This window comes from Triturus cristatus, chromosome 5_1 (genome assembly GCF_964204655.1).
Source record: "Triturus cristatus chromosome 5_1, aTriCri1.1, whole genome shotgun sequence".
NCBI classification, from domain to species: Eukaryota; Metazoa; Chordata; class Amphibia; order Caudata; family Salamandridae; genus Triturus; species Triturus cristatus.
Window position 1 is genome coordinate 259,081,420 of NC_140587.1, and position 72,089 is coordinate 259,153,508.

The following is a 72,089-nucleotide window of genomic DNA, read 5'->3' on the forward strand; positions in this document are numbered from 1 at the left end:
CCATTCATATTCGTCAAAATTGCCGACATCTCGCGACCATTTTCCCCTGGAGTGCCCCGTGCGGGTCGGGGAGGTTGTTCACTAGTTTTCTATATGTGAAAGAAATGGCTCGTTTGTACATACAATCCGTTAGGAGTCTGTCCTCCAAGGGAGAGGCCTCAGGGACCTCCGCGCCGGGTGGTATGGCCGCCTGCAGGGCATGTCGAATTTGAAAGTATCTGAAGCTCTCAGAGGGCGCTAGGTCATATTGTGTCCTAAGATGCTCGAATGTGGCGATCCCTCCCTTATACCACATATCACCCACTGTTGATATTTCAATTGCGTCCCATTTGTCAAAACCCTTGCCCCCAAGCTGCCCAGCCGTTGTGTCACCCACAGAGGGGTGAGCTGTGTTAATTTACCTGCCCATCCCATTTTTCCGTGTGCTTCGTGCCAGATGTCAATCGCCTGTCGAGTGGGTCCGAGTAGCAGTGTTGTACGCTTTCGGTTATAAAGTGCGGACATCATGCCTTCAGCCCCAAGTCCACATCTATCTGCCTTATAGGCAGGATTCGTCTGCGGAGCATGCACCCATTGGTTAATGACTTTCACATGTGCCGCCCAGTAATATAGCTGGATGTTCCCCCACAGCAGCCCCGTAACCTGGGCCGCAATCTGTTTAAAGTAGGTGGACGGCACTGAATATGGCGTATTTTTGAGGGCATATAGGAACCGGGGCAACGCCATCATCTTGAAGAGCGCTGCCTTCTCCAGCAGCGTTAGGGGGAGAGTCCCCCAATGGGTGGCATCTCATTTGAGACGCTCCAAGGGGGGCATGAGATTTTGCTTAAAAAATTCATCGGGATCCGCTGTGATGTAGATTCCCAAATATCGGAATCCCGCCACCGCGATCTGTTGCGGGCAATCTTTTGGGAGCTGCGGCGGCGGGCCCTGGAGTACAAAAAGTATTGATTTGGACCAATTGATAGTGTAGCCTGAAGCATGACCAAATTGTTCAAATAAATTGAGAAGCACCAGGATGGAGCGTCTGGGTGAGGCCAGGTAAAGCAGAACATCATCTGTCTGCATAAAGTGATATGCGATCCTCCCAGTCTGCTGTCCATCTCAGCCCGCGTATCTGTGGCTCCCACCTGATCCATGCCGCCAGTGGTTCCAACACTAGTGCAAACAATAACGGTGACAGCGGACAACCCTGACGCGTGCCTCGGGACAGTGGGAAGTCCTCTGATATGTGTCCATTAGCCGCTACGTGGGCCAGTGGCTTTGTGTATAGTAAGCGCACCCACACACAAAACCGTGGGCCAAACCCTAAGTGTGTTAACACCGCAAATAGGAAGGGCCATTCTACCATATCGAACGCCATACGGGCGTCCAACGAGAGGATCACTGATGGCTCCTGCAGATAAGGTACACGAGCCATCACTCCATGCAGTCGCCTCAGATTTAACGCCGTTTTCCTATTAGGGATAAACCCCGATTGATCCGGGTGGACCAGGGTCGTGAGATGCGGAGTAAGCCGCAACGCAAGGACCTTCGCTAATATTTTAGCCTCCGCATTAATTAGGGAAATGGGGCGATAGGATGTACATTCTTCCGGGGGCTTCCCTGGCTTCGGGATCGCCACAATTGTGGCCACACGTTGATCCCGCTGGAGTTCTCCCTTCGTCAAACTATCAGAATACATGCTCAGTAGGTGTGGGGCCATTACCTCCCCCAGCTTTTTATGGAGCTCTATGGGGATTCCATTCGGTCCCAACGCCTTTCCCGTCTGTAGGGAGCCAATTGCCACCCGGAGCTCCTCAGTCGTCAGATCCGCCTCCAACGCGAGGGCTGTCTCTGGGGCGAGTTTGGGCATCGCGATATCCCTGATGTAAGTCAGCGCCTCTTCCGGTGTCATTGTTGTTTGTGACGTGTATACCTGCTGAAAGTGTTGCGCTAAACTATGGACTATGGCTCGTGGGTCAGCGTTCAATACCTTATCTATCATTCTAAGCTGTGCTATCCATTTCATATCTCTCTCCCGTTTATCGAGCCACGCTAACAGCTTTCCTGCCTTATCACCGGCCTCGTATATTTTATGTCTTGTTGCTGACAGTCCAAGAATAGTCACCCCCCTCAGATGTTCCCTATACAAGTGCTGTTGGTGGCGCAAGGCGCGGGCCGCATCGGGAGTCGGGTCCTGTGAGTACTGTGTGTCCGCCTTTTGGAGCTCTGCTTCTAAGGCAGTGAGTTCACGCCGTTGTTCTTGCTTATAGCCTGATATAGTGGAGATAGCCTGCCCCCGGAGCACAGTTTTATAGGCCTCCCAGAGGGTGGATGGAGAGTCGACCGACCCGTCATTTTCCCTGAAGTACTGTTGTGTGGATTTTTTTATGGATTTCATAATCTTGGGAACTTTCAAATAGCCTGGAGATATGGGAAATATTCGCCGCTGTCCCCCCTGCTGATACGTGTATGTTAAGACCACTGACGAGTGATCTGATATTCCTCTGGGCTGAATGTCCACTAAGTCTACGTGTCTGAGGCTCTCCGATGAGGCCACAAAGTGGTCTATTCTGGACAGGCTATTATGCACCGCTGAGTGGAAAGTGAACTGGCGCGCCGCGGGGTGCCGATGACGCCACACATCCACCAGCCCCATTGCCTCCAGAAACCCCCCGAGCCGTGTCCCCCCCACCGCCCGCTCCCTCACAGGGTGCCGATCCATATCTCCGTCCACCACGTCATTAAAGTCCCCTCCAATCAGTAGTTCCCCCTCCGGGAGATCAAGGAGGAAGTCACCCAGGGCCGGAAGCGCCACCGCCTGTAGCGCCGGGGGGATGTACACCGACACTATATTAATAGAGTGTCCCTCTCACTGTCCCACCAGCGCCGCAAAGCAGCCGTTCGTGTCAGTCTTTGTTTTGTGTATTATAAGCGGTGACTGTTTACGTATCAAGATACCCACCCCTCTAGATCCCGACGTGAACTCTGAGTGTACCACCATCCTGAACCCCCATCTATCTAGCGCCTTACATGCCCCCCCCCGTGAGATGCGTTTCTTGCAGCAGGACAACAGCTGGGGAACCTCGCTTAATACACTGCAGCACCAGACCCCTCTTGATTTTAGCCCCTAGGCCCCGGACATTCCAAGTCATTAGTGTTAGGGAACGATCCTTTTTGTCCACTCCTTGCCCTTGCTCAGTTGACTGCGAGTATGACATTGTCCTAGTCATCACGATGTATCCTCAACAGAGCAGGTATTTATGCAAGGAGTCTCTGCCGGTCTCATGTGAGGACATAACATTTCCAAGTGCCTACTTACAAAACGTGAAAACTTAAAACCAAACCACAACCTTAAAACCAAGCCCTCCACCCCCCACCCTGCCTCCCTGCTAGACGGACTTACAACTACCCGCCACCCCAACTTTGCAGAGCGCTTTATACCCATTCCCAATAACAGTACTTGCGTGTCGGGGTGAGAAGTCCGGCGTTCACCACAGTTTATCCCCTTCCTTAGGACCAATGTTCTGCGCCACTGGTCCGAGGCCGCCATGCGAACCCTGCACCGGCTAAGCCTCGTCCGTCCGTTCAACCTGCATAGAGGATCGCAAGAGACCTCCATCGACCAGCAACTCGGGCAGCAGTTCCCCACCATCATATTCTGTCTGCTCGTGCACCGTTTTGTTAGAATCCTGGTGTCTATTCTCAGTGCTCCGTCTCTGCCTCCCGTGCTGCGCCTCCCTCTCGTGTCTGCTCATTATCCTCAGGGCTCTCCTCCATTCGTCGCCGCTGCTGATGTTTGTCTGTTCGCTGACGTCCTTCCACCTGTCGCCACCCTTCAATCCACTCTCGGGCCTCCTCCGGACGATCAAAGAGCCACGTTTTCCCCTCAGCTACTACTCGCAATTTCGCCGGAAATAGCATTGAGTATTCCAGGCCCTTACGTCGGAGATCCTTTTTTATCTCAAGGAAGCTTCTGCGGAGCTTAGTGACTGCATCTGTGATGTCCGGAAAAAAGGAGATGAGCGAGTTGTGCACACAAATCGGCGGGGCGACTCTTGCAGTTTGTAAAATGGCATCTCGGTCACGGATGTTAAAGATGTGTGCCAACACCGGCATTGGGGGTGCCCCCGGTTTAGGCCGACCACCCGGCACCCTATGCGCCCGTTCGACCGAGAAGAAGGTGGATAATCCTCTCGGCTGGAGTCGTGTCCTAATGAGGTCCTCCACATACAAATCCATGGCCTGACCCCCTTCACTCTCGGGAAGGCCCGTAATTCGGACGTTGTTGTGGCGGGAAGGCCCCTCCTGGTCGTCGATCTTCGCCGCCATGGTTTTGTTCTCCGCCTCTAGGTGTGTCACCCTCCGCAGCAGCGCCGTGGTGTCTCCAACAAGGGATTTTGTCGTTTGTTCCACCTCCGTGACTCGTGCCGCCATCTTTTGAAAGTCGGCTCTCAAAAAGGATACATCGGTTGATATGGTGCCCACTGTAGACTGGACCTGTGAAAGTGCGGCCATAATATCCTCAAGCGTCACCTTACTCGCCTCCCCCTGGTTCACTGCTTTGTCCTGCATCTCTTTGTTAGACACGGAAGCCGGCGTTTCCTTCGTGTAGGCGTACTTCTCCAGTTTGCCCTGGGTGTTCGTGCGTGGGCCCCTGCCTCCCATTGCTCCGCTATATGCTCTGTCGCCGTCGGTAATCACCGCCGCCTGCCACGGGTCTGTAGTCCCACGTGCGGCCTGTCGTGTTTTCCCGCTTCGCCAGCACCTGAAAGGCCTCGAGGCCGTGGGCCACCACACAGTCACAGTTCACCTCCCTCTTGCGCGGAGCTACCCCACACTGTCCGGGAGAAGTCTCAGCACTCCATAGGCAGGGCTGGTCTTATTTTTCAGCAGTCCGGTGACCCGTCCCCGTGGCCTCACTGGCGATTCCTCCTCCAGTGGAACCGGCTTTCTTCTTATGCTTCCGGAGCTTCAGTTTAGACCCTCATTCCCATGCTGGCCTTTGTATGGAGCCCCCAGGGTCTGCCAGCTTTGCTTCTTTTTTTTTTTTTTTTTTTTATTCCTTCTTATTTCTTTTTTTTTTTTGTATTATTTGTTTTTGTGGCCACCCCACCGATTCTGTTGTTGTGCGCCTTGACGACCTTGCACCAGTTATTGGTCCTCCTGTGCTAAGCTGCCAAGGCCAGTATTCGCAAGCCGCTCACCACCGTGCCGTTCTCATGGCGTCTATTCTGTGAAGAGTGCTGCTTTGTGTTGAGGCAATCAGCCCTCCACGCTACTATACTGCCACCCGGTGTTCGCTCCGGTCCTGCAGCCTCGCGGTACAGCGTTCGCGCTTTACCTCCGTGCTGGTGACTTCCCGGGCAGCTACAATCTTGCTTCACTGTGTTCTCGCTGCGCGCGTCCCCACTCCGCCCAGGGTCCTTGAGCGATTCGGAAATCTCGTCTTCCTCCCGGACGGGCACTCAGGTCACTCGAGGTCCCAGCTCTGATCCCGGTCTAGGCCTCGGATCCTCCCCCTGCTCCACGGCGGCTCTGGTTGCGATTTTTCCGATCCAAACTTGGGTTGCGGCCGCTGTTGTCTCTACTGCGCTCCCATCGCCGTTCCTCAATGACGCCGATGCCGGATTAGTGTCCGGATTGTCGGGGAATGTTAGGCGGTTACCGGAGCTCTCTTAGGCTGCGGCCATCTTTGCCGGTCACTAGCCACGCCCCCCTTGATCGTGTTTCACTGTTTTTCGACTTTAGTCTGGCTGGGACCCTGCTATTCAGGAGCCCGGCCTAGCGTCTTCCTCTCTAAATTGATTGCATGTAGCTTAGGTACACCACAGACTGGATCCTCAGGTACCCTTGTGAGTTCCTAGTATATGGTACACTATGTACCCAGGGCATAGGTACCCCAGAGGCCTACCAGGGGCTGAAGCATGTATTATGCCCCCCTGGAAAGCCACCCAAAATGACACCACAGGTCTGCTACTGCAGCCTGGATAAGGTGGTGCATGCACCCCTTACTGAGGTATAGGTTCACTATACCTCACCTATCACTGCACATACAAACCTATCAGTCACTCCTATGGCAGGCCTTAACAATCCTGAAGGCAGAGTGCTTGGTTATATGTGAGAGGGTGCCCAGGCATGAGCTGAGCCCCTCTGCAGCTTCAGAATCTCTTCTCTGGGGTTGTCAGTGGTGCAGCCTGACCATATACTCTTAAGTGCATTATAACCAAACGGTAAATGCTAACTTTGAACTGGCTGCACGGAAACATGTTGTGTTTGGTTTCAAACACCTTGGAATCATACCCCCACACTAGTAACTGGTGTGGGAGTATGATCCCACCCTTCTAGAGGGAGAGACATGACAGTACTGGTATAGCCAGTAGAAACTTAACAGAGCCCTGGCATCACAAAATGGATGCTGCAGCCACAGACACAGGTCTGGCCTTCTGCTGCTGACTGAAACTCCGGCAGGGGAGGCCTGGACAATAGGTTTCCTGTCACAGGGAGGTGTAACCACCTCCCAGTCAGGCTTATGTGTATTGGGGCTGGGTGGGAGCACTCTCTGAGTGCTTTGAAGTCCTGCACTGGGGGCACATTTGGTGTCCCTGTGCATAGTCCAGCTCAAACCAGTTCAGGGGCTTCCAGACCCTGCTCTGGCGTGAAACTGGACAAAGTAAATGAGTGTAGCCACCCCTTTTCCAAACCCTCCCATAGGTGGGTCCCCAGAGCTAGTCCAAACCCTTCCTTAGGTATAAGTAAGGAACCTCTGTAACCAGAACTTTAGATATCCCAGGACGAAACTCTGAAGCTGAATCGTGGAACTTTGACACTCTACTCAAGACTAGAGGACTGAAGTAATCTCCCTTGGGGTCAAGGAGTGACTCCCCTGCCTGGCAGGCACCAGCGAAGCATTTTGCCGGTCTGCATCTCCGAAACTCCTGCCGGACTCCAACGTATTTTCAGCCCAGGAAGAGGATTTCCAGACATCTCAGAGGCTGACCCGAGTTCCCAGCAAAGCTGAGACCCACAGCCCTTGTCAGTAGCGTGGAACCAGAACTCTGGTCACTGTGCACTTTTGCAAGTGCATTGACTTCTCAACGTCTCCTGATGTCGTGCTTGGGCTGACTTGTAGCCCCCACCTCGAGCACAGAATCCGCCGAAGATTGTCGGCCTAGTCACACCGAGTGACCCGTGGACCGCCATTTTGTGTTTCGTCTTGAGGTCCCTTCCCGATCCCTGGTCCGTCGACTGGTGGGTCACTGAGGAGGTAACTTTGAATTTCCTTGGGCTTCTCTGGATGCTCCTGACGTGTCCTGACTCCCTACCAAGTGGTGAGTCCCACAGATCTTGCTGGTCTGCACCGAAGCATCTTTCTCGTTTCTGCGTGGGTTGCTGTTGCCAAGGCTTGTTGTGTCCAATCCGGGCCCCGACATGGCAGCACTCAACATCCTTTGTGGGACAGCTCGAATCCAGCTCCTGGTTGTCCTCGACACCTCCTGGTCCTCGTGGCTGAAGAGTCAAGCTTCACCTTCTTCACCTGGAATCACCCGACATCGGTGGGCATCTGTCTATCGCCTTCCTGGTCACTGGCTAGTGACCCCGACTCTGTCCCCTCTGCTTTCAGGTTCTTCTCATCTTCGATCCAGGCTTGCATCTCTTCGGACACTTCGCATCTTCCCGGCAGCAGCACTTCTTCGCCTGCTCCCATTGAAATCGACGACGCGACCCAACACCATTTGACACCTATGCACCTGGCTTCCCTGGGTGAGGTCACACGAATACTCTGGTGCTCCCGTGGGTGTTGACCCTAGAACTATCATAAGTCCCAAAGGGTTTTGTCTTGACCCAATTCTAAGTGTTCCTAATCTTAAAAAATCTAACTGCGACTTTCCCCATAGAAGCTAACGGGAGCTCGCAGCTGTGTTCTCACTCTGCACATGGCCCCCGTGGGTCCCCTGTGTCACTACCTTGAGTTGTTCCTTGGGGTCCCACTGATTCTACAGGCTCTAGGCCTTGTATCTAGTTAAGTTGTGGTTCTTATACCACTATTTTAGTATAAGGTTTGGCTCGCCCCTAGGGCCTGATGTGTATTTGTGCTTATTACTGTCCTATTTGAAGTGTAACTTATGTGTTTTGACCTCTAGCCTCATAAAGAGTCTAGGAGGGTGTGTTTAGAAATAAATACATATATTTTATATATAAACCTGGTGTGGTTGTCTTTCATTTAGGCACTCGAGATTATAGACTGGTAAAACAAGCTGCTTTACATTCCTTCAATACTTAGATTGAAGGCTGCTCTCCATAGGTACCACTAGGATAGCTTTCAATAAAGGTTGTCTTTAACCTATAACCAATAAGGAGTTGTCTGTTACAGGGTGCCCACTACAACTAGTGGACAGCATATACCAGGACAACTTCTCACAACACAGATCCCATGTTTGTGGATATCCTTCTTCAGCAATGATTGAGAAAAACAGCCTCCTATTGGCTTCTGCGGACAAAGAGGCTAAGGCTCCCTTTAATACTGTTGTAATTACTGGAAAACTAGTGCCTAGAAGGAGTGGGCTGTAGAGTGGACCCCATGAATGTAAAAGTACTTGATGCTATCTACAGAGGTGGACTGAATCAGTCAAGCGGATGTCTAGGCCTGTAGTGAACCTTCTTATTTGATTACAGAGTTCCACTATATAACTGCCAGAAATAGTCTAAAAGTATCTCCCAGAAGATCTGGAGTTCCTCAGGGGCAAAGAAGTCTGGTGCCTACGCTAAGCACATTTCCATAACTGTACTCCTGGGTCCGGTTCCTTGAGGAACATACCCTGAAGGATCTGCCCGAAAAGAAGAGGCTGCGGCAACAAATGATGGAAGGAATGCTGAATGAATCAAATATTCACCCCCGGTAAAGAGATCTGGGTAAACTCCATCGTTCTTTTGCTCACTATGACACCCCAGTTTGGACACAGCCATATGAAAATCAGTCTTGACCCTGTTCCTCATTGGAACAGTCCAGCCCGAACGGCCAAGCTGGATCCTCCCTGGACCAGAAACCAGCATCCTGGGACCGGTTTTGGAGTAACCCCTCATCAGCCAGGCTAGCTCGAATCCAGTCGCTCAGCGAGCCCGGGACCCATGTATGGAGCTAGGCTGTGCCTCTACCCGCAGTCCCTGCCTTGTAAGCGATAGCTATATTTCACCAGAAGCGGATTCACATCTGATAAAATGAGGTCCAATGTTTTTCAGGTCAAACTTACCAGGTCTTATTTCTGAGGATCTAGTAATTTCTGGTCTGGAAACAAAAGCCCACTGGCAATTAGGTGAAGCGGTAACTCCCCTGAAGGTACCGCTCCACCAGACTCCTGAATAGACCCTATGTGAAATGAGAGGCTCTAACATGAAAGAGTTGCCGCTCTGTGGGTGTCAGAGGCCCCTGTACTGGCAGCGAGAGGCTGTTCTTTAAAAAAGCATAACATAAGATGAAATATATCTGTAAGAACTCACTCACCTCTTGGTTCATCTTGTCATTGATAACAGTTGTGTATTGTTACTCAACTCAACAATACCTATTTTATCAACCTCAGATAAACAAAAGGCCAAACACATATTTCTGGAGTGGATGCTGTAGTCCACTGAGCCACCAGAGGTGGTCCCATTTCATGTGAGATACCTCAAACAAGTTCTGGATTTATAGGTGACAGCATTTTGCATTGAGGGATTTTTAAAACAGGCTTACAATCGTAAAAGTGAACCATGAGTCCAAGAATGCAACGTGCTCTTAGTTAAAAAGGCTGAAATGGCAAACAAAAGGTGTCGCACATGACATCGCGAATGAGAAGCTTTTGGGAAGGTGTGGCCTTTCTACTAGGAACGAGAGACAGGAAATGAAAGGCTTCACTATGGAGACTCAGATATTGCTCTTTGGACCCTTTTGACCACTGAGTGTCAAGCGCTGCCTCCCCTTTCCTACTTTTCCAAAGCTGCAGCCTACCCCATAACACCCAGGGGTTTGCACCTTAGTCAGCCAACCCTTATAATGTAAAGAAGCCTCTGTGCTTCTGCAACAATAGGGCAGCCTGGCAGTACTTTAAGTAGGATAAATAATATGGGGTGGAGGAGAGGTCTCTAAAAGTGGTGTGGCCAAAGAAGCTCAACTAGGAATCCTTTCCAAGAGGCATGGCCCAGCTAATTACAGGTGCGACTTATAGCATGCAAACTAAAATCCAATGTTTCACACAATGGGCCACCTGACCAGTATTTGGAAGACTGATTTTTGTTGTTGTTGCATCCAGGCATATAAGACGGCAATGGACTTATACCTAAAACAAGTCAGAAATATTAATCTTGCTAATGTCTGTTAGTAGTATCAAGTAAATGAGTAACACTCATGATTTTGTTGTCAATAAGTAGAATTGAAACTGTTTCACTTCTAAAAATGAAACTATACATTAAACATTGCTAATGTCTGTGGAAGGACTAGTGGTCCACACCACATTCCTCTTAAGTCTCTCTCTGTTATACACTTGGTATTTGTCCCCTCATCTTTCTGAACTCCTCCATCTGCGTATCTCTCACATAATTTCTTTCCTCTTTATAGCGGTTTCATTCTCCTGCATGTACATTTTTTCATCTCTCCACCTCACATCCCAACCACTAATGCAATCTACCACTCTCTTGCAATCCCTGCGTTTTATTTTTCTTTGTCACTGTCCATGCTCTTTTACACAATTACAAGTGGCAAGCTATATGACCACCACTCTATACACTCTACTTAAAGGGTGAGGATTTTATATGAATTTAGTATGGACATTTTTATGACCCGCTGATAGGCACTGTGAGAAACCCATGCTGACTTCAGCCCCAACTCCTGTGGCATCAATCATGCCCCATCATCACTTGCCCATAACCTGAACTCACCCAGATACTCACCAAGACACTTACCAAGACACATTGAGGTGACTCATTACACAGGAAGCACTACACAAGAGGCATTTGTTGCATAAAGAAACTACAGAAACATAAGGTTTCTAAAATACAAATAATTAGGAAACGCTGGAAGGAATAAAACAGGAAATGTAAATAACGACTGCATCACTGACATAGTTTACCTTAAGGGGTATTATATCCTTTGTTGAAAAGCAATCATATTTTTGCCTGTAAAGACATGAACATGGGGGGGCGGAGCTTGCTTGCGACGAAGATGGCTGCTTGAATTGTGAGCTCCGCATAGCCATCACTCTATCCTTCAACTATCCTGCACCTGCGCAGCCTCTTCAACTTGATTTGAGCTGTTACTGCCCCAGAGTGGTACCGGAGACGTGTGTGCCGTTTTCCGACCACATTCCACAACTTCTGACCGGGCTGGCCTGCTCTGCCTGCCGAGCCATCGCCCTGGGCCGTGATCCTCAGGTTAAAGTTGCAGGCTAACGGCAGTCTGAGCTCCGGCGGCCGCTCGGCTCCCGAGTGCTCCTGAAGGGGTGTCGAGTACAGGGTGCACCATCGGAGCCGCAGCGGCTAGGGACCGTATCGCTCCTGGGACAGTGAGGTACCGGCGGGGCGCAGCGGCCTGAACTGCGGAGTGTGTTTGTGCATCCGGGCAGCCAGCCGGGAGAGACCAGCGACGGTGCGGAGCTCAGCGCTCTGCTTGGAGATGGTCTTTGCTCAGTGGAAGATTACGGGGTCCAGGTCAACCTGCTATTCCGCCCTGCTGAGGCCCGCTGAGGGGATGAGCAATTAGAGGAGACTCCCCTCGAGCGTGATAAGCTTGGAGGTGGACCCGCGTACTCGGGGGGAACACGCCTGGAGAGATAGGCTATTTTGTTGCCTGCAGCCTCAGTGGACTAACCACTGCGCATATCGGCACCCCGGTAGAATTGAGGAACTCTTGCAATGCAGCTGAGTTGCCCCTGAAGGATCGCCACACGCAGCTAACATCCCCGCATCTGCAGACGCTGGTGACGCGCTGCTGACTTTAGGAAACCAGTATTAACTGTGCTCCTATTGGAGCCTGTGAGAGAAGCCTGCACATAGCAAATCCGACCCGCAAAGAGCACTGTGAGACTAGGTTTGGAAGAGCGGACACACGGTGACACTGGCGAAGTGAGAGCTGATTGATGTGCATGCTGGGAAAGGCCAGCTGCGTGCCCCTTCAGTTGCGCGCCCTGCTGAGGGTGTTGGATCTGTTCACTTCCCAGGGTGGTGAAGACCCATTGTTGCTGTGGAAGTTGGTGGGGCTGATAGTGATTGCCCGCCAGGAGTGTTCTTCTGTGCTTTGACCAGCAACCTGGTGCTTTTTGGTTCACCCAGCTGCTTATGAGGTCGGAGTAGCGGTGCCGCTTGGTCGACGTCATAGTCGTGAAAGCTGAAGACAGTCGTTCTGATGTGAGACCTACCGGAGTGACCACCTCACACCTGGACCACTCTGAAGGATTTATTGGCCTGTAGCGACGGGCGGAAGTGGTGGTTATAACTTGGAGGGAGTTGTTCGACAGTAGACAACTAGCTTGCTGATTGACGGACCCAGATTGGTGGTAGCTGTAGCGGTCCCGCCACGATGGGTAGAGTGGACAAGACCCAGCCTAAAATTACATTTGACCAATGGAAATCTAAAACTAGGGAGACTCTCACGGAAGAAGGTGATAATGCACAGTAACAGGCCCAGGAGGAGGCTGATGGTGACATTCAAAGTATGCTCGCTGCAATGGAGAAAGGTTTGCAGAGCAGCCTGTCTATATTGGGGACTAAAATTGACTCCCTCTCGTACCGGATGGATAGAATGTCCGAGCGAATGGAAAACAGGCTGAATGGCTAGACATGACGGAACGCTGGATGGCGGAGGTAGGGGAAGCACAGACGACAATGGACATTGAACACAAGCACATGGGAAAGATGCTGCAAGTCTTACAGGAAATGACCGAGGACCTTGAAGCGAGGTCTCACCGGAAAAACTTATGGATCACTGGTCTTCCGGAATTGACACAGACCGGCAACATGGAAAAATTTGGTGAGAAACTGCTGATAACACTGCTGGGAAGTGAGACGTTCTCTACCATCTTCGTAGTCGAGAGAGCACACCGCTCCCTGGGTCCATGCCCTGTTCCCGGCACTCCTCCGAGGCCGATAATAGCGATACTGCTGAACTACCGAGACAGGGACTCGGCGCTGAAGGTCGCCAGGGAAAAACAGGAATTGTAATATGAGGGTTCCAGTATCTCTCTATATCTGGACTTCACTATTCGGGTGCAGGAGGCGCGCAGGCAGTGTGCGCCTCTGAAGCGCCAACTACGGGACTTAAATTTGGACTATGCCATGCTGTACCCAGCAAACCTCCATGCCAACCGACAGGGCCAGTCGCGGATCTTCACAGATCCTAAAACCCTACAGAAAGCCCTGAAGGAGTGGTCCAAAGAGAAGCGTTGCAGCCTGGAGCGGAGCCCCATGGAGGAGTTGCCTGGCAGTGGATTGGATGTACAGGACTACCATGGGATGCCCGTGCTACAGATAAAAGGGACATTGCAGGGGAGACCCAGGGGGCAAGGATGGGGGGGTCACGGGAACCCATAGTGAGGGCTTAATTGCATGTGAGATGGACACTTTGAAAGTGCCACAGAGACAGTCATGTTGAAGTGTTATGTACAGAGCGGTTGGTACTCAATGAGAGTCACGACATGCCATTTATTGTAGGACACGACTGAGGTGCGGGGAAGCGGAGGGTATGCTATAGCAGATGCGCTAAATGTGCTTGATAGCGAGCGGGGTGTTACCCAGTCTGGTTGGGTCACACTATCCAGCTTGACGGGCAACATCCGCCCACGAGTGTATCACACACCTCGGGAGTAGCATCAGGGATGATGGGGGGTTATTGTTCTGCTTTTTTCTGTTTTGGGTTGCTGTACGCTCAGAGGGTGAATGGGGAACTTTTTGCGGTATTCCGTCAAGGCACAGTTGGGGTATGCCTGGCATGGGTGGGGGGTGGTAAGCGATTGAGACTCAGAATGCATGGCAACTTTCACACTGTATCCACTCTCTTATATGGTAATTGTACAGCCTACAGGGAAATGCAGCAGGTTACACGATTCAAACACTACACACCCCCATGACAGACCACAGTAGGTCCAATATTAGAGCAGCGAATAGCACGGTTCGGAACGTGCGAGGCCTCCATGACCACAGGAAACTTAGAAAGGTCCAGGCCTATTTGGCAAGACATTAAATCGATGTAGCATTAAATAGCCCTATCCTGAGTTGCAGGGGACTTCAGGGAAATGTACACTCTGCGGGTTTCACCACACACACGCGTGGTGTGCTTACATGGGTGAATCCTAAGTCTACTCTTAAACTCGAACCAGTTGACTCGGACCGTGAGGGCCGATATGTGATCTGTTGATGTAGGGGGAAGGGAATGGAACTACTTATAGTTAACATATACGGCCCAAATTTTGACAATCCCAACTTCTACACTGCATTGTCCGAGAAGGTTCATAAGTGTGGGGATGAGCAACAGCTTTGGGGAGGAGACCTCAACTTAGTACTTAATCCACAGAGGGACAGGGCGGGAGGCCTGGAGAGGCGCATTACAGCGGCAGCACCTATAGTGGAGGATACAATGGTTAAGCTTGACTTGTGCGATGTGTGGCGTCAGCGAAACCCGGAAAAAGGGGGTATACGCATTACTCAGCACCTCATGATTTACATACTAGAATAGACTATTAGCTTACAGCCAGGCAGTTACTAGAGTGGACCAGAACCTGTGGGGTACTACTGCGCACGCTTTCAGACCATTCTCCGATACTGCTAGTACTAGACGCCCCACAGAAAATTATTCCCCCTTTTACGTGGAGGTTGCCACCTTACTCTCTGCTAGACCCCGTTTTTAGGTCTCGCCTAGCGTTGCAGCGCGAATGCGCTGCCATCGCTTTGCGAGACATGCAGTATACACTATAGTGTGGAAGCTTTGTGGAAGCTCCGCCCACTCTCCGGCCCATATTCTTCATTGGCTTAGGTTCTAAATGCTGCCTTCCGATTGGTTTTAAGCTTGTTAGTCCCTCCCCATAACAGCCATGTCAGTCATTTGCGTCCTTCCACGGCTACTGGCCCCTTCACAGCACAGACTACTTTGTTCTTATTAGGTCTCGCCCAGCGTTGCTGCGTGAATGCACTGCCATTGCTTTGCGAGGCATGCAGTATACACTATAGTGTGGAAGCTTTGTGGAAGCTCCACCCACTCTCCGGCCCATCTTCTTCATTGACTTAGGTTCTAAATGCTGCTTCTGATTGGTTTTAAGCTTATTAGTCCCTCCCCATAACAGCCATGTCAGTCATTTGTGTCCTTCCACGGCTACTGGCCCCTTCACTGCACAGACTACCTTCTTCCTGTGCCCCCCCTCCCGCAGTCCAATGCCTTCTCACCGCCGCCCCCCCTCGTGCCTCATCGCCTGCACTCATTGCTATTTGCAATGCAATATGTCTTGCGTAATGCGAGTCCTATTGTATTGCCAATGCTTGTTGGTAATACTTTAATCTAATTCACGCAGTGCTTTAGGGTCACGACATTATATAACCTACCCTGTAGAAGAGACAATATCCGCGGTTCTGCAATTAGACGAAAGAAAATGTATGCTCTCCGGCTTTCCCTTATTTGCCGCACCAATGTCAGTGCCGACAGAGCCCACAAGAGGGCAGCATAGCTCCATACAAAATGACTTTACAGCAATTTATTTTCAAGACAATCAAACTGTCAATCTCAGAACCATCATTTCAATGTAGGCTGCAGAATATGAAGATTCTCTATATCCACACATGTGGGCTAAGTAAAATTCCGCAATCCAACACACTTAAGAACTGATTTCAGACATTTTCAATTGTGCGCTCCAGGGAGTATTGTCCTCTTGTTCCGATCACGACATTGCTTCAAGAGGAAAGGTTTATCCATTTGTTAAAAAGAGTGTTTTTACATTGGAAAATAAACATTCGGGATTTAATTTAAAAAGAATCTGAGATTTAAGTACTCGAACATTCCTTGCTGAGTACAAACGTGTCCCCTACCTCTCCTGGCACGACCAGTCTCCTGTATGTGACAATCTCTTGGGGCTCCCAGACATTTCCCAGGTCACAGTGCGGGCAAGAAGATGTACACTGCCGGAGGAAGAGAGGCTCTGCTGCAGGGTGAACCGTGCGCAGCTTGTTCTAAAACCCACGGCATAGCAAATATGCAGTAAGTATGTTTTAAAAATGACATAAAAGATTTCTCTTTTCTACAGAGTACATGCAGTTTCCTAGTTTATTGACTCGTTCAAATAAGTGAATTGTATAGCTGTGGTGCGCCAGACCCCTGGACTGCTCACTTCACTGGTGTCACATTTTGAAATAATACAGCCTGCTGTGACCACTGTGTGTATCTCCCAGCCTCATGCTGTCATGACACTGCTAACTGCGCCAGCCGGAGTCCACGAGTCAGCTGACTCAATTAATCTACACTATAAGCACTGAGGCAGCTGGGCTCTGTGTTAGGGCCTCTCACACCCTGTTAGGTGATTCTGCAGTATAAACGCAAGTCCTTGCTCCTTTTAGTGTTAATTCTTAGCGGAGCCATGTGACCTGCTTTCTATCTGTCCGCTTTTTTTTTTCTCCTACTGGTGACATCTGAGGCTAATATTAGTAGTTACTTCACAAGTCTTACTTTCCCGCTTATGAATAAGTTGGCCCCTGCAATCACAGCTTTACCAACGTAGTTCACCCCACTCCAAGTGAAAAACCTTTTCCCATCACATACATTTTTTGCAAGGCCCCTTCTTTGACAACAAATACCACCTGGTAAAAGTGATTTGTTTTATTCTCCTTGTTTTACCATGCTCCTTTTCTTTTATTTTTGTCTAATTGGCATTGCTTCTGCCTTTTTATTCTTATTAGTCAATACATTATGCCACCCAAAATTCACAAGTTTATTATATGATCAGCATTGTACAAGAGAACCAATAAAATAAATCACATACTTCCTATCACTTTTATGAAATATTTAAGTAAACATGACTCGGTGTCAAGAACAGAAGTATGGGCATGGTCTTCAATGCTATATCATGTGAAGTGATGCTCGCCCTCTTTCATATCTGCCAAGGTTTCAGATTGCTATGTATGATATTTTGATAATTTCGTTGTTATTATGACTCATCCACCTCATGAATTTGCAGCAGTTTTAAGATCTATGGGCCCGATTCACAGAACTAACTTAAGACAAAATCCTAAATTTACTACCATTTTGGTATTCACAAAAGGCACTTACTCATTTTGGTATTCACAGAAGGCACTTGCTCATTTCTGTATTCACAGAAGTTAGGAGTCCTAACTTTAGGACTCCTAAATGCCTTCTGTGAATACCGAAAGTCTTAAAGTTAGGATTTTTCTCAGTTTAGGAGTAGTAAAGTAAGGACTCCTAACTTTAGGACTCCTAAACTGAGAAAAATCCTAACTTTAGGACTTTCGGTATTCACAGATGGCATTTGGGAGTCCTAACTTTACTACTCCTAAACTGAGAAAAATCCTAACTTTAAGACTTTCGGTATTTACAGAAGGCATTTAGGAGTCCTAAAGTTAGTACTCCTAACTTCTGTGAATACCGAAATGAGTAAGTGCTTTCTGTGAATACCAAAATGAGTAAGTGCCTTCTGTGAATGCTAAAATGGTAGTAAGTTTAGGATTTTGTCTTAAGTTAGTTCTGTGAATCGGACCCTTAGTATTTCTCGTTGGTCAAATGGGTCAAATATCTGATATTTATGTTTCCCTCATCTTTTATTGGTTGTTTTTCCTGGCGAGAAAAGAGTCACTCATAGTGGTTCTAATGGCACTCATAATTACACAGAAATTATGAAAATGTCACACATAGCAATCTAAAACCTTGGCAGGTATGCTCTTGTGTAATTTCCGCGTTTCCTGCCTCGTGCTTCAGCCGCTCGGTGTTTCTTCCACCGGGACACCGGAGCAGTAAACCCCGAGCCCTGCAGCGCATAAGGAACTTCACTTCCATTACAGTCCATTAAAGGAGCAAGTTGGTCAGAGCATGAGCCCGAAGCACTTCCACACGTGTGGTGCGGGAGCCTGCGAGTAGAATGTGAATAGGAAAGCACTGCGCCACAGTGGGATGAGTGCTGTGCGCATCGTCGAAGGAAAAGTATTTTTCAGATGCGTCAGTGCTTAATTTGTCAAATATTGAGTACCGGTGCCTAAAGCTCTGCTCGGAAGCCCTATTAAATAAATGTCGGCGGGCCGAATACCAGGGATCTCTAGAATTGAAACCACCCCGGGCCTCTTTAATTCAGTACCTGACACCCATGGCTCGTTTATTCCTCTTGCGGGTTCCTGCTGTTTCCCTTTGTGACAGTACTTAAGTCTTTCTTATCCTCCTTCTTTCCCCTTTGTGTGTTTAGGTCGAGCATTTGAGACCTCTTGTATATACTTATATGTGTATGTACTATGTGGGCTCTGGAGATCAGCCCTAGGACTTGTCTGCTTCCGCCTAAGGACTTTTTTTTCCTGTTCAACTGCCTCTATTTGTCTTGATAGAAAACGACCAGCAGAGGTCAGTAAAATGCCAGAATCACTTTAGCATGCTCTAGATTCCAGTCCATAGAAATTGTCTTCCACGAGCACCCGTAGACAAAAACATTTTTTTCAAATCTTATATTTTCCCTGATATGACTACCAAAAGCCCTGATTTTATATTAAAAACAGAGCTTTGGACTATACCTTTTCCCGCTGAAAGGCAATATTTCTCTCCATGTGTTCCCATACCTGGTGTGTCACGCAGTTTGGTGCTTACTCTCCCTCCATTTTAAAGAACAGTAGATGTTCAGCACCCAAGCTAATGTGCTGCATAGCTAAATACATATAGGTTCCCAAAGGCGAGACCGATTGCATTGCAAATGCTTGTTTAAAGAGGAGCTGGCAGAAGCGATAAAAACGTTCTTTGCCAGTAACATTGTGTCTGTGGATAGTTTTCAAGTGGTCTGGGAGGCGTTCAAAGTATATATCCGGGGTATCACTATGTCCAAACACTCTGGGGTGCTTAAAGCGATGTGTCAGCGACTAGCAGATCTGGAGCGTTCTCTTGCAGATTTAGAGAAACGTCTCCTGGTAAGAGCTGACGACAATGTCACGCAGGAGTTCAAAACGCAATTGGAAGAATATCATGACGCAGCCGATGCTGAAATAAAACACCTCGGTAAATATGCCACTGCTCGCACATATGGGGAGAGTGAAGGACCGCGTGCGATCTTGGCTCGCCTTCTTAAAAAGCGATGGGCAAATACAATAGTTGCTGAGATCAGAACAGCTGACGGAGACATACTGACTGAAGAAACTGCCATAGCACGCAGGTTGCAGCAATACTATTCTGAGCTTTACTCCACACGCAGTAGGGACGCCGAGGTGGAAATCTTGGATTACTTAACACATATTAAGCCACGCTGGCTAGCGGATAATCACCGCAAATATCTCATTAGGCCTTTGGAAGTAGATTAAATTACCATGGCAGTATCTGACATGAAGTCAGGCAATGCGCCAGGAGTGGATGGCTTCACAGTAACTTTTTAGAAGGCCTACAAGGACTTGCTAGTACTGCATTTAGCCACACAGTTTGATGAAATGTGCGTGACTGATACCATGCCTCCCTCGATGAGAGAGGCGATAATAGTCACTATCCTGAAGCCGGACAAACCACCGGACGAGTGGGCCTCCTATCGTCCACTATCGTTGATCAATGTTGACGCTAAAATGTTTGGGAAAATTCTGGCGAACCGGCTTGTCCCTCTGATCCCGCTGTTGGTCGCACCGGAGCAGGCAGGTTTCGTTCCCAGTAGAATTGTAACTTACAATTTACGGACGGTGTTTGGTACGGTACAACACACTCGCCCGGAGGTCCCGGCGGTAGCAGTTTCCCTAGACATGGAGAAAGCTTTTGACTGACTAGGATGGGGTTGCGGAGTGTCTTCCTCCAGCTGATAGGGGTACTATACGATGCACCCACAGCTAGAGTAAAAATTGGCAACCTGGTGACGGATACTATACGTGTTACTAGAGGCACGCGGCAAGGTTGCCCTCTGTCGCCGATATTATACGACTGGTAGCCGAACCTTTAGCCTGTGCGTTACGCGAATACCACAGATATCGTGGTATAAGATTCCTGGGTTGCGAGTTGATCGTATCCTCCTACGCAGACGATATGTTATATGTGAGGGACCCAGAACGCAACCTTTCCCCAGTATTGCGCGAAATGGTGAGATTCGGAGCAGTATCTGGGCTCCGTGTTAACTGGTCAAAGTCTATAATATTTCCTCTCACACCGGCCACGACCCCATTCAAACCTGACTATCTGTTGCGGTGGTCAACGGAACCGGTGAGGTACGTAGGTATTAAGATCCATATGGACTCCGAAGTAGTGTTCCGGAAAAACTATGGGGTCGCATTTAGCAAATTAGAAGATGATGTGGAAAGGTGGATTTGGCTGCCACTGTCCTTGCTGGGCAGAATCTCCATTATGAAAATGGTAATATTGCCCCGTTTTTTGTTTTTCTTAACTAATATTCCTTTGGTTCTCCCTTGTTCCTTTTTTCGTCAGCTTACAGCGTTGATGATCAAATTGGCTTGGGCAGGCAAGCAAGCGCAGGTCAGCTGGAATGTACTCACATTGCCATACCATATGGGGGGGCTGGGGGTGCCCGACTGATTTATATTACAGAGCAGCACAGAGTGCGCATGCCTTCCACTGGATGCACGGCTCCCCGGACACGCCCCACCTACGTATAGAGAAGGTTGTGCCGTCTCCTCTCCCACTGACTGCACTTATGTTTACCCCTGCGGACCGTAGGACGGGGATACTGGTCTCAGTGAATGCGACAAACATGCTTGGCACCACCTCCTCAAGCTACAGGCAGGAGCCATCTTGTATTCCCCGCTTACGCTGCTGGATTGGTGCCACTGGCAGCCCCCGTGTAGAGACGGGGTGTTACGCAAGCTCTTAATTCAATAGGGGTGCAGACAATAGGGAATCTGTTTGAGGAGAGCACAGTGAAGAGCTGGGAAGAGATGGGGACCGGAGATTCAGTAGTAACCCTCCTTACTAAATTTCAATTTCATTGAACACGACAAGCATTGCTGAATATCCTGGGTAGCGACTTTGCGGAGCCTTCAGAGCTGACCTCCCTAACCTATGTCATTAAGACTGACACGCCTGTCCGGATTGTGTCTAAAATATACAAGCTGACCATGGGATATAGGGAAAATCATTAAACTAAAGCCCTCCTAGGTTGGCAGAGAGATTTGAGTAGGGACATTGATGATGCTATGTGGAAATATGCTGTGATAGCACAAAGTGCATTTCTTTGAATGATAGACACAGACTGATCCAATTTAAATATCTAAATAGGGCTTATTACACCCCAGAGAGGCTGTGTAGGTATGTCTGCGGGACGGGCGGATTGCGAACGCTGCAGTGCACGATTGGCAGATTTTTTCCACTTGGCTTGGCTCTGTCCAGTGATAACCACATTTTGGGACTTAGTCTTAAAAGAGCTAGGACAGGTAATTAATTTGCCGCTTTCCCCAGAGCCGGCACTGGCCCTATTGGGCTACTCTAAGCAGATACCAAGGGGGCCCGTAGGTTGATTGACATGGGCCTGCTACTAGCTAGGTGCAGGGTGGCGATGAATTGGCTGCGTGGCTCGGCCCCTACTATAGCTCAGTGGTCGAGAGACATGGTGTACTGATGCACGCAAACTGAGAATTTCAGTGATCTTCTCCCACCACGTAGTAGACCCAAGAATTTCTGGGCGCTGTACAAAACGCATTTGGCAACCAAGGAGGTGGACACTACGTCAAATGATGCTGTTCTGCTGAATAGTTGTATGTGGTTGGGTCTGGCCTTTTCATGCTATTTTGAAATGTTGTAAGCAGACCAGGTGGGGGGCGAATTTGCTCGGATGCTTCGGGATCTTGCTGCTACAGAGTGCAAAACTGAGGGGTGGGAAATGGGGCGGTAGAAAGTGTAGACTACTAACCAGATGCTATTAGATATGACTAGCCTGCTTAGCTTTGGAACTGTGTATTCTGTTGTCTGATTACCATGTGTCATTGCAATTGCCATGTGGAGGGAACATTGTCTCATGGTTCTATTTAAAAAATTAATAAAGTATTTAATAAAAAAATAAAAAAAGACTTGAACATAGAGCTGCCCACATGCCCCCTATTGAAAGCAGGGGCTGTGTTATGCAAATGGCAATGGCTTTTATTCTTGTTTTCGTTTTTGAAAAATTAATAAAAGTCATTGTCATTTGCAATGTCAATAGCTCAAACTTGCATAAATGCGAGACCTATTGCATTGCAATAGCTAACGGCTGCCCTGCAGTTCCCCCGGGGCACAAGCAGGCATCCACTTCTGTGAGGACAGCTGATCTCAGCAAAAAGACAGAAGTGGATGCCTGCTTGTGCCCCGGGGGGACTGACATAAAAAAAAAACACGCGAAGCAGCATTTTGTTGCTATGGCAACAAAATGGTGTGGGACTGTCCACAGTCCCAGGGACACGCGCATGCTGTTTGCAATGGACAAATGGCGAGAGCAGCCATCTTTGTCCATTGCACATGCGTGCATGAGAGCCCTCGCGGAATTGATTACAAAAGGTGCTCTCCTGGCTAGAGCAGCGCATGCGCTGCTTTCACCAGGCGAGACCTAAAAACGATCCACAGCTATCACCAGCCATTGGATTTTTGACCCTCGGTCAAATGTTCAAAATGCCAGTTCAACCCTGTTGCTGACTCTGGAACTGGGGAACTAGCCTCGAGTCACAGTCTCAACTCAACATCCTCTGATTTTGTGCACATCACTTAAAGCACTCAAATGCCACTGGACCAAGTTTTTGCTATATACAATCGCAAAAAAGAAAACAAAAATACAAATTCTCTCACCGACAAGCACACAGTACTTCCGAGCATTTTTTTTATTTCCCTTTAACTTAACTTCCTACTTTTTCCCCCAAGACCTCCTGAGGTCACTCCATATAAGACAGCTTCCTCCCAGCCACACTTGTTAAATTTACAAGGTCTGTTGGAGTTACAAATTCAGTGCGACTGGAAGCATAGGGTTTATTTGGCCCTACCTTGTCAGCCTTGCAAGTGGTTACAGCCCTGAGAGGCAGCACCCCAATTGAGACCTGTAAGATATTCTTAAAAGTCTGACTTCACTCAAACAGAGTGCTGTCTGTCTGTCAGTGCTGGGAATACAAAATTGACACATTGTGATCACCATATGAAACGGCAGACTTCTGGAACTGCACCTCCCAAACAGATCCTTACAATTAGAAAATAGTGCACTTCATCCAAGATATCATGTGTAGCTTGATACTACTGCTAAGCAAACACAAGGAGATAATGGACAGAGTACTGAAACGTTTCAGAAACTCACCCCCGTCACAGATCTGGGTTGAATCCATCATCGTTCTTTAGCTCACTTCGCCACCCCAGTTGGGACCTAGCTATATGCAAATCAGTCTTGAACCTGTGCCTCGTGGGAGCAGTCCAGCCCGAACTGCCAAACCGGGTCTTCAATGGAACGGAAACAAGCATCCTGGGACCGGTTTCAGGGTAACACCCCTCATCATCCAGGCTAGCTTGAATCCAGTGGCAAAGTGAGCAAGGGATCCATGTCTGGGCATACCCTGCCAACTTAGGGCGAACAAAGCAAACACAAGAAGATAATGGACGGAGTGCTGAAACTTCAGACACTCACCCCCAGTCACAGATCTGGGTTGAATCCATCATCGTTCTTTAGCTCACTTCGCCACCCCAGTTAAGACCTAGCTATATTCAAATCAGTCTTGACCCTGTGACATCAACCCAGATCTTTGACTGGGGGTGAGTGTCGGAAAAGTTTTAGCACTCCGTCCATCATCTCCTTGTGTTTGCTTTGATACTACTGCTAAGTGGAAACATGTAGAGACAACACAGAATGGAACACCCAACAACGGAAAAGTCCAAAGTTCTTTTTTATATTAGTTATCTCCTTTATTGAAATTTTGATGTCTTTTCATACAAACATCCAAGGTTACAGCCAATGCGTTTCATTCAACAAAACTGAATTACATCAGGGCTTATTTCTATATGCAAGATGAATATCTCCCTCTATCAATGGTTTCATGAGAAGTCTCATCCGGATGATTGCCACCTCATTAATTTGTGGCACAGTAGTCATCCATTTTGAGTTGGGGTTAAAATATCCCTCAACTGCAACACCTGAATCTGTGTTTCTCTCCAATCAGTCATGTAGTTAGATTTCACGCGGTGACCGGCAAAATATATAGAAATAAGCCCTGATGAAGTTCAGTTTTGCGTTGGCTGTAACTTTAGCTGTTTTTATGAAAAGCCATCAGCATTTCAATAAAGAAAATAACTAAGATAAAAAAAGAACTTTGGACTGTACTATTCAGTATTCTGTCTCTACAAAAATGACACATGACAGTCTGGACAAGTTCTCCTAGCTGGGCAAGACATGCAGAGTTTCTGAATGTTTTTGCGGCCCATCTGAGACTATGAAGCTGTGTGTTATAAAGTTTCAAATTCTCAGACTGAGAGGAAACAATGTGACAGCCGCCAGTGCAAGAGGTTTTGTAGTCCTCTTGGAAGTCAAGAACTTGGAAAGTACTTGTTAAACACAGCTCACTAAGTCCAACTCTTTTTAATCTATACATGTGACTGCTAGCTGCATTGGCAGAGACTCAGGGCACTAAAATAATCTCCTATGCCGATGATACGCAGTTGATCTTTACATGTAACAAAGGCGCAGATTTCAATGGGGACGCAATCAGATCCTGCCCCACGAAGGTTTTTAGATGGTTGAAGGAAAATCAGCTTAAGTGCAATCCCGACAAAACCGAGATTGTCTTCTTCGGCCAACCTGTTGTGAGCAATTCGAGCTAGTGGTGGCCCGTGGATCTCTCCCCTCCCAACACGGTCCAATCCACAGTCCAGAACCTGGGTATTTAGATAGACAATGAGCTCTCGATGCGGTCCCAGGTTCAGGCCCTAGTGGGCAGCTGTTTTGGCCTACTTCGGATGCTGAAGAGATTGTTGCTGTTTCTTCCCTTAGATTCTAGGAAGATAGTGGTACGGGTGCTGATTACATCCAGCTTGGATTACGCCAATATCCTCTACCGGAATACCTTCTCCAACGTCTTCAGGTAGTGTAAAATTCAGCAGCAAGGGTGATTCTTAAACTGAAACCCAGGTCACATATGTCCGCCCATCTTAAGTCCCTACACTGGCTCCCAGTGAGGGAACGGATACAATTCAAGGCCATGATTATTTTTTTCAAAGCTTATCATGGCATGGGCGCCACCAACCTTTGGAAACGAGTTAGCCGATACACACCTTTTAGAGCACTTAGATCGTCCTCCGCTGACCTGGCCTGCATTCCCAAAACTCATCTGGTACGCAGAGGGGGCAGATCCGTTGGCTCCTTAGGAGCCCACGTTTGGAACAAACTGCTGGCAACTTTGAGAGCAGAAACAGTTCTCCTGCTCTTCAAAAAACAACTGAAGACATGGTTTTTTAAGAGCTGAACCTTTTGGGTAAGCAGCCATATCTGAACTGTTCGCGCCGGGACACTCCAGCTGGAGTAGCTGTGTGCTATACAAATATTGGTCATTCATTCATCTTTGCTGAAGGCATTTGACACGAAAAGAAGCAACTGTGGGTTTATTACTTTCTTTCAGTTTCAAAGGAACAATTTGATTTTACTGCCTTAAGATACCTCTTGCCACCAAGTATAGCATCTAGTTTTTACCCAAGAGAGACTAACTGCCTGAGCCAGATGGTGGACTGATTCATGAACAAAAGGCCAGCCTGTGTAATATGCTGTTAATGCTTAACCCTTTGCCTTTGTCCCTTCCCCGCTCCCATCCCACCTATTGTTTCTGTGCACGTGGGTCCTGGCACGTGGTTGGAATGTTCGTGTGGGAGCGGGAGTGAGCTGTTGGTTAGCTGCATTCTGTGAGGACTTACAAATAAAGAAGGTCGCATCCTCATCCTCGGCTTCTCACCTCTTTACTACAAGCTTTCTTTTGGTGACGATTACAGGATCGTATGGATCTACGTACTTGAAACACTTGCCATAATCGTTGCAGTAGTTCGCTTGAGGCTTTCAGACCTTCCTGATCAACTCTTCAATGCAACGTGGTGAGAGGGGTACTTCCTACTCCTCCCGACTACCACTGCTTCACGCCCACTGTTTATCCCAGCCTCTTCCTATTCATCTTCTTCTCCCTCTGCCAGCCCCTGGGAGGAGCTGCAACAAAGGGTCAGTGAGCCAGTTATTTCTATACTGTTCACCGGGTTTTACCTACAGCAGAAACCGGAGGGAGCCAAAGCATTACTTAACTCTGCACCCGGTAGAAGACTTATTGGCTCAATCCACATTAAAACACTGGTACTGTGTCAGCATGGCTGGGATAATGAACGCAGTGGCCATGCCCAGCACCTTTTTGGAAGTCCCTGGGCCACCTACAGAAAGTTGGACACGGTTGGTTGAATGTTTTGAAAAACATCTGGAGGCAATTGATGGAACTGAATGCAATCCAGCCAGGAAACAAGCCATGATGTACAACTGTTTGAGGGCAGAAGGAAGGAGGTTATTTGATCAAATAACTCCTATTGAAAAAGAAGAGGCGGATGAAGAGTGGAATGGGTTTATTGAAGCCAAATTGAGGATGAAGAACTACTTTGATACCACTATGAGTTTGATAATGGAGAGGTACAACTTCTACTACAGGTACCGAGCACCAGGTGAGGCAATTGAATCTTATGTTGCTACACTAAGGATGTTGGCCACAACATGTGCATTTAGAGATGCAAACGAGATGATACGCAATCAGGTGGTGATGCGCACCATGTGTGTGAAAGCGCAGGAGAAGCTGTTATGTCATAGGAACCCGTACCTAGAAAAGGTGATTTCCACCATCAAGAGCATGGAAAGATCAGCTAAAGGAGTTAAGTTTTTGCACAAACCTGACAACCAACAAGTAAACTTCAATCTATTCTGCGAGGATGATAAATCTGTATCCAACAGACCATGCAAGAATTTCATTAGGAAGATCTCCAGCACATACAGCAGAAAGCCTAGTTGTTACCGTTGCAGATCAAATGCGCATGTGGCATCAAACAAAGAGTGTCCTGCATGCGGCAGGGATGCGGGAAAATAGGAAATTTCCTTAAAAGTGTGCAGAACTTTTGAGTACAAAGAAGATTTATACAGTGAATGAATCCAAATCAGAAGAAGACTCATATAAGAATGAACTACTGGAGAACTTGGTAGTGCTGGTTGCCATCATTAATAAGTGAAGATATGCAAAACCAACCCAGGTGTAATGTCGGCGATAACGGAGAAAATGTTGAGATGTTGGTGGATACTGGATCATGGATTAAAATCTTGTCAAAGGACACCTACAGTGGTCTAAAGTGCAAGACACTGTTGGAATCCAGCAGAATTGTTCCAGGTGCATATGGCGGACACAAGATAAAATTGGAAGGGGTATTCAAGGCGGATTTGTCATTCAAGGAGAAAAACACTTTCACGAGGATCTTTGTAGTGGATTACAATGTGAACATTCTGGGTTGGTTGGAACAACAAAAACTGAAGAAGATGATCAACCTTGCCAACCACCGTATGTATTCAGCAATCAAGAGGACGACTTGGAGACCATTCTCAAGGAATTCAAGGGGGTCTTGAACGAGCAATTGGGATGCTTAAGGGACTTCGAACACCAAATTGTCCTGAAGAGTAATGCATACCCAGTGAAGCAAAGGGTCAGGAACATACCATTATCTGCCCGCGCTGATGTTAAGACAATTCTAGAGAATTGGTGCAAGGACGGTATAATCGAACCATTCAATGCATCTGAGTGGTTGTCGCCCGTGGTTATTGCGAAGGAAAGGAATGTTAAGATCCGCTTATGCATAAACCTTCCCATACTAAACCGCCATGTGGTAGCTGATTGCCAACCCCTGCCTCTGATAAATGAAATGGTGATGACGTCAGGTCAAGCAAAGATCTTTACTACACTAGACTTCAGCGCAACATACCAACAAATACAACTACAAGATAAGTCAAAGAAATATACAGCATTCATCACACCAGAAGAAACCTATCAATTTTGCAGATTGCCCTTCAGGTTGTGCTCAACATCAGCTGTATTCCAGCGCACAATGAATCAATTGTTCGGCAGCATGGAAGGTGTTAGGTCATTCCAAGGTGATGTACTGATCTACAGCAAGACGGAAGAATAACACCTAGCTGTTTTAAAGAAGGTTATTCAAAAGATTCAGGACATTAGTCTCACATTGCAAAAGGACAAGTGCAAATTCCTAAAAGGAACTGTAGAGTACTTAGGTCATCTCATCAATGAAAATGGAGTACGACCCAAGCCGTCCTTGATATCTCCTATATCCTGTTCACCAAATCCCAAAAATAAGGAAAAACTTGCATCCTTCTTAGACATGTGTGAATTCCACTGCAAGTTCATACAACATTACGCAGCCAAGGCTGAACCATTTCAAAAAATGATAAAGAAGGATGCAGAATTCATTTGGAATGAAAAATGAGAACAGAGCATAAAGACCATAAAGAAGGAACTTGAGCAAGCACCATCACTCCAGTCATTCAACGAAAAATTGCAAAGCACTGTAACGACAGATGCCAGCCAGATCGGGTTGGGGGCTGTGCTCAGCCAAAGGACTGAAAAAGGGGAGAAAAGCATCGCATTCACATCCTGGAAGTTAAAGGGGCCCAGAGATAAAGTACTCAGTAATTGAGCGTGAATTATTGGCTTGTGTTTGGGCTGTTACAAAATCTAAAAGTTTTTTGTGGGGAAAGGAGTTCACCATCTGCACTGATCACAAACCGTTGGTCAGTATACTTGAAGCAAAAGGTTCTAGCCAACCCTCGCCAAGAATTGCGAAGTTGGCATGTAAATTACAGGAGTATCAAGTTAGGAATGGCCAAGTGAATGTGTCAGCAGATTACTTGTCACGTGCACCCAGTGCGGAAGAATCTGAGTGTGATGAGGAAGATGATTTGCTTGTTGCATGCTTGTTTGAAGGTCACAAGTCCAATGGTGCCATTACAAAGTCAGAATGGTTAGAGGCGATAAAAGATGACACAGTGTTGGAAGGAATTAAGAGATATATGGTCAAAGGTTTGCACGTGAAAGGACACTAGACGAGGCTCTCAGACCATACTGGAAAATTAAGGAAGACATCAGTGTTGTCGATTATATCATCCTCTGGGGTGAAACTTTGATAGCACCAATGTCCATGAGGAGCAGGTTGGTAGCATTAGCCCATGAAGGACATGTGGGAATGACAGGCACCAAATAAATTAAGGGAGAGGTACTGGTGGCCCTCCATGGATCGTGACGTTGATGTATTGGACCGATGAATGCTTTGAGTCTAGACATACGCTATGCCATAGTATTAATTACTTCAGCAAGTGGGTGGAAGTCAATTATGTGTCTCAACCCACCAGGCGTGAAGTAGTTGACGTCTTGAAGGAATTGTTTTGCAGAGGTTTCCCTCAGCAGCTCGTCACCAACAATGGTGTGCAGTTTGTATCCCCTGAGTTAGTCTCATTTCTAAAAAAAACGGCATAGAACATGTGAGGTCCTCTTTATACCACCCACAAAGCAATGGCCAAGTAGACCGGGCCAATCGCTTGATCAAAGAAACTATCCAAATGGCTTTAAAATCACACATTCCTGTCGAAGCTACACTATGCACCAGGTTGTGGTCGTACCACATCACCCTCCACAATACCACTGGTAGAACCCCATTTGAACTAATCAGGGGTAGAGCAGCGATTATATGTTTGCAGCCACATTGGTCATTGGCTTGGAGAAAATGGCCAAACGAGAACCAGAAAGAAAAAGAGAGCAGGATGAGAAGTCTGATGGACAAACGCCAGGAGCGCATGCGCATTAATTACGATGCAAAAAATGTAGTGAAACATATGTCTGTGAAAGCAGGTAATGTAGTGAGAGTGAAGTATCCTAGGAAAGGAGCTAACGTGAGCAAGTACAGTGAACCTAGGCGTGTGGTCAAAACTAAGGGCACTACCATCCTCCTCGACAATGGCCAGTGGTGGAATGGTTCAAAGGTTGCTAGAAGCAGGACCCCTGAGCCTGTGAGCAGGCCTTACGAGTTGCAGAACGATGTTTTGGCTTCTCCAGCAAAGACACGCGAAGGTGAAGTGTGCGATGCTAGCACCGATTCTGCAACTGTTGGTGATCTCTCCAATGTGTCTACTCCAGGGCTGGCTACTGGTCCTGTTGATACGGTTCGGGACAGGAGAACAATTGTTCCCCCAGTCAGATTTAAAGATTATGCAATGTACTAGTTCACCCTTAAAGAAAAGTAGAAAAGTATTTCCTCTGCTTATTTTAATATCTTAGTTAGTCTTAAAAAACGGGAGACGATGTAATATGCTGTCAATGCTTAACCTTTTGACTTTGTCCCTTCCCCACTCCCGTCCCACCTTTGTTTCTGTGTACGTGGGTCCCGGAGCGCGGTTAGAATGTTCGTGTGGGAGCGGGAGTGAGCCGTTGGTTAACGCCATTTTGTGAGAACTTACAAATAAAGAAGGTCGCATCCTCATCCTCCGCTTGTCACCTCATTACTACACCTGGTAGTTCCATAGGCTTTTTCGACTACAATAATCTTGAATCATAAAAGTCCCAAAAAGCACATTCCAAATGCGCTTCAGTGGCTGCATCTGGCAGGCACTAACGCCATCTGGTGACTAACCAGTTCAAGTCCACTGTTGTCTTTCATGCTTGCTCCCGGCCTTGCGATGGTGGGCACACATACTAACCTTTTCGTGCAGAGACCCTTCTACAATCACCCCGACTAAAGGTTTGAGGAGCTCTCTTTGAGACCTCTCTATTTGTGCCTTGAGAGACAGGTCAGATCTTTCTCTCAACATAAAAGTTAAACATTTTGGTGATGTTTCTTGTATTAAAAGGCTTCCTGACAGTTCATAAGAACCAGATAGATGATGACACACAGCAACAACATCACTGTTTTCTTGTAAGTGAGAAAGTAAAAAGGGGATGCACACATGATGTAGCCCTGTCAGCTGTCAATAAACCTGTGGGAATGTGTCAGGTATTAGCAACACCTCTACGCCGACCAAAGGGGTAAGCTGTAAGCCTGCATTAATTGAATTTCCCTGGGGTAAGGTAGAATGGATTCAAGAGAGAGAGCGAGAGAGAAAAAGTTTGGCTTTTCCACACAACTAGAATGTTGGGTTTTTATCATAATATGACCAGGTAATAGGGTGTGGTCAAGTGCCTGCTTCTTGCAGTTCTTAAATGTAGTTATCACAAGTAAATATGAACAGTTATACCAAAAACCATTGCAGCAACAGAAGAGTTCCCCCTTTTGTTTTTAGTACTCAAAGGCTTCCATTCAGCAGGCACCCTGAACCTAGGACCATCAGATCCATGCAGTGAGGTGTTACCAGGCATTAAATCTCATTACTGGTCCTAAATGCTTCTCTGTCTTTATTGGCCCAGCCTTTAACTGAAGGCCACCTATCACAGCACCTACTGCTCTGACACCCCAGTCGCCATAAGCTGGCCCGCCACAGATGCTTCCCTGCCTCACTGTATCTTGGGCATCGAGCCACTCTAGGTACTAGATACCACATATTCCTAGAATGTCTGACAGGATGGGTGCTACTGCAATGCATGTTATTGCTGGTGTCCCAAATCTCTGGCAGCAGTATCATCAGAGTAGAATCTTGAGCAGATGTTTGCATTCTCCACCCAAGTGGGAAATCTATAAGGAAGCCCTTGACGCTAATGGCAAGGCCTTGGTTGGCCAGCAGTAGACACCTTTGCCACCCATTTAGCCATCAGACATATACCTAGTTAATTATTTCTGTTTGCAATGTGAGTTATTACGCAAGCCATTGGTTCAGCACAGTTTATTTCTTTTTATCTAGCAATCTTTCTCTTGATACAAACTAGGCTGCCTTTCTAATGTTCTTCAGAGGTGTTTTGGGTAGCCATTTTCTTTGAGACATTCAGTCAATTCGAGTGCAAAAAGTAGTCTTCTGTGATACAACAGTAACTTCAGAACTGTAAAAATCGCCTAAATGGCAGGGTGTTTAGTAAATTCCTTGGGTGAAAATGTCTGTAAAGCAGACTGTTTTTACCCGTTGGTTTTGTGTGTAACGAAGTGTGAGTTCCTTCGCCTCACTAGATCCAGCTATCTAGATAGTTGATCTTTTGTGTGCTCATGTGCATAGTGGACTTCATGTCTGGTGATTGATTGTTCAAAGAAATCATATTCTTGAAGTTACTTTTTTTTCTCCTCCTCAAATGCAAAGAACATCTTTAGTAGACAATTGCAACACACTGCTGTGGTGTTGATATAGATTGTTTTAAAAAAAAGAAATCGTTTTATTGTGCCTTATAAAGAATGACCAATTCTGTTGAAAAACAGCATTCTATTGCCACTCCTTTGTTTGCAGGTAGAAAGCTCTGTTGAAAATTGAAAAATTATTTGACAGTGTAGCCTTTGCTAAATCAGTGGTGAAACCAGTGGGAACCCAGTGTGGGCTTGGTCGCCATTCCCGGTAGAGTTCAAGCACTTCTATAGCTTTGGCTTTGGAAGCATTCATGTAAAGTGATTCCACATTGAGAGTTACCAAGATTTGTTGGTTTGCATCAAATTTGAATCCTTTATTTTCTTAATTGTGCTTTTGATATATGACCAGTCATCAGGAATGAATGGTTTGAGAAACAGATTAGTGTATTTGGCAATTGGATACAGTACTAAATCACAACCCGATATGATTGGGCAACCAGGTGGATATCCAGAATTTTTAATGACTTTGGGAAAGGAATACAGTGTTGGTAGGCATGGATATTTGTTATTCCAAAAGTGATATTTCTCTTAGCTTAGCCATCCCTTTTCTAACCCTTTGTGGGTAAGATCATTGGCTATGTTCTTTTAATTTCTGTTTGGGTTATATTGAAGGTTCCCAAAGTAATCTGTGTTGGAAACCTGTTGCATGTCATCTCTTAGATATGTATCTTTATCTTGAATACCTATGCCTGCACCTCTATGTGCAGGCTTAATTGACTGCTTTGACCATATTAGGAATTGGGATTTTCTCTGGGATGTATTCTGTGTGTGCTTATAATTCTTTCTCTTGGTTTCCATGTTTCTGTTTCATATAGAATGATTTTTCAAAAGCAATAATCTGTGGCAGAAAGTGTGGGCTGGGTATATCGAAGCCAGAATATTGACAGGTCACAATATCGTGATCAAAATATCTCAGGACAAAATACCGAAACCTAAGTCTACATAGATATTTTATACCTAACTCCACATATCCATAGCTTGGTGATATATATACCTTCAAGGAACGCAGATGTAGTATTGAGAATCGTAAATCCATATCTCCCACTGTGCACTTATCACTTCAATATTTTGTCCCTTAATATACTTGTCAAGATATTCTGGTCATGATTTCGAGACCCGTAGATATTCTGGCTTTGTTATTCCCTACCATAATCATGGCAAAATTATTTGTGTGGGCAGTATGAAGGTTGATTTGTTTCGTAATCCTGAGTCCCTCTGGATATATGGTTATGACATTTGTAGGTGTCAGAGGAAGAAATAAAAGGCCTAGAGAAATTGAGTTTCTGGTTTTCAGAGCTGGTATTTGGAAAGATTTATGATCGGGTCAACTTTTGTAGGTCTTCATCTAGGAGCGAATCGCTCCTGTCTCATTTGTTCTGTTTCTCCTTTCTCAATTAAAGCTTTTCCATAAAACAGGCACTGGCAAAGCCAATAGCTCTTGCCTTTATAATGAGAGTGCCAAGTGGTTAGCTTTGCCACTGCTTGTTTGTAAAATGTGTTTTAAAAAAAAAAGGAAAAGTAAACATATTTTAAAGTATAGCAAAACTTTACATTGAATTACATAATTTCAATATTTATAAATTGCCAGCTTTATTTTCCAAATATGTTTCACTAATGAAACTCTGAGCATAATTTAAAAGAAAAAGGTCACGCCAGATACCTGCCAATACCTACCTTTCTTTCCACAGAACTCAGAAACGAGACAAGCTCCAGTTATTTGCTCCTCAGCAGTAGCCAAAGGGAGCACATTTATGGTCCTCCACAAGAAGAGGCAGCTGCTTTTCATCCATGCCTAGTACACCTTCTGTCTGTCTGTTTGTTCCTGGAGCAAAAAATGTAACTTCCGAATTCATGGCAGAGTGTCTATTCCCATTGTTCAGGTGGAAAGGCGAAATATGATGAATAATGCAGTGAAGTTGAGTGATGGAAGTGTTCAGCACATGAGCTGGATTGCAATTGCAAAGAATAATGAAAGAAGGATCCATGACGGGGAAAGTTCATTTTGGTGGCTCATTGATGGTGAGCCAGCAAGGGTGCAAGTGCAGACGCTGTCAACAATGCCTTGCATGGACGAGTTGGGAGTTGGGAGGGAAGATACTCTTAATGGACACGGGGACCCGTGATGTAATGAACAGTCATTGTTGATTTGGAAAATAATAAAAAAATGTTAAAAAAAAAAAAAAAAACAATGCCTTGCATGATGGTTGGTGATAATCCTTAGTTATTAGCTGTACCTGAAGAACTTGTACTGAGTGTTTGTCTTTGCCAGTATCTGCTAACATCCCTCCTCTGGAGAAATACAGCACTAGCAGGAGGAGAGTTAAACCTCCAAAATTTGAAGAATATGCACTTTTTCATGAACCTTCATAATATACATTCGTTAAAAATGTTGATATATCTTGCATGTGTTCCTGATTATGTTATTCTTCTGTTATACAAACTGAACTTGTTTTTTTCCCTCACAGTCCTTTATTCTTTGTTTACTTTATTTGGTTCTTGTGTGCATGTTTAGCAAAACAACAACAAAAAAAGAAAGGGGAGGATGTGTGTAGTTAAGGTTCCCTGTGACGTCAACTTGCTGAACATGACCGCTACCTGTGTCTTAGGTTCTGAGTGGGATGTTGTGGTAGGACGTTTACAGTTGGTGGGCAGCAGCTGGAGTTAATGATGGTCAAGAGGGGTCTCTCATAACCCTACACTGTTTGAATAATAAATACAGGCGAACATGGATTACTGTGGGCCAATCATCATTACTTAGACATTTATTTATTGCAGGGGGTCCTTTGCAATAAAAATGTACACTATCCTCTTATTCCTGTTTTACATTTGAGTAAGGATCAAAAAAGATGCTCTTATAATGATGACATACATTTGCCTTCTTCCCAGTATCTACAGAGAGGTACCTTCTATAAATGTAAGCTGCACTTTAAGCTGCACTTTGAGCCTACTCAGAAGCTATGTGCCTGCACAATTAGTTATCTTTTGAATAGAATCGGTCGTTTGTGTATAGGTATGGGCAAGTCAGTGTTTGACAAAAGGAATTATTAAATCTATGGTGTCTCTCAGAAAACCCATTTTGTCTCTTCTTGGATGCCCCTTCAAGTAAATGACAGCGACATTTTTCAATCACAGCCCTCATATGAACACCATATAATCACAAAGCGGAGCATATGTGGACACCACTTTTTTATCTCCACTTATGTTCATGGGCATATTTATTGGGAGAGGAAACGGAAGTAATTAATAGCATAGTAAGACTTCCAGCTATGATGCATAAATACAAAATGGAGAATATCTGAAAGGTGGTGAAAAAACGAAAGAAATACAATGCAAATCATACTTTAACAACTGTCTGGTCCTCAAAATGTATTTACAAGTCTCTTGACTAATCGATGTTTTGAATCATACATTTAATATTTATACATTTCACTGACACCATCCTATTTCCCATGTTGCCTTTTTTGGCCTGTAAGTCTATATATGGTAACATTACATTTGTATTTGGAATTACTTTGTATAGTTGAGGTATATTTCTGTGAAAATAACTTTGAAAGTAGAAAAATACGCCAGCCTGTTGTCGAATAATAATGAAGCTGAGCAAGTTATTTAAAAATGAAAAACACGGTAAAAAGAGTCCTTAGTGCTTCGTGAGGGCATCAGTGCAATGCTTCCCGCATTGTTCTTACATCCTTCATTTCATCATCCTTCCTGCACCCATGTGGCAGTTGTCGAAGAAAAGGTGATAATCTGTTCCTCCTGCCCTTACAAAATCACTAACCGTTTTTCCTTGCATCGGCTTCGACTGGGTAACCTAGAAATAAAATCTAAAATCAGTGAAAGTGAATAGAAGTCATAACAATGTGGGAATGCATAGGAACATTGCACACAAGCACACACACCCCAAATAAACACACAAAATACATCCACAGACATGCCGTGAGAAAGGCAACAACATGCCCCCATATAATGCAAGCTTCATAAACAATTTTACATCTAAAGTAACTCAGCTAGAAATGTATCAGTCCAGACCTTCTTTAGAACGTCACAGGGTCTAACAGAGAACATAAAACAATGAGAATATGGAACCCCACTGGGAAAGTGTCCCCTAACACTGCGTGTGTGGCAGAGGTTTTGGAACACAAGCATATATAAATATATATAAGTATAAACTTCTGAGATGTCCCACTAAATTGAAAATGTGTTTTGGGAATTCCAGTTGATGATCAAATGACCCATAATAACTATAACACAAATTCATACACTTAGGTTTTTTAGTTCTTTTAAAACCTTTCAAAATTCTAATAGCTAACATAACATCTAACCTTTTCCTCCCTCAACTGCTTGCCTCTTCTGCTCGATGGGCACAGAAAGGAAATAAACACTTCCAGTAACACTTCAGCACTCATTACGAGTGACACTTTTAACTATGAGGACAGAGATGTGCACTAAATCTACCCTCCAAAACTCACTTCTGTTACAAAATGCATTTAGCCGGACAACAACGTACTATCTCACAGGTAAAATGGTCTAATATAGCAATGATTTTAATTACCACCAGCGCTATTGACAACTTCATTCATTCAACTTCGTTTCCCCAACACATTCATGGGCAAGAAATTAGTCCAAGATATTTGACATTTGAGCGTCCAGCTGGAAAGTACAAATACAAAAATATGTATATTGTACATTCTCCTTTCTTGGTTGCGGATAAGTGCCTGATTCAATTTTTGACAGCCAGCACTCCATGGGACAGACAAAATTATTCTGTCCTCATGGTGGAGGGAACAGCCATCAACTTTATATATTAGCACCAAGCAGGTGGTCATTTATAATGCATGGCCATCACTGCGGTTCCTGTCAATGCATATTGCTGTTTTGTGCAAGGCAGTGTCAGCAATATGCAAACTTGCACCAAACCATTTTCGTTTTTTATTTTAAAAAAAGATTGGAATTTTCTTTTTGAAAATAAAAGAAATAATGCCCCCATTCCCCACCATGGGATTTATCTTCTATGGCGGGGAGGAGCTTTATTTGCTTTTTACTCTCCCTCACCACCAGGGCTTGCCTGGTGGCGACAGACAGTAAACAAATGGGTACATGCCTACCCATCCTGATTGGCTGGACAGACATGTAGCGATTTCTCCGACAGCCCACTGCGTCAGAGAGGTTTGGCTATGGCAGTGATGGAGTAGTCACTGTCATAGCCAAACCGAAGGGCCGCCTGCATTTAAATCAGATGGCCTGACCTGCATTTTGGTGGTATGTATACTCTGTCACAACAGATTATACATACCACCCACATTTAAATCGGGCTTTAATTCATGTGGATCACAGATGCCTGTGAGTTTTCTTTGTAATTAGAATTATTTTTTGAGCTTTGGGACACTGATTGAGTTTCACAGTTGCATCTTGAAGACAGGTTAGGGCTGAAAGGTTTGCTCCCCAAGTTTGTCTTCTGGGTTTGGTGTCCACTCACGTTGCTTATTATGCTATCAGGAGGGCGACGAAGGTTCCTCTGATGACATGTAAGAACATATACAAATTTGTGGCTGTTTCTGAATGGTTTTGCTACATGTATATTTTTTATTAGTCCTGGGGAATGCACAAGATCGTTGATTGTAAAAGGCCCTAAAGGTAGTCGAATAATGACGGAGTTAAGGATCTGATTGATAAAATCCATATAGTGAAATAAAATAGTATTCGTTCCGGAATGGGTGACATTTTAAAAATGGCTATCACATACAACCCCGCCATACGTTTGTTGATATACTTTTGATATACGTAACTAATATCTGAATGAGCTGTGGCTGTGATACGGGATCACAAGATCAGTGTCTGCCCAACACAAACTTTTTCACCTTAACAGTGTTAAGATTTAGATAAAAATATGTATTGAAGAAACATAAGAGTTTGTTATGAATAAATATTTGGCGGTATTTGTCCGCATGCAAAAATCTGTGGGTGAGGCCAGAGAGGCATATCTGTTGTGTCCATACAAGGAGTTGGAGAAGCCCGTCCTTTATATTTATTTTTTATTTCTACATTCCAGATGGATGCTTGAATATTTTGGGGAACATTTCTTGTCCTTGGAATTTAATGGTTGAACAGTTGAGTGAAATGTAATTGCAGAATGGGTCGGATAGTATTAAGATGCATTGCTATATTACACCATATTACCTGCTAAAACTGATGGAAGTTTGTTGTCCGGCTAAATCCTTTTTGTAACAGAAGCCGAACGAATGTCTCTCAATAGAAAACAAGAGTTACCAGAATTTAGTTTTTGAACTTCTGTTGATAAGATTGTTAACAACTGATTTAAAAGAAACAGTTCCCAGAACGTTTATACTGATCCATGCCTTTCTGGAAAATCATCTTGTACAGCAGATGTCTGTATTAGTTAAATAAATCCATATTTATTTTTTTCACACTTATGTGTATACCTCAGGAATTCATTGAATTAACTGAGATAGCCAAATATGTGTTCCAGCCAAACCTGGATCTTTTCCTAACATTGCTACTTTAATTGCAGGTCTATGTCCTCTCTTCATTAACCATTAATCAATTCCAGCCTACCCCTCTTCATAGGGGTACTCTGTTTTGGGCCATAGGATTTAAGAATGGAGTTTACACTCGTATATTAGACTGTGACTGGACTTTTGGAAATAATACCCTGATCTATGACAGCCCAATGTGGCATAAATAAAGGCCACAAATTGTAGGAGTAAAGATGAAGCTCCAGATTCCAATATCAGCCTGTGCAGTATCTCACCCCGGTTACCCATTGAGGTCTGGTTGGGAATCCTTGGGTGAATGAGGTGGAAATGACTGTGGTTGTGGTAGTTACTGCTATTTAGATTCTGGTTCAAAGATTTGTGGAATCAAGACTAGTCATTACCGCAAGTATCTTGTGGCAGTAAAGGGCTGTCCGAGACACCTATGATACTATCACGTAGTGACAAACCCCTACCACACACCATGTGTTACTAGAGTTTCACCTTTGGGCAAACTCATGAGATGGTGTTTATGTTGCAGTGGTGAAACAAGTCAGAAAACCCATTTACTGGAGATTTTTACCCGCTTTGCACCACACAAGCCTGGTTAAAGATTCTCACAATATCACCATATCTTTGATTACAATGCTGTATGGATGATTGTGAAATCTAGCTGCATGTTTGGACACACATGTTTTGCTGAATTCTGTCCTCTGGAATCGCACTGCCATATACATTTCAAAATAAATGAAAATTAGCTAAAGCAGAATCGACAGATAATTCTAGTTGAAGTGTACTCGTTGCTGTCTGTTGCACATCCCTGATAAACAGGGATGTGTGTTTAGCATGTAGGGCAATTTGCAAAAGTACATAAGTGATCTAAATAAACAGAGATGTGTGAAAATTGAATGTAAAAATTAGCCAGTATGTCTGGTTACATGTGGGTAAGCCTGTGTTTTCTGGCGGCCGCCCACCCACTCTTTGTATAATCGGTGTGCATGGAGAAGCTGGGAGTGCATACCAATGAATGAAACAGGTTGCTTGTGTTCCGGTTCAGGGAAGACCTGGATTGGCAGTTCGGGCTGGCCTGTTCGGATTGGAGCAGGATCAAAAGTGATTTGCATATAACCTGGTCCAAACTGAGGTGACACGGTGTGCAAAATAACAACGGATTGGGATGCGGCCCTGAGTAATTACCATCGGCTGAGATCAATTCAAGCATTTCATAACCCACTTTTTTATATACTGCAATTTAAGAGGGTGCTAAAGATGCAGCTCTTTATGGAACGCTACATCACGATGCAGTAACAGTGCACATACGCTGCCAGACCCCAGATACCTTCCAATCACCTATTTACAATATAACTATATCTTTGACTTCAACACTGTACAGAACTCCACTGCCAAACAATCAATATCAAAAGTGATAAAGACATACATATCTAAACAAAAAGTTGAAAAGCCTAAAGTTAGAAAAATTATATTTGGAAAACTATAAAAAAAACGTTTAAAAAATGTAGCAAGTAAGTGTTGCAGTAAGAAAGGATGTATGCGTTATGAGATGGTTTTTAGGATTAGCTTATTTAAATGAAAATTACACTGTTGAAAAAAAAAGTTACATTTCGAACTTTTAGTTTGGAGCATAATATAAAATACATAAACAGTATTGAATTTGGAGTTTAAGGTTTTGAGCGTTTTCCTTTTCAAACTAAACAATTCAAACTTTCAAGCTAGAGTCTCTAAAGTAGGCAGGACTGCTGGGAGTTGCTTAACAATTCCTCCTGAATGTTTTCCATACTGTGCAGGGAAGCTCACTACTAGTAGGTTTTAGGCTAGAAGGAATTGTCACACTATGAAACATTGTATCATAAAGTCTAGGAAACAATGCACCCTGTAATCAACAAATATTCCTCACCACGTATTGTAATATGTAAAACAATTGTTACCAACCTTCCAGTTTTCAGACATATGCTTAGCATCAACAACCACAGTCTCTGACTGGATACCATAATTATTGCCCTTGTGGATTAGATATGTGCTGCCATCTTCAAGTGTAACCCTACAAAACAAAGAATATGGAACTATTGGGTACAAATGCAAATGAAAATGTTACAAACTTTTAATGGAATGCAACAACAGAGCTGCTTGTGTTGTGAACACAGATCACAAGTGTGCACATTTAGATTTCTAATACCATCTTCACTTAGTTTCCGTCTGTGATGAGAAATGCCCCTGTCAGAGCAGCATGCCATGAAGCACACATGTACATTTGCCCCATATTGAGTGAACACTCCGACCGGGTCAATATGGATACTGTTTACAGTCTGGACTTTTGCGTGATAACATAATGCATTCTGGGTGTTGTAGTCCTTTTTTCTTCCATTGAACTAGAGTGCTTCCTATAAAGCAGTGTGAAATGGACATCACAGTCACGGATCTATGCTATGCTTCGATAGCACACAAGGACCTTTTACATTCTGGGACTTGCAGACCTGCATTTATGAGAGGAATACAAAACTAAAACTACACTGATGCAAAGAAAAACAGCAGAAGTACTCATACCTAACAAGATCATAGGGAATGTGTGTTTAGCATGAAGGGCAATGTGCAAATGTACATCAATGGTGATCTAAATAAACAGGAATGTGTGAACATGGACTGTCAAAATTAGCCAGTATGTCTGGTTATGAGTGGGGAAGTATGTGTTGCCTGGTGGCCGCCCACCCTCCCTTCATATCATGTGTGCGTGCGGAGAAGCTGGGAGTGCGCACCCTTGAATGAATGAAAACTTACAAAGTGCAAACCGATACCCAGAGGGTGTCCTGGTGCTGAACGGACTAGCCAAAGAAGAGCAAAGCACAGACAAATTACGAAAGTTGTAGAAGCCAAGACAGTTTTACATTTCTTTTTCCTGAAAATGATGGAATTATGAATTTCCCTGCTCGGCAAGGAAAGGGAATTCCATAATTTGTCTGAGAGGTAAAAGAAAGACCCATTATTCTGGAAACTGTGGGGCATATTTATGGAATTATCACGCAGCGCAGCAAGTCATCTTGCTGCGCTGTGCTGCGTGGTAGGGAAAGGGAAGGAATGTGCCGTACATAACAAGTAAGTAAGTAAGTTTTTATTGTTTGGTCAATTAAAACCCTAACAATTTAAAGGACATATAAAAATAGGAAATATATAAAAAAGAGAAACACATTTAAAGAGAAAAAAAACGATAAGTCAACTTTCCATCAATAAGAAACTCATAAAATATCATTGTTAAAAATTATTTGCCAAATTATTGTCCATTTTTTCACTGCCAGAGTTCCAGCCCTGTTAACAAACTTTTTTTATTTTTTCAGTCGTTTACCACCTTTTTTTATAGTTAATTTTATGGACCTGGTCAAAAACTTTAAGGAATTTGATCAATTTACAGTTCAGTTGTGGGTCCAATGGATTTAGACACGCGATTATTGCGGCTCTACAGGTCCTGATGCCTCTAACGTTAAAAAGTTGTCTTAATAAGGTGGCTCGTGCATTGTAGAGGTTGTTACATGAATAAAGTCTTCTTTGTGATAGTCGCAGAGTCGACATGATTTTGGCCCTATGTGCACCCAGGTAGGCTGATCTGCTGTTGATGGTTATTTTCCGAAGCATATTGCCATTAATTGTTTTTTCAAATAAATTGAGAATGTCATGTTCAAGTAAGGGGCTGGTGCAAGTGACTTATAATTATTAATCACCGTCCAAGCGTGCAACCTTAACCTGAAGATATTTTTATCGATTTGTTATGAGTGAATTTTTGCTGCTTTATTTATTGCTTGTTTGAAGGACTGGTATGGCAGGTTTTTGTTCCATAAGTCATTTGTACAGGTAATTGACAAAGATTTGTATAGGTATTGATTATAAGGTGATTTTCTGTCATCATCTACTTCGGTCCAAAGGGCTTTATTAATTGGTGATGTGGCCGCATTCAGTTTTAACCGATACCAAAGCTTTACTGTGTTATACATATTCCTTTAGTTTCATTTGTTAGGCCGAATTCAAGACGAACCAGTGCTGGAGAAGCTGACCGTTGTAGCTGAAAACCTTTTTTATAGGTAGAAACTATTAATTCGTTTAAAAGCTCCGAGTCTTTGGCATGAAAAGCGGCACTGGCGTATGTTATCGTAGAAAGGATATTTGCCGCCATCACCGCTAGCAGTGGTTTATATGATGGACCATTCAACTTTTTTGCCAGTTGACTGAAGGCGAATGTGAGAGCGCTGGTTCTCTGAGTCATGTACTTTTTTTGCTCTATGTGATTTTGTAAATTGTCTATTTAAAATCCCAAGTATTTATAGTTTTTTTACTTCCTCTAATTGGTTGCCATTGAGCCAGATGTTCTGCTTGCTTCCCCGGTGACTGCCAATCACCATTGTTTTGGTTTCTGATGTATTTTTTCTAGATTGTTCTCTGAGATGTAATCTGACATTTCATTTAAAACTATTGAAGAACGATCTTTGTTAGACTCATTAACACCACATTGTCAGCGTACGAGAGGTGTGTGAGTGCTAGGTTACCAAGTTTCGGCGGAGGAGAATTAGTGCAATATAGCCTCTGTGCGAGATCGGACATGAACACATTAAAAAGATGTGGGGCCAATACGCACCCTTGTTTGAGGCCTTTAGTCATAATCAGCTTTCTTGATAATCTGGTGCCATCTCCTATCTTAATTCTTATCCACGTATTGGAGTAGAATTGCAGTATTCCGTGTAGTAACCTTTCGGGTATGTTCCAGGCTCGCAGTTTTTTCCAAAGGAGGTGACGGTCTACACTGTTGAATGCTGCCTTTAGGTCTATGAAGCAGAGGTAAAGTTGTTGTTTCCTCTGCTTGCATTTATTTGCTATTAGAGCTAGAGCTAAGATGTTCGATATCGTCCCTATACCTTGCCTGAAGCCTGTCTGATTAACTGGAATAAGATTGAGGTTATCTGACCATTCCTTCAGGTCTTCCAAAATGAGTGCGGCGTGATATTTGGCTTCGACATCCAGGACATAACATTCCTGTCATTTCCCAGCTCTGGTGCACAATATGATGACTAGCACCAATGCAGGCAACCCAGGGTGCAAGGGTGCCTGCGTTGTAAGCAAGATTGTGTTTATCCGGGAAGGGACACTTGCCTGTACAAAACAATCCTGAGAGCCATTTTCCTCTTTCTATGTGTGTTGCAGAATGCAGCACTCATAGAAAGAGGAAGCAGCAGGGATAAATAAAGATATTTCTCTTTTTTATACTTCACCTGGGGAGGCGTAGCATTTAGATGCATTCCCTGGTTTACCAGTGTTGGGAAAACTGGGAATGCACCGAAATCCATGGGTGGATGTTATGTTATGTTATGTTATGTTACGCATTTTTATAAAGCGCACAGCTGCCCCGGCAAAGGGGCGTCCCGGCGCTAACCACAAAAGTCCAGAGGGAAGGGAGGAGGGGATCAAGCCACAGGAAAGAGGTAGGTCTTAATAGCTTTACGGAATGTGGTCAAACAGTCCATAGTACGGATTGACAAAGGCAGGGAGTTCCAGAGCTTAGGTACCAAGAGACGAAAAGATTTGCCTCCAGCTCTGGATCTCTTGACTCTGGGGACAGCAGCCAGCATCAAATCGGATGAGCGCAAGGTGCGCCTAGGGGTATAGGGATTGATAAGATCAGATAAGATCTTGGGACCAGAGAGTTTGAGGATTTTAAAAGCAAGGCAGAGGGATTTATATTCAATTCTTTTTGAAATAGGGAGCCAGTGGAGGCGACGAATGGCTCCTCTTCCGGAGCATGATCTAGACAGACCTAGAATAGCGCGAGCTGCAGAATTTTGAGTGCGCTGGAGCCGATTCAGCTCAGCTTTATTGACCCTCAATAGCAGAGAGTTTGCATAGTCCAGTCTTGAAAGAATGGTTGCTTGGACAATGAGCTGGCGAGTTGCTGAATCAAAAAACCGGAGAGCAGGCCGTAAAGTACGCAGCAACCCAAAACAGGTGCCAGCTATCTTTTTGGTGTGATCCTGAAAATTTAGGGTCGAATCAAACAGCACGCCAAGGTTCTTCACCACCGATTTAGGGGGGGGGGGGGAGGACCCAGAGATGGAGGCCACCAATGGGAGTTCCAGAGCTCCTTGTTTTTGCCTACTAAAAGGACCTCTGATTTACCAGCATTAAGCTGGAGACAATTCTCCGTCAACCAGCCCGCGATAGCTTCAAGGCCCCGTTGGAATTGGGCGGCGTCTTGAGCAAGGTCGTCAGAGAGAGCTACCGTGAGCTGGGTGTCATCGGCATATGAAACCATTGAGAGTCCATGGTGGCGAGCAACAGCGGCCAGGGGCTGAACATAAAGATTGAACAGAGCTGGGCTGAGTGCCGAACCCTGAGGAACCCCCTGCGTGATGGATTTAGTGGCGGAAAAAAAAGGAGGGGCCGAGACTTGAAAGGATCGATCGGTCAAAAAGGAACAAAACCATTCCAGAGCAGCGTCTTTAATCCCAGCTTCTTCCAACCGGCGTAGGAGAATCTGATGCGACACCGTATCAAATGCGGCGCTCAAATCCAATAATATGAGCGCTGCTGTTTGGCCATTGTCAAGGAGAAAACGTAAATTTGGATGCATGGGAACCACCACGCTCCACCCTTGGAACGCCTTCTCAAGGCAGAGTAACACAACACCGCAATTTGTGCTGCGTTGCGTTACTCTAGATTTATCAAGCCATTCAGGGACATGCAAGGTGGCCGTGCGTGGCTTGCGTCGCCTTTGCGTCCCCTTGCATACTACAAGAGCAACTCAAAACCTACATAAGTATGGCCCTGTTTCTGCACAGTGATTTGGAACCCTTTTCAAACAAAGCTTTTTATGGCTCCTGTATACTAACAACATCAGTGCAGGAGTGGACTGCTAAGACTCCAGAAGCTTCGGGCAGAATGTCCTCCATCGCAGCCCTACACTATGCACAATACATGTCAGCAGTGACATGGTAATTAGGAGGAAGGAACCACTCTGGAGAAGGTGTTAACACAATGTTCCTTTTGACTGGTTCACTCTTTAGTGATGCAACTAAGGGGACCATCTAGAGAGGAGATGCACTGAAGAGGCAGGGGACTGGTTCAAAGCCTGTGAGCCAATTTTACCCAGCTATTAAATTAACACTCATAAAATTGGCTATGGATATTTATTTATTTTTTACACCAAAAATGATTATGTTTCATGTTTAATCCTTTGTACATCTTTCATTGTATGTATAACTATTCTTACTAAATTTACTGATCACAAATTGGCACCATGTGAAGCTGCATTACACATCCTAGGCGCCTGATGCATAGATTTGGACATCCACCAAGCCTCAGGGTATAATACTGGCAAGATAGATCAGGTGGTTAATGCACTTGTTTCAGAGGTCTGAGAGTTAGCATTTATTTAATCACAGGTTTCAATTGCCGTAAAGTAGCCTAAGGTGTTTTTATGCTTCATACAGATCACTGTGTGTAACCTGCATGTCATTTGTTTGATTGCTAGTGAGGTTGCTGGGTGGGATTTTGTGTTTAGTGCTGAAGTTCTTGTTTAACATACTGCAGACAGCTGCTCCTAAACTGAAAAGGCATACATGTGAAGTCTTGATAGTTTTGACTCAAGTTTATGTTTCCCCTCATGCTGGTAAGTACTCCACAGAGAAGCGTATTCTATAAAGGCCAGAAGCAATTCACTTTGATATATGTGCCATATAAAAGTTTGCTGTAAGTGGAATCACAGTACAGGCCCACACGTCACACATAAATTACAGAACTACAGAAAGTAAAATGCCTCCCAGGGCTGGCATAGCACACCACCCGCTTAATGCAAGCACACAATCAGGAGAATTTACACGAACCCTAACACAAGAGCTTGCTCATTTTTACGCCACGTCATAACTTTTCTTATGCAGTAACATATGATGTTTCTTCATACTGAAGGAAAACAACCTCTCATTACAGGATAGGGCGAAGCATGCAAATTTTAAGCTAAATGTCTAGATTTACTAGCTTTGAACCTTGGCTATGACCAGGCACAGGAATCACTTTAGTCTGACCTTTGAAAACTCGACACTATAAAACAGAGTCAATAAATCAACGAATAATATATGTCTCTGTTCTATGATCAATGAATAACTTGTCTTTCTTGTTCAGAATAGTATTACCTTACTCCTGAGTGGCTCATTACTCCCACAGGCACAGGCAGGCTGCCCATAGGTCTGGTTAACCGCTCTGCAAATACAACAGGTTGATTGTAGAGCTTGGTTAGCTGGGATTTAGTTTTCATGTCATGTGGAGGAACCACGCCTGGAATAGAATATGCTGGTGGTTATCAAACAACTCTATCTCATAAGGTTTACAAAAATAGATATTTGGGACTACTTTTAGTTAAAACGAGTAATACATGTTCAAGTAATAAATATAGTGGACATGAAAAGCTAGAAGAAAGTTAGTTCACATTTGGTATTAAAAGGTCAAATCATTGTTATCCTGTAGGACGAAAAGGGTTTTCTTTAGATTAATCAATTTTTGTTATTTCCAATAAATTTTCTCTGCTCTGTGCCTTCGTATCAATTCTAGGGCAAAGATTGCCACACTCTGGCTTATAATTAGTGTCACTTGTAATGAATGCTCTGATTCCTCTGCCGCTCAGGTAGGATCTTCACGTTGATAGTGGTGCACAACTGGACGGCGGATCAAGGACGGCCATACTTTACTTATATTTAACTATTAGACATCCCCTCTTCTCCAGCTTCAGCCCTGTTTACTTTCTGTGAGTACTACCCTCTCCCTGACTCAAACATTAAAGGCCTGAGCATGAGTTTGGCGGGCTGACCGCCCAAGAACACGCGTCCGCGCCAGCCACGAGCCCACAGACTGCCGTATTATGAGTTGACCTGGTGCCAGCAGTGTGAATGCAGAGATCTTGCGCTGATGGTGAGTACTTTTTACAAATATATCAATGCCTATGTGTGCATTTCGACTGCATAAGTGTCGGATGCACACATATACATGATAAATGTGGAAATATACCATCTACCCATTACCGAAGTCCGACCCATATATGGCCTGTCCTGGCAATGGGTATATGGTAAAAAATGGACTCTCCTGTAGATCGTCGCAAACAGGGTCATATCCTCGGGGTGAGGATCCTGCTGTGAAGGGGAAACCTGAGGAAAGGGGTGAGTACGCACCCCAAATCCTTTTTTCCACCACCTTGAAGCAGATGGTCAGACCGCCGTGGTCAACTCATGAAAAAGGCAACTCGTAATACGGATGGCAGTGCACCTCCCCTCTACCACCCTGTGGCCGCTGCCTTTCCCCGACCTCGAACCCAGAGGTCTTGGTGGTTCAGCCGCGGTCTTCGCATAGGCCATCTGCCCAACTCATAATACCGCTGTTAGACCGCCAAGCTCTCCGCGATCGGACTGCCACCACCGGTGTGTTGGTCCACAGACCGCCAAACCCATAATAAGGCCCTAAAAATGTGTTTAGGTGCACACAGCCAACTGAATGTTGTGTGAAGTGCTCCTTTGATATATTGTACACAAATCTGGGAAAGACACACAGTCTCTGGCTCAATGTCTTGATGACAATGATATATGAAGGGTGTGATCTAGCTAGTGAATCCTGCTTGCCCCTATGGAACTTCTCTCTTGTGGCTGTGGAGTGAAAAATGTTCTGCAGGACAGTGAGTGTGATCCATTTGGAATAAAACCAGTGAACCTGTTACAGCTGGACCTTTCTGCTTCCATGAAACTTCCCTCCTGTTGTTGGTGGTTGAAGAAGGTCTTGTGGACAGAGGAAGCTGGTACTGAGGACCAACTGGAACTAGACATTTTGCTGTGGACCTGTACTGGATTTGTGGAGATCCAAATACCACCTGAAACATGAATTTGTGTCTGGGTTACCAGTTCCAAGGCTTTTAACATCTTAAACTAAGGTATTTTTTATCTATCCCATTATCTATGAAGTTAAGTGTTAAGTTGTTGCAAAAAAAACCATTTTATTTTTCTAATGAAGATACTGAGGTCACTGCTTCCTTTCAAAGTAAAAAATAAATGCACTGCTGATCCCTGCGATTCATTTTTCAGAAGAACACTTTGCTTTCTACACTACATTTGTTCTTGCTATATCCTTTAGTCCTTAAGACTTCCTTCTTTTTTGTGACATTTTACTTTTTAAATTACTCTCCTTCTAAATTAGTCTGGACTATTTATGACCTTTATTTATTTATTTATTTAAGAAGCTTATAGAGCGCACAGCTACCTAAAGGGGCCTTCCGGGCGCTAGAAGCAGACAGTAAGCAGAGATGCTAATGCAAACTGAAGACAGAGCAACATACCAGGTGACACAAAGTAAGCAATGAGTTGCAGTTCCTGAGAGCTAACGGAAGAGAGTTCCAGAGTTTCAGTCCTAGAAAGGAGAAGGCGCGCCCCTTAATACAAGCCTGGCGAAACCTAGGCTTGGTAAACAGTGCGAGGTTGGCTGATCTCAGCGATCGGGTGGGGACGTAAGGAGACACCAGATCTTGGATGTAAGAAGGGGCAAGTCCGTGTCTAGCTCGAAACTTGTAACATAAGGTCTTGAATTTAATATATTTATCAACCTTGAGCCAATATAATTTGTGGAGTAAGGGAGAGACGGAAGCATATCTAGGCATCCGGGAAAGAAGGCAGGCGGCTGCATTTTGGATGATCTGCAAGCGATGAACCAAGGATTTATCAGCGCCCAGATACAGTACATTCCCATAGTCCAATCTGGACATTAACAGGGCCTGTAGCACTGTTCTCTGGGCACTTAGAGGAATTACCAGAGGATTTTCTTGAGCCATTTGAGAGTAGAGAAGCAAAAGGCTGTGAGTTTAGTGACCTGCAGCTCAAGAGAAAGATTCTTATGAATGATGAACCCGAGGTTCTTAACATTATTAACTGGCATGGGCAAAGGCCTCAATGTGATGGGCCAATGGCTATCTCCCCAACTTCGGTTTTAGTGCCATTAAGTTTTAGGGTGTTTCTGTTCCTCCAAAGGGTGACATTAAACAGGCGTACGACAATACGGTGAGGCCAGACTCTTCAATCATTTCCATTAAGGGGCTAAGGTAAATGTTTGAAAGCAGGGGACTCAATATGGACCCTTGTGGAACCCTCGAGGTCAGTGTTAGGGTTGTAGATGTATTGTTAGCTGATAAGACCTGAAATGTTCGATCTTTCAGAAAAAACAACAGCAACCTCAAGGCAATGTCAACAATGACTGTGCCTCCAATCTGTTCAGAAGAATGAAGTGTGAGACCATATCGAAAGCCGCACTTTAGATCCAGAAGGATAAAGGCGGCGGTTTCACCAGAATCGAGTTCTTGCCTAAGGAGTTTTGTGACTCCTAGTAGGGCGGATTCAGTGCTGTGGCCTGCCCTAAACCCTGACTGGGATGGATGCAGCAGATTATGAGCAGTGACGAAGGAGGAGAGGTGAGTGTTAACGTGTTTATCCAAAATTTTAGAAAAAACAGAAAGGAGAGAAATTGGCCTAAAGTTTGACCAACAATAAGGGTGATGGTCACTTTTATTTTATTAGCTGCATCGTTATCTTTTCTAGTTGTTGTACATGTGCAACAGACATTTTTCCTGAGGAAAGCCTATAAAAGGCTTATAGACTTGAGCTGTGCTAACAGCGGTGAGCCATTGATTCTCTCACAAACCAGATCATCTTTTAGGAGTCAGGTTGCTCGGGTACAGCTCACGTGACCCAGAGATAAGGTAGGTGTACGGACCTCTGTTCCTACGAGGAACTGTAAGTAAGAGATATCTCTCTGCTGCATTGTCTGCTTAATTGGCCTCCTGAACGGCCGCCTCTTACTTTTCTTTTTTCATGCTACCACTGCCTAATTTTACGAATGCTTGTAACATATCTCGAGGGACCCACAGCCGATTCTCATGGGGATTTCTTCCCGCTTTATTTGGGTGAGCGCATTACGACAAATACTTACCTGTTCTTTCTTGTATACAGTGACCTGAGGTTTGCCATCAATGGTGGGACCTAGTATAATCTATATGTCATACGCACTATAGTTTGCCTACCGACCATGTCCTGTTTGTCCTGCAATCACAATTCAGCACTTTCGCCATGGCGCGAAAACAACTACACGTAGGCCTATATGTTTTTTCGTCCTGTATTGTTATTTTTTTCTCCATAGCTCACTATAGCTTCAAATGATGGATGCTAACAATAAACAAAGACCACCATGAGCACCTGGTCCACCAATGGGACATTACTCACAGTCCGCGGCACCTTGTGAGGCTAGTGGATTATTGTTTTAGCACATAAATAATTAAATATAAGTTTTCATCATGGAGACCCATTCAAAGAATTCATTTCAATGGCATGCATCAAATTAGACACTACCCAGTCAGTTACGCTTTCATTGTTTTTTTCTGGTATTTCTGTTTTTGTTACATCTTTTGGGGCACACATATTTCACTTTCATTTAAGATTGGGATTATTGTTAAGGATTTATGAGTTTAAAATGATAAGAAGTTGTTTCCCAGTTTTTGCAGTTACTCTGCATATTATCGAATAGGACTAAACAGCATCACAAATTTCAAAATGTTTTGGCCATAACCTATAGTTATGTTGTGGGGACATACTTTTACTTTTTGCATGTTTTATTTATTCCATGTTGAAACTATTCATAATTTTACTCTTAAAAATAAACACAAACTGCCATAAGCAATCCAAGTAATATAAGATATATTTGATAGATTTCTCTATATAGCCTTCAGAAGTTAAGATTTATCAGTGTTGCAGGTAAGTAATAATAACCTGTTGTTATTAAAATGCCACTATTTTCAGTATTAATGGTAGTCTATTTATATACCTTGGAATGTCAGCATGGTGAGATTTGAACCCCTACATGAATCTCAGTGCCAGCACTTAACTCACCGAGCAGTCTTATAGCTAACAATATCTAAAAGGCTCCACTCCTGTCAACATGTGCATGGTGGTCACACTTACCTTTGGAAGAGCTGGAGAATGAGCTCATCTTGCTTTGCTTTGTTTTCTTAGTTCAGAAGTTGAGCAAACACTGAAATAAAGTCAATTCACTATTATTTTTTCTTTCGCGAACAGGCAATTTAAAAAACTTTTCAATACTGGTTCCTTGGTTTATCAGTTCTGCTTAATATAAAGCAAATAATTCTTAGAAAATATTTCGCAGTGTAGACATCTGTTTTTAATGCGGTAATTACATCTTGGCCTAAAGTATAGAGGATTATGTACACAATCCAACAGCATTGTTATCTCTTCATGGACTCCTAAATCAAAATATATAGATACTGAGGACACCCTGCCTATAGGTTATATAGTTAGATTGATTACCCCACAAGGAATGCAATTTTTTTTGCTGATAGCTTTTGACTCAGTTGGATGAATCATCAAAAAAGGAAAAGTTTGAGTCTGTTGTTTCTAAATATTGTTTCTCCGCGTGAGTTCTTTTAGGTAGTTTTGATATTCTGTCCGGAAAGAAAACAAATTTGGCATGTGCCCAGTGCCCATTTTCTTCTGAGTGCCATTATCATACAATACACGTACATTGACAGTAACACGCCTGTTCCCGTGAGGAAGAGCCAGGCTCTAGACTCATACTGTAATCCACCAACCTCCCGTGTAGGACTTCCAGAGGGTGGAATGGCTACACAAACTCCTGGATCAGTCAGGAACAGGGGAAGAGGGATATAGGTGTAGGGAAGGTGAGATAGAAACATACCATGTCAGCAAGGACCCGTCATAGAAGATTCTTTCTGCAAACCTGGAATGGATGGAATTGTAATAAGCAATCTCAGAGTTGGGACTAGAGGTCTAGGTACTTCAGAGGAGATGGCAGTATTGAGCCCGAAGGCACCAGGAAACAACCTGAGGCCCAGAAGCACCTGTAAGACTATCAGTCAAAGCAGCTGTAGTGATGGGACCAATCCGGCCAGGCACCATGGTACCAATCCATAGCCTTTTTTTATTGTGACTAGGAGGGGCCATGCTCCCTCTCCAAGCCCTGACTGAGAACTATCTGTAGGGTTGAAAACCCTACTCAAGCAACAACCACAATCCTTGTCCGAGTAAATCATAAAAGTCACCAAATTATTCTGTGCTAACCCTCTAATTGCTTGGCAAAAAAGCAGTCAGGCTTAATTTAGACCCGTTGTGTCATGTATTTATGTAGCACACAGACAGAAATAAGGTGAAAACTATTTGGAGAAATGTGTAACAAATATTGCATTGTATAACACACATTGTCCATGTAGGATTTTAAAAAAAAAAATGATAGTTTATGGGGTTTCACACTTTGTACTAGGCCCTTCAGAACAGAATTAAAAGCAGGGTTGTTATGATGACATATGCTGTTATGAGCCATTCTTTCCTTGCACTACTTTGCCTATCAGCCGCCCCTTCTATGTGTTCTGGAGCTTTAAGGAATACTTATATAAACGGAACAAAGTCCAGAAAGTGATAAATCGTTCCATGGACATCGCATTGTTTATTACCCGTTGCTCTATAGTGATGCACTACAAGGCACAATCCCTTCAGAGCATGCAGCACTGGTGCTCAGCAACACTGAAGGGAGTAGGGCGGAGGCTGTGGCATTGTGGAGAGAGGAGGTCAGGAGGCTCAGAAGGATCCCCATGGCGGCATCGTGGGAGGCCATACTGTATGAATTATCTACATTTTTATATTCCATTCCCGAAAGTTAGAGGCCATGTGGACTAGGTTGTTATGTGTCTGGAGTTGCACCGTCCATGGACCTGTAGTTGGTCCGTGCCGTGGCCCAGTCGTGGGTGACGCCCCCAGGCATTATCTTTTTGCGCCACCACTATAAGAACTGCATACTCTGCAGAGGGGGGAGAGAGGGCAAAATGCCAGAAGTCCACTAGAACAACATATAGGGAGGCGGGGGATAATAGTGAAGGAATAAGTGGTTGTAATCAAGGAAAGATAATTGCACACACTGAGACTGTATAACTTTGACTGGATATTGCCTACTTTTTTTTGTTACACTGTTCTATTTTCTTTTTCTCCTATTGTATGAAACCACTGCCCCCTGGCTGTAAGACAATTGTATAGCACTTGTTTGTAATGCTTGGTGCTCATGTAAACTGTAACTGTACTTTGTTGAAAATCAATAAAATTGGTTTCAAATTGAATACTGATGTCCTTTGCATGCTAGAATATCTACCTTTTTGACAGTTCTTTAGGCCTGATGCCTTCTTGCATGGGTAGCTCTGTTACCTTGTGTAGGAACTGCTTATTGTGGGATGCAAAAAACATAGGGGGTCATTATGATGGCGGGTGGACTTGAATCCGCCCGCAATCTATGCGGGGACTGGGACCGCCCACTTGTAAGGCGGCAGTCCTGCACCCCCGATTATGATACGGCCGCCACGTGGCGGTTGCATCACCCATACTTTGCATTGTGACGGGATGCGTTCAGCAGCCCCCGCCACAATGCAAAAACAAGCATTGGCATAGCCAATAGGTCTCGCCTTTGGGACCTTATAAGTGTTTAGCCATGCAACAGTTGCATTACTAAATACTTATAAGGTCCCAAAATCGAGACCTATTGGCTATGCCAAGCGGCCGTGCGGCCGCGAAAGTGATCGCAATTGCGGTAAAAGCGTCACGCGCGCCCGCGCACATGCACAGTAGCTCTAGGCTGGCCTGGTAGCACTTTTTGGAGCCCTCTCAATAAGTCTCGCCAGACCAGCGCATGCGCTGGGTCAGGCGAGACCTAAAACAAGCATTTGCAATGCAATAGGTCTCGCATTTGCTAGAGTTTGAGCTATTGGCATTATAAATGACAATGCCTTTTACTAATGTATTTTGAAAACCTGCAAGCGTAGCGTAAGCACACACTTTGTACTTCTAGTCATTGCTTATGAGAAGCAAGGCTGGCAGTAACTGCGCCTCTTTTACTGCCAGCCTTGCTTCTCGTAAGCAAGGACTATAAGCCCAAAGAGCGCGTTAACGCACCGCTTGCAGGTTTTCAAAACAAATAAAAGGCATTGTCATTTACAATGCTAATAGCTCAAACTCTTGTAAATGCGAAACCTATTGCATTGCAAATGCTTGTTAATATTGGAGAGGAGCCAGCAACTCCCCCAAACAATGAAGTCTCACAAAAACCATGACAAAAAGAACATTGGCAAGCCAAAAAGGCTGTAAGTCAATGCCAGACGTATGAACTTTGCCATTGATTGTTTCAATTGCTTGGGCACATTAACTCTGACTACCATCATCTTCTAGAGTCACGACTCTAAGTTTGCCTGAAGTTTGGTAATGGCTTCACTGTACTGTAAGTAGCTGAAGTCCTTCACTCTATTTTATCATTTCTCTGGTTTCCCACCCAAATAACTCCAGTGAACTTGGGTTTCATGACCGTATCCTGTTCATGCCAAGCTGCTATGAGCTGTTTTGCCCAAGCCTTGTAAGGTACTGAACTCCAGATTTTTCTTCCTTGGTTATTTTGATTTTCTTTACCCTAGGATCATAACTATGTTGCCAACCTTCTCACTCATACACTTCTGTGAAGCAGATGTGCATCTGCCTATGTATAGCCCTCCAGAACCTTTCTGTTCTTTAGTGAACATTTGAACAGAATGGCAAGTGGTGCTTTCACCATCTTTGAAGTTCCTTCCCATTGTGGATATATGCCACCCAATCTTGGTATATTCAGCGTTAAATGTGTATACTTTCTAGTTCTCACTTATTTTTGGAGTCTACAGTTTTCCTATACAATCATGTTAAGAAATATTGGTTCAATACTTTATTTTTCCTCTGCCAATCTCCTACGTGCACATTTTTTAGGCCGAGAATTCGAGACCTCTTGTATATACTTTAGTATATACTTATATGTGTATGTACTTTGTGGGCTCTGGAGATCAGCCCTAGGACTTGTCTGCTTCCACTTCTGACCCTAGTGCTTCGATTCCAAGAAAAAGGAATGGTTTACATAGAGTGGAGATACCGAGTAAGAGCAGACCAGTTACAAATATATATATATTTTTAAATGCTGCACCTTTAATAAGGTCCATATCACAGGGATGCATAGACTCCGCATTTCATCCAGAAGTGAATATCGTTTACTGCTAAGGCAATGGAGAGCCTAGAGCGTGCTGTAGATAATTAGTAATACTTTGACATGCCCTAATCTCCTGAGCTCTTAACCGCGCACGTCTTCTTGTGACCCTATCTGCTTCCTTCGCACTAATGGAGACGCTTACTTAAGTCAGGCACCTTTGCAGGTACGCAGACCGTGGAAGAGGCCTAGTTCAGCTTTCCATCCTTCCGAGTTCGGTAAAATGACTACCATTAAATTGGTTAACATTCACCCCTGCAATTTACAGCGATTATAAAATGTGTAAATACAGCAAGAGGGACAAAATAAAAAAAACTAAATCCAACAGCTTCTTTCTGTATGCCCAGCGTGCCAGAGGTTCACTGAAAAACAAACTCGGCTGTTCCCACCTCTTATCTCTAAGGCCGGGGGAGGGGTCGTCAACTGCACACCGACCACTGAAGGAGCATTGTTATGGCAACGCTCCAGCTTAACATACCCAGCACTGTGTAAACTCAACACAAGACAAAAGTTATGACTGTCGCAACCACCATCACAAAAGCAGAGAACAAGTTTACAGTGTGAAAAAAAAAAACGGCTGAAACAAAAAAAAAACAGCTTGTTGAAGAAACGCACATAAAACTAGTAATTATGCTCCTGAAATGATGCAAAGCCCGAGTGCATTAATCATTAAAGGGAAGGGGCCGTATTGACAGAACACATTGTCTGCCCGGAGAACGCGCGTCTTGTGCACAGCAGCTGCCAGGTTGTATTAGCTGGATAAAAAGGCCAACGTAAAAGGCAAACATTTTTTACCCCTTATCACGGCCGCTATTATTTAATGTGTACAAAAAAAAGGTTTTGACGAGCTGCGCAGCCCGTCCCACTAGTGGTGGGTGTGAAAGTAAAAGTGCTGATGTCCGCCTTGGAGTTTACACATTATAGGAGCTTGATGTCAGCGCATGGCCATGTGCCAAGAGGTCTCTCGGTGTGGCACTGTGCACGTCTGACTGCACTCACTTTCCTGAAGAGTTGTTGCATGTACAGTCTCAGGCATGCTGTGAGTCCGCCCTGCACACCCCACTTCTGAGAAAAATACATATCTTCCAGAATGTCAGTTAGAGATAAGCCAAGACAGAAGGAAAGCCGGCAAGTGCACTGCACACTATAGTTTCAATCAACGTACTCAAACCTTGCAGTGCCAGCCACCGGGCGATTGAGAGTTTGTTTACCACTGCCGCCTGACTCCTACAGAGTCCGGGACGCTGCAACTGCACATTCCGCCTCGGGGGCAATTGAATTTGTGTTGGGAGGAAGGGGTCACATTGATTGGTACACTGATTTTTAACAGCTGACCCGAACACGGCTGGCGGCCGTTGCAAGCACTCAGGCAGCGCTGCGAGCGTCGTGATTGCCACACCACAAACTAGTCAGCTGCCCTCTCACAACAAGCTTTGGCACTGTAGCAGGAAAAAAGTGGTGATCAAAGAGAGAAAGATACTGCATGCGATATAAAGAGAGAAAGTTAGAGACCTGGGGAAGAGATCTCGCGCTCAGAGGCGCAACTAGAGCCAAATTTCGGGGGGGGGGGGGCTAAGAAAAAATTTCGGGGGGGGGCTGAATCTTTTAAGCCATAGGCAGAGTGGAGCTGCAGGGGCTCTTAGAAGGGGATGAAAAAACAGCGAGGCCTCATTAACATGCAAATGGTCTTTTAAAGACCTGTGAAGTGCTCGGGTGCGGCTGTGTGCGTGCTGGGAATCTGTCTCATCCCGGGCTGTCACACACGACGGGGGGTGGGGGGACTGAAGCCCTGTGAGTCCAATGGGTGTTGCGCGCCTGCTCACGCTATATACAAAACTGCAAAAATAAAACCAGAACGAAAAAGAAAAATGATGGCGCTTGAAAGTAAAATGGTTGGTGCTCAGATATCAAATCATGACTGACAACATGCTTTAAAGTGTCAAAAATGATTTCGGACGGTCAAAAGTTAAATCAACACTCAATGCGATGGTGTAATCCATGCCTACGTTATAAAACAAAGTCATGCTTCTGGGCTCAAAAACGGAGTGAATAATCAATAGCCACAAGAGCGCTGCAACTTCGATACGTGATTACCGTAGCGTGAACTCGCGTTTATATACATGGTATATAATGTGGTGACAAGGTTACCGGGTATAAGGTAACAAGGTTGCCATGTACTAAGTGATTAATCAAAAGGCACATAAATGCTGCAGCTTCAAGACGTGATTGCAGTAGCAAGAATCCTTACGTCTCTATGTTGTATACAATATGGTGAGAAGGTCACCAAATGTTACTGTGAACGCGTGATTAAAAACTCCAGAAAGCTCGACTTACTGGAGTAATTTCTATAACCGTCCGGGCAGCTTGCAAGGAGAACGGTACAGATTCGACGTGTAGCACGAAAATAAAAAGACGTGCCGTTTGTGCGTCTTAAAGTGAAAGCGCTTACTTAGCGGACAATTGAATAAAGTTAATTGCAAAAAATAGCTGGTAGCATTATGCTGCGTAAAAACGATGCATCAGATACAACAAGCTCAACGTGCGGGCTTCAAGAATAAAAGTTTCATAAATTATGAAAGAAACGAAAACATAATCAAAGACTCCAAGCACAATTAAATCCGACGTAACAAACAAGCCCGGCGGAGCGTGGGCGGGGGAGCGGACCCTTTGAAGTGCTTCAAAGGAGCCAAAGCTATAGAGAAGGGAGGGGGGAGTGGGAGCAGCTGTGCACGTGCATGTGATCGTGCACTCAAGGTTTAGGCCAGCCAAAACAGTGGGTAGCACTTTGAAAATCCCACATATAAAATGTCTCTTCGAGCCTTTGGCTCGCGGGACCTAATGAAGACACTTGCATATCCCTGCACTACGTGGCAGGCACCATGCGGTGGCTGCCACATGGTGCAGGGATATGTAGTGCACTTGACCCGGGCCCAGGGATGAAGGGAGGCCCGCTCCGGGCCCCCAAATTCGTTTCTGCCTGTCTCTTTGTGGCAGGTTGACCGTCGCGAAAAGACCGGCGGAAAGGGATATCGTAATCTTAGACAATATTTTCGTTCCTCAAGGTGGTCGGAAAAGGACCGCCTTGCAGGACTGTGGCGGGCGGTCTTCACGACCGCCGCGCTTCACCAACGTTTCCCCCGCCATCGTAATATGGGCGGGGAAAACAGCAGTACGATGGTGGAGGGCCCATCACTGCACGGCTGGCGGTGGCGGGCCCTCCGCCATCATAATGACCCCTACAGATTTTATTTTGATTTAGACTAGCACAGATTCTATAAAATTCATTTTTGAAGAATTGGTAAAAAGGATCTCATCTTGAAATCCCTTTGCGAAAACTGGCTCCAAACTGCTTTATATTGAAACCTGTAAACGCTGTTTTTTTAGCTGTCAAATCATCAATTCCCCTATTTAGAGATATGCCAGTAGATATATATACACAATGTCAAATCCACTGTAACATGATTTATTGTAATCGCATAGGGTTTGACTAATGTTTATAATGCACAATTTATCACTTTGTTTTCTTCTCTTACTCAAATGATAGCTTCATCTTATTTCTTGAGGCGTTAGTCCCGCCTCCAGCTGCTGGCTTGGTTGCTCCCTGCCCCAAAGTTCGGGTCATAGTCGAGTCCCTGACAAGAGTCATCTATCGATGGTGCTGCAAACGGGCTGGCCAGCGTGCATTGTCAAAAGTGAATTCTCCCTCTATGGCGGAGTAGGTGCAAACACCCGGGCACACCGATGCCAAATCGAAATCGCTTAAAAGGGTATTCACATCAAACTTGCAGAAAGCATACTGAACAGACCACGCGTCGCCTGGCCCACCCCGTACTCACGCGTCCTGCCCTCCCTGCAGCGAGACACACGGAGCACGCTTTGTAGGCTGATAACGGTATCTCGTGGTACAGATGTAACCAGCCCCCTGCCAGTGGTCTCTCGGGCCCCGGGGCCTCTATGCGTGTCGCCTCACCGCGGGGAATGGGGTCACGCAGCACATTAACACCCCCCCCCCTCCCCCCTGAAAGGCGACCTCCAGCGGCTCGACTACCCCAAGACGTGCTGGGCTGGGCGCCCCTATCACGTCTGACAGCTAGTGGGGAACGAGGCTGTTAGCCCAATACGTCGTTTTCAATAATTAGGTATTTATTAGAATTAGCTGTAATAATAAAACAATTACCTTACAATAATTTCGAAGTCAGGAGATGCGTTGATCCTGCTTGATGTGTAAACTGGCTGACTGCTCCGCCTTGTCGTCAGGAGACCCCCGAGTCATCCGCTGCTGTGCTCTCCCAGAGAGCGTCGCATCGGTTTATATAGGGGCATCCACCAATCAGATGGCCGAGCACCTGGCATGAAATCAGCGGGGTTTCCCGAACCCTGCCTACTCACGCTTGTGATTACTTTTATAGGAGGTGACATCATCTATTGGAACTTCTTCTAAACACATCGCCCTGCAGTGACCACACTGCAACGCTGATAAACTTCCCTTTCGTTTTTTTCAACGAGTTTTATATAGCGTGAACTTAACTCGAAGGTATCAGAGCGCTTTACACGAGTACCAGTTGCGTTACAGACGGAAATATTCATTTTTGCTAGGCACGGGGAGATTGATTTGGCCAGAATCACAGGATGTTCATTGCGGAGACTCATTTATATGGTGCTTCGTACCTCTGATGGGGCGCTGGCGGCCATTCGTGGTCAAGTATTATTTATTAATTTGTTCATTCATGCAGTTTTATATAGCGCGGACATTACCCAAAGGTGTTAAGGCTCTTTACAGTATCAAGATTCGTTACATAAGATACAAAATTAAAAACATAACATAGGGACATTGTTAACCCCATGCCCTCGGGGTTTAGAGTGAGGAAAGGTCAGATAAAATGTCTTTGAATGAGGATTCCTCCGATTTAAAGAAAACCGTCCAAGTGTGGCAGGCAACGCCCTAGGGGTGCTTGAAGGAGAGGCTGTCTCTATCCTGTGACTACATGACGAGGGATGAGCTGGAGTTGCATTAGTGTAGCGCTTCATACCCCACCGCGAGGCGCTGAATTGCTACATCAGATGGCTAACGTACTACATTGTGAGTGCTTGGTTGGAAGGGTGTTGTGTTGGCATAGGGGCTATAGGGGAAGGTTGTTTTGGTGGCACGCTTATATAGTCTTAAGTCTCAGCTCTTAATAGTTTTATGGTAGGAAGAAGAGTGAGTACTTTACATTAATCAGTTGTTTTGAGGTACTCTGCAAAAATGAGTTTAAAATTAAGCATCAGTTTGTACAGATTTCAAAGCAGTTTTTGCAAAGTTATTCCAAGCTGCCTGCATTAATGCCATTTCTCTGGCAATTCCCTCCATGGCACGACATGCTAAATGTCCCGGTTACTTACCGGTAATCTTCATTACTCCGAGTATAGTATTCCCCGCCACATGACTAACAAAGTGAGCTTCAGCTCCACACCAGAACCCTCCAAAGCAAAAATAGTCAGCCTCCCATGCCTCCCATCCCTTCCCAATATGGCCGACCCATTACACCCTTGACCTCTATAAGAGGCGGGCCGGCCCATCAGCCTGAAACTACCAAGCACAAACATGAAGCCGATAGCCAGACAGGGAGGGAGGGATGGGAACTCATGTGGCGAGGAAGACTATACTCGGAGTAATGAAGATTACCGGTAAGTAACCGGGGCATTACCTCCTCGTTAGTCTTCCTCGCCACTTGACTAACAAAATGAGCATATACCAAAGCCAAGCGGCTTCATGGAAACTCACAAGAAACCAACGTACCAGAACGGGACACCCACAAAGCAGGGCAAACCCAACCGACCATACGAGTGGAAGAACCAATCACAGGCAGGTAGAACCGGAAGGGCCGAGGAGCCGGTCCCCAAGACCCGCAGGGACACCTGAAAAAAAAAATCCCAGTTAAGGGAGGACTACAGAAAGCTGCAAGCCCGCCCAAACACCCCAAGACCTCCCAATGGACAGTCAAAAGCAAGAGGGGAGCAAAAGCCCAGGCGTCGGAACCCAGAACAGAGGGCAACCCTACCACAGTGACCCAGCAAAGAGCCACAGCCGGAAGAGACGCAGACCGACCGAAACACAGCAACACCCTACTGAGGACCACCAACAGGGAGAGAGCCGACAAGACGCAAACAAAACAGACAGGACGCAGCCGCAAGAACGGAACGAGGCGCAGAAGGGAACCCATTACGCCAACCGAACAACAAAAATAAGGGCACCAAAACCCCACCAGCAAGCAGAGAAACAGGTGGGACACGGACCCCAGTCGCGCAAAGGATCCACCGGAAGGGAGAGCGACACCAAGGAGAAAACCCAGGCAGGAACAAGGCAAGAAGAAACCCAGGAAGCGGCCGGAACGACCCGGTCCCCATGGGAACCTAAACGACCAACAGCAAAAAAAAAAAATGGAAAGCTCCGAAGGCCACCCATGGAGCTCGAGGATCGGAAGGGACCAGGACCATGGCCCAGCCACCAGAAAGGAAGGGAAGGCCCACCCGGGGGCCACCATGTCTAAGAAAGCAAAAAGAACCCGGCAGGGAGGAGCACGGAGCGAGAGCGCCCCGCATAGGGGTCAAGCAAAACGTTCCACAAGTAGTAAGCGAGCCGCCGAAGCGAGCACCTAGGAGGCGAGACAGCCAGACAACAACCAGGCCCGACCCAGCCGAACAAGGAAAAGCTGAAAGGCACAGGAACGGACAGGGAGGGAAAGCCACAGGCCCAAGGCGAGAATGACAGAAGAGCTGAGCAAGACGAGCCAGAGCAACCTCAGCAACACCAGGGAGCAACCCCGAGCCAGCAGGCCACAGTACCGAAAAGTACGCCCCAGGAACCACCACTAGTGAAACACCAGGGGTAGAACACGAAACCTCAAGGGAAAGAGGCCGAGACCACAACCACCAAGCCACAGTGCCTCAACCAAAACCAGGGGCAAAGAAGAAAGATGCAAACTCCGCACAGGAACCGAAGGGCCCCGCCTGGGGAAGGGGAACCGGGGAACCCAGCCACCCGGACAAGGAAGGCACCGGACGAACACACACCAAAGTGGCAGAACACGAAAGGAGCGGCAGAAGACAAATCCCGCCCGAGCAAGACCGGCCCCCAGATTTTAGAAGATGTAGGCATCACAGCAGGGACTTCCAGCATATTACCTTTCCGGTGAGCTGGTACTTCACCCAACACCCCCATAGAGCACCAGACTGGGTGGGTAACTGCATGCGCACAAAGGTGGCTGAGGGCAATGGGAGCAAAGCAACCCGGGGCACACACCAAGACAAATGCCCAGACCAGGCCAGACAAGCCCCGAACCCCGTAAGCAAAGGGACCAGAGGAAAGCGCAAAGCCGGGAGCCCGGACAAGAAGGCAGAGAAGCCAACACCGGGGAGACAAGAGTGACCCAGTCAAGGACAGCACAACTGAGCCAACAAGACAAGGGGTAAACCCTGCAACCCCTCCCCCCCAGAGACCGAGGCAGGGGACAAACTGCCCAGAAGAGCAACAAGAGGCCCCCGCAAGGCAGGAGCAAACCCCAGAAAGAGATGGCACAGGGAACGGAAGACAGACAAGAAAACCCGCCATCAGGCGCACCAACCGATCCAGTAAAGACCGGAAACCCAAGTACACCACACAGGACGGCAAAGGCCGCCAACACCTGGGAAGGGGAAACCAGACCAGAAGACCACTGGCCGCACAGGGAGACTGGGCGATAAGGGAGGCACCGGGGCAAGAGACGGAACACCCACAGGCGAAGCCAGGAGCGCACAGGGACAAAGGAAGGCCCAAAAACTCAGAGACCAACAGGACTGGGGGGACCCCCAATGGGGAGAAGGTGACTACCACGGTGCGCTGGGATTACATGAATAGCGCTTTGCTGTAACTTGCGCTTGCAATTTTAAGCCTCCACATTTTGTATTTCATTTGAGCTTATTTTTTTACCCTTGTTTTAACTACAGTCGCGCCCCCCCCTGGCCCCCTCACGCACTATAAAACTTCTTACAAGCACCGCAATTTTGCGGGTCCGGGCTCACGGGGTCACGTGACGCGCTGCCGCCATTTTGGGAAGGTCAGTGCCACTTCCTGTGTTCGGGGGTTAGCGCTCTAGCGCTGTTACACCGCCACATCGCCTATTTAAGGCGAGCTTTTAACGTGGGTCAGCCTGGAGAAGGTGACTACCACGCTGCGCTGGGATTACATGAATAGCGCTTTGCTGTAACTTGCGCTTGCAATTTTAAGCCTCCTCATTTTGTATTTCATTTGAGCTTATTTTTTTACCCTTGTTTTAACTACAGTCGCGCCCCCCCTGGCCCCCTCACGCACTATAAAACTTCTTACAAGCACTGCAATTTTGCGGGTCCGGGCTCACGGGGTCACATGACGCGCCGCCTCCATTTTGGGAAGGTCAGTGCCACTTCCTGTGCTCGGGGGTTAGCGCTCTAGCGCTGTTACACCGCCACATCGCCTATTTAAAGCTCGCCTCGGCGCGCAGCGGTGACGCGCAGCGGTCGCGCCTTCGCTACGCCTGAGTCTAGCCAGAGTCCTGCCCGTCTGCGCCCGTCAGCGCTAAGGCAGGGTCAGGGCAGGAAACGCTGGACCCCTCAGGATGATATCGGCTGACGCCCTGCGCCAACTGCGCTGCGAGGTAAGAAGCTGCCACCATGGCGCCTTGGACCCTCTGAGCGGCCCTTACCAGTGTACTAGCTGTTCCTTTAGGCTTCAAAGGCCACAGCCCATCTTAAAACTCCAACCTAGCCCACCCACGCTACATACAGCTGACGCAGTCGCTGATCACGTCGCCCGACCCTCAATAAAAATCCTGCATCTAAACGTCAGATCCCTGGTCTGCCATTATCTGGAAGTGTTCTCCCTGATTACGGATGAGAATCCCGATGTATTCTTTCTCACCGAAACATGGCTACATGATCAAGCCATGGTAGCCACGAACTTAGCCCTACCAGTGGGTTACACAATGTACACGCTTCATCGTAATGCTAGAGGGGGAGGCATCGCGGCTGCGGTAAAATCATGCTATCCATGTGCCTGGCAGCCTGTTTCCATAGCGGGGTGGGAGAGCGCTCAATTTAACATCTCTATAAACCCCCATTTCACTTTCTCGGGACTGCTCATCTATAGGCCTCCTGGCCCTGATGTAGCCTTTCGTAATAGCCTCCCGGAGATAGTCTCCTCCCTTGCCTTGAAGACTGCCAACTTCACTATAGTTGGAGACCTTAACTTACACATGGATTCACCGATTACCAACTCAGTCAGCAGTCTTCTAGCTGATCTTGAAGCCCTTCAACTAGTTCAGCTGATCGAACAACAGACTCACACTGGAGGCCACCTACTGGACCCCTTCCTGACAAATATTACCAACATTTCAGTGCTTCAGCCTAAACCCATGGCCTGGACCGATCATTATCTGATCGAGATCCACATTGCAACATCTACCCCCTCCTTTAGAAATAACCTCCCCAACATTTTTAAACGACCATGGAAAAATTTAAACCTAGTGGATTTCCACCAGCTCCTGATGAAGCATCACCCATACCCCCCCACTGAAGTTACCCGTGGTTATGCCAGTTTTTGTGAGTGGCTAACTCAAGCTTTGGACTCGCTCATACCTGCTAGATGGAGCAAGACCAGATCAGGTCCCTCCAGTCCGTGGTACAATGATTCCCTTAAGCAGCTTAAATCCTCCTGCAAAAAGCCGGAACGAGCCTGGCGTAGAGCGTATGACACTGACCTCAAGTTAGCCTACAGGGCCTGCACTAGGCTATACCATCAGGCCATATGCAAAGCCAGGGCTGCGTATTACTCGTTGGAAATAAAAAACAGCACTAATCCAACGAAGGTAATCTTTAAGGTGTGTAAAGATTTAACTAGCAAAAAGATGGCAACCTCAGTAAAAGCCACCTTAGCCCACTGTGAAGATCTCGCCTCTTTTTTTGTTGAAAAGGTCGAGGCTATATATAGGTCCTTCCCTCAGCCCACTTCCTTAAATAATACACCTGTTCCTAAGCCAACTGCCTCAAAATCATTGCTATCCATTCCGGGCCCCACCTCTGAGGAGTTCAGATCTTTGGTTACCAAAGTTAAGTCTGGCTCCCCCATGGATCCTCTAAGACCTGCTCAATTTCGGGATCTTGCAGAGTGCTGCTATCCTTCACTTCACAATCTCATTGAACTCTCCTTTGACTCTGGTACTGTGCCTACTAAGTGGAAGCAGGCCACCATCATTCCTATATTAAAGAAACCTTCCCTCGACCCCGCCAAACCCGAACACTATCGCCCCATTTCCCTTCTCCCTTAGATATCAAAATTAGCAGAAGCACACGCCAATAACATCCTGTCTTCACACCTGCAGGAAGCTAGCATTCTTGATCCTTCTCAGAATGGGTTCCGTGCGGGTCACAGCACCGAGACCGCTCTTTTAGCAGTTGTGGAGCAGATAAGGAAGATGCTAGACAGTGATCAGACGGTGGCACTGATCCTTTTGGATCTTAGTGCCGCTTTCGACACTGTCTCTCATCCGATCCTACTCCAACGGCTTTCTGAGGCGGGAGTCGGGAAAGTAGCGATTGATTGGTTCCGCTCCTTCCTTGTGGAGCGCACCTTTAAAGTCTCTATGCCGCCTTACGAATCCTCTCCCCGCCCTATCCTACAAGGTGTTCCACAGGGTTCGGCTCTTAGCCCTACCTTGTTCAACTTATATGTTCAGCCGTTGGCAGAGGTAGCCCGTAGTCGTGGTCTTACCATGGTGTCATACGCTGATGACACTCAGCTGGCGGTTGCACTTAATGGTGACACCACTATGGATGCTCCCGCCTTCCAGGCTGCCCTTAAAGAAGTAGCAGGGTGGATGTCGGAGAATCGACTTCAACTCAATGCTACTAAGACCGAGGTCCTTGTCTTTGGCAAGGACACTAAGCTCTGGGGAGATCAATGGTGGCCATCAGAGCTGGGCCCCGTTCCCACTCCCGTTACAGAGGTTAGAAATCTCGGGGTGTGGCTTGATGACAAGCTCTCCTTTACTCCCCACACTAAGAGAGTGGCTGGTGTCTGTTTCAGCACTTTGCAGTGCCTTCGGCCGATTTTTAAATTTTTCGATGCGGCTACCAGACAAATAATAGTCCAAGCCATGGTCCTCACCAGACTGGACTATGCCAGCTCACTCCTGTTGGGAGTGAACCAGGCAGAGCTAGCTCGCCTCCAGCGTGTCCAAAATGCGGCAGCCAGGATGTTGGTTGGCCTCCCTAAATTTTGCTCAGCGCGACGCACTATCCAAGATCTCCACTGGCTGCCAGTAGGGCAAAGGATCAAGTTTAAGGCTCTCTGCCTGACTTTTAAAATCCTTAAATTGGCCTCTCCTCCTATCCTTGCCCAGACTATCTCTTATTATATCCCTTTCAGAGCTCTCCGGTCATCAGGGCAAAATCTTGCCATTGTCCCACGCTACAAAAGAACAAGAATAGGCGGACGCTCTTTTGCAGTGTTGGCGGCCTCTCTCTGGAACACTCTGCCTACCTCACTCTGTTCTATTCCCGATCTGCTCCTGTTTAGGAAGGCATTGAAAACCTTCCTATCCTCCACAGTCTAGCTCTCTGCTGATCTGGTCTTCTCAATGTATGTTGTGTTTGTCACCATCTCTTTAGCGCCGGGACGCCTCTTGGCTGCGGCATCTGTGCGCTTTATAAAAATTATATAACATAACATAACATAACAGAACCGGGCAAACTTCGCCCGACCACAAGGTCCAAAAGACACCCGAAACACTACCCAAGGAAGGCCTCAATCATGGTAGACCAACTCAACGCGAGAACAGGAGCCCACAGGACGGAAGGACCGCAGGCCCAAAGCATGGAAAGGAAGAAAAAGCCATGGACAGCACAGGAAACAACATGAATCCACGGCCCCGGGACATAACCCCTGTTGGGCATGATACACAACCCCCAGGGCAAATGGCCGAAACCAAGTACTGCACGTACGTACCAAGACGGCAAAACAGACATTACAGCCAAATTAGTGTAAGGCCCTTGAGAACCAAACCCACCATGGGGCAATATTGAAAACCTTGGCAGGAAAACGAACCATCGTCCTGTGTAAGCTTGAGCCACCAGAGGCGCAAGACTAACCAGAGGGCAAGAGCTCCTAGGTCGGAACGATACCCCAAGAGACCCCTCACGGAAACTCAGGAAGGGCCAAAGCCGCCAGCATGACGAGCGAACGCTCCAGCCAGATGGTCACACTGTAACACCCCAATGCGCTCCCACGAGCGAGACCACCGAAACGGCGGGAGGGACACAGAAAACTAAACCAGAACGACGCAGAGCAAGGCAGAAACCGAACCCCTGATCTGAGTGAGTCGGAGCCACCAGACACAAGACGAACCCATGAGCCACAGCACCGCAGACCTTCTACACACAGCGCAGTGAAGCAGGATCACCAACCCCAGGATATCCCGGGGGAAACAAAACTACTCCGCACATCGAGTGGACGCTGTAACCAACAGAACAGGCTGAAAGGCAAACACACATACAATCCAATCAGAGTCCGGTGCACCCAATACACAGCCCCGCGAAGGTAGAAACAGAAACGTGACAGTAGAGCGATAGCACAAAACAAAACATGCTCATAGACACCCACAGGTGTAACCCCGGATTACAGTCATGCAGTCATAAGGCAAAACTCTCCAGCAAGGAGTTTAAACTATACTTCTAGTGAAATGGTTTCATGAAAAACCACTCAGCTGCTCCAGGTGAGGAAAGCATGGAGCGCATACGTGCGGGACATAGAAACAAAGACACTGCTCCATGAACTCCCGTAGAGTCACAAGGAGGACAGCATGAGGCTCGCAAGCACAGGCACACACCACGTACTGCCGGCAAGGTCAAGCCGATAAGGGGCCCCGATCTGTACCAAACTCACCAGATGCCCGCTGGCAGGAGGAACAAGCCAGCACGATACTACCCGGGCAAGGGAGAGCCGAGGCCAAAGCAGCAGTGTGTGACCTCAGGCTGCCTGGAGCTGCGCACGGCTCCCGACAGCGCGCGCGGATATCTGCCCGGGAGGATTAGTAGCCAGGAAGTAATATAGTAAAACAAACAGCTACGGTCGGGTTACAGCTGCGGGCCCCACACGCACTTGGGTTACAGTCACGGGACCCTCACGCACTTGGGTTACAGCCATGGGACCCTCACGCACTTGGGTTACAGCCACGGGCTCACGCTCCTAGCCCTTGCTGTGCACTGCAGCATGTATCTCTTCACGCTGCATTTAGCCGCGACGAAGCGCTGTAAACAACAAGCGGTAAAAAGACCCAAAGCGGTAGATGACACACTGGCTAAGTCACTAAAGGCGACTGTCACACGAAGCAGCATAAATGACACTGCAATGGGTAAAAAGAGACGTCCAACGCAGCCAGGCAACCACCACACGTGGGAAGCCCGTCGGGAGAGGTGCCACCTCAGAGAAGAACTCCACGACCTCAGCCAACCAGAGTCCCCACACCCGGACCCAGGAAGTAACAAAGGTGGGGGGCGGGGACGGATGTTGAGGCCAGCAACACCCCGGAGCCATCAGGCCCGGGGAGACCCAGCAAGGACAGCCTGCTAGAGCAGGGCTGGACAAACACCCAGAGCCCCCAACCTCAGAGCTCGCTAGAGCATAGTAGGAGAAACCAAGGGGGCAAGGTGAGGGTACAAGGTGGGGGGAAACCCAGAGCAGGAGCCCGCAAGAGCAGGGACTCATCCCCAGGCCGTAAGACCTGCTAGAGCAGGCCCTGGCCCCAACTTACCTGTTGAAACACGATCTGGAGAATCTGCAGCCCAGAACGAAAAAAACAGGTTGATGGGTTGGAGCTGCCCGCCTCTTATAGAGGTCAAGGTTGTAATGGGTCGGCCATATTGGGATGGGATGGGAGGCATGGGAGGCTGACTCTTTTTGCTTTGGAGGGTTCTGGTGTGGAGCTAAAGCTCACTTTGTAAGTCATGTGGTGAGGAAGACTAACGAGGAGGTAATAAATATTTAGCACTGGATGGCCAGAAAGGCACTCCTACCCAATTGCTGACCTAAGGTATGTTTCCAGTCTTCTCATCAGGACGTTGCATATATGACTGTTTCAGGCTGCACGCAAGCACAGCTCTCAAAAACGGAGCTTTGGGGGTTAACGCACCTGTGCCCATATTATGGATCTCGCACAGTATTCAGGCTCACGCAATTAAACATGGCAACTGTGCACCCCGTTATAAAGACATTCCTGCCAACTTGAAGAACAATCTCACTGTGTGAGGAGGGGGCTGGGCCTCGTGCTGAGAAGTAGGTAGGAGGCATTGTTGTTCCCCCCCTCACGATCCCTCTCCTCCCCCCACCAAAAAACGTGCTTAAGCTGGTGCCGATGTCCTGGGGTGTTTTCAAAACCTCGGAAAAAGAGCTGGAATACCAGTATTTACAGTGGTTTTCAACTAGTTGTGTCATACACTGTGAGTTGGCAAGCATGCAAATATGCCCTGGCGACAGCTCATCAGTGAAAGGAAGATTAGCTGTTTGAAGGAGCCAGTCCCTCTTTCTCTCTGCAGGTGGCACTGACCTGCACTTTAGAGTAAGGACAGAGAGCCCCCTGCAGGCGAGCGCAGTGAGTGACTTTCCCCGCCTGCAGGGGGATGTTTGGGGTGTCCTTGCAGGGGTTGTCCTCAGGGGTGGAATGACTTTGAGCCACCTCTTTGTAGTGGCACACAGTCAGTGCGCCTCTTGAAGGCCTCTTTATCTCTGTGCCCGTATCCATAATAGGATGTGGTGCAAATACAAAGCATTTCCCTCATTAGCATAGGGCCAAACCCCTGTGCTAAAGAGGGAACATCCCCTGAGGATAGCGCTGGCGCTATATGTGCTCTGGCACGGTCTACATTACAGAATAGGGCGCAGTCGCGGACAGTGCAGGTAAGTGCTGTGGGGTGGTGGAGCGGGGAGGGACGGTGGGGGAGTCGACAGACGATGTAATCGGTTCTATTTATTTATTTTTACCAATCGTCTGTCGACTTCCCCCTCCCACCCTTCCCCTCCCCACCACGCTTACCTGAGCCGGCGGCCGCTGATAGTGCGCACAAGTATCTGCACCCTCTTCTGTAAAACTACAGTCCCCATACATGGCATGTAATACCCCAAAGGAGATACAAGGGAACAGAAAAGTGTGTTGAAATTTACCACAGATATGCTCCAGCGCAAGACAGGCCACAGGGAAACCACCATATCAAAAATTCTCAAAATTACTATTTCGGAGCAGTTTTAAGGACAATATATCAGCACGAGAGAGGACCGTCATTATTAAATCAATTTCTAAAATTACAAAATAGAAAAAAACATAGTTTAGTAATATTTCTTTAGAGTCCATGGATATCATCATCAAAGGATGTGAACTTCAAGGCAGTATTTATTCTCAACTTCCTTCTGAAATCATCTACCTCAGCTGCATTCAGTGAAGCGCCAATGGGCACCATAAACCCATTTAAAACCAATAAATGTCAAGTATTTCCACAACTAGAAGATGTGAGAAGTTGGCCTGGTATATGATGTCCACTAGTTATAGTGGGCACCCTGTACGAGTCCAAACAACCCCTTATTGGTTATAGGTTAAAGACAACCTTTATTGAAAGCTATCCTAGTGGTAGCTATGGAGAGCAGCCTTCAGGCTAAGTCTTGAAGGAATGTAAAGCAGCTTGTTTTACCAGTCTATAATCTCTAATATTTATATAAATATATATAAAATATATGTATTTATTTCTAAACACACCCTTCTAGACTCTTTATGAGACTAGAGGTCAAAACACATAAGTTACACTTCAAATATCACAGTAATAATCACAAATACACGTCAGGCCCTATGGGCGATCCAAACCATATACTAAAATAGTGGTATAAGAACCACAACTTAACTAGACACAAGGCCTAGAGTCTGTAGAATCACTGGGACCCCAAGGAACCACCCAAGGTAGTGACACAGAGGACCCACGGGGACAGTGTG

General features: G+C 46.1%; 1 protein-coding gene across 2 annotated transcripts; it reads right to left on the bottom strand.

Annotated features, from left to right (window-relative positions):
- Positions 1 to 35,184: 35,184 nt before the first annotated feature.
- On the bottom strand, positions 35,185 to 60,351 carry LOC146830705 (uncharacterized). Of its 2 annotated transcripts, none has more exons than XM_085604902.1 (5): positions 60,247 to 60,351; positions 51,954 to 52,023; positions 47,109 to 47,250; positions 40,879 to 40,987; positions 35,185 to 36,248 (listed from the first exon to the last, which is right to left on the bottom strand). In XM_085604902.1, the coding sequence occupies exons 2-5, from the start codon at positions 51,979 to 51,981 to the stop codon at positions 36,129 to 36,131; spliced, it is 399 nt and encodes a 132-aa protein (XP_085461028.1). In that variant the 5' UTR covers positions 51,982 to 52,023; positions 60,247 to 60,351; the 3' UTR covers positions 35,185 to 36,128. The 2 variants fall into 2 exon arrangements, with proteins under 2 accessions (XP_085461028.1, XP_085461027.1); XM_085604901.1 differs by having other exon boundaries at positions 60,242 to 60,351.
- Between the last annotated feature and the right edge of the window lie 11,738 nt (positions 60,352 to 72,089).

Bases quoted from the DNA above. Each gene is read 5' to 3' on its own strand.
- LOC146830705 (XM_085604902.1), bottom strand. From the start codon at position 51,981: ATGAGCTCATTCTCCAGCTCTTCCAAAG. The intron at 47,251-51,953 runs GTAAGTGTGACC...ATTCTATTCCAG, and splicing joins ATTCTCCAGCTCTTCCAAAG to GCGTGGTTCCTCCACATGAC. The intron at 40,988-47,108 runs GTAATACTATTC...TTTGTTTTGTAG, and splicing joins ATGAGCCACTCAGGAGTAAG to GGTTACACTTGAAGATGGCA.